Source organism: Polypterus senegalus, chromosome 1, assembly GCF_016835505.1.
Source record: "Polypterus senegalus isolate Bchr_013 chromosome 1, ASM1683550v1, whole genome shotgun sequence".
In the NCBI taxonomy this organism is placed as follows: Eukaryota; Metazoa; Chordata; class Cladistia; order Polypteriformes; family Polypteridae; genus Polypterus; species Polypterus senegalus.
The window spans coordinates 79,366,299-79,438,387 of NC_053154.1; the positions used below are offsets into that span (position 1 = coordinate 79,366,299).

Genomic DNA, 72,089 nt, shown 5'->3' on the forward strand with positions numbered 1-72,089 from the left:
CTTAAAATCGTTTAATTAACCAGTTTCTCAAATCACATCGTAATTAAAGTAGCACGTTAAATGTTTTGTTTTGTATTTGATCTTCTACTCGTATGTGATCTATGTGTGTGAATCACTACTTGCTTCTTAAACTGGTTCTCTTCCTCCAACTGGACACAGAGTCCATTACATTCGTGATATTACAGCTCTCTGAATAACTAAAATACTGAGATGTATACGTGATGTCATTTTCATGATGATAGGAGCTAAAGCACATTATTAAACATGTGTTTCATGAGCCTCGTGCTCATGACAAGCATTTATCTTTTGTCGAAATTTGTCGCTGCGTTTTTAGCTGTGTTGTTATTTTCTCTTTCTGTTTTATATTCAATATATATTGGTGCCGCCCAAGAGTCCTTGCTTTTCTTTCCCCAAGTAACCGATCGCCATACAATCAGCTCTGTAATAGACGTTAAGCCATCTGTAAGCTTAGCGCCGATTCTTCAAAACGTTTAAAGAACATTGAAATATCTTCGTAGTACATGTTTAATTATTCTATCCTTCACGACACTCCCAGTGAAGAATATAGATTGTTTAAATGAAGTGAAAGTTTTATGTGTATAATTTAACAAACATATTTTGCTGCATTTCACCTTAAAAATGATATCGTCATCATATGTAAATACGCGCTTTATAAAGTGGCCCAGGTTGTGAGATATTATAACTGTAGTGCAAGTTTACAGTGGGGTGATTGTACTTATAAGTACAAACCGTTCTACAAGGAGCAATTGATTGAGTGCATTTAAAGTTCTTGGGATTAAACTGTTTCTGAACCGCAAGGTCTGTACAGGAAAGGCTTTAAAACGTTTTGCAGTGGCTGAGGTAGCGTGTCCTTAAAGCTGTATATCGATAATTCTCTTTCCGATCAGCTGCTGCTGTGATTCACACTCAGATACAGTGATATAAATACTCCGAGTCGTGCAGTGAGAGTAATATGGAAAAAGATGATCCGCTGTGGCAACTCCTAACGGGAGGAGCTGAAGGAAGAAGAAGAAGAAGAAGAAGAAGAAGAAGAAGAAGAAGAAGAAGAAGAAGAAGAAGGAGAAGTGAGAGCAGTTATGGTATTGGAATACTATGGCTGTTCCCTGGACCATTATATTGTTACGAGTTAATTACAATCTGATGCATTACACTAATAAACAATATGCGGTTAGTTTCTGTGTATTTATTAAGCCGCGTCATGAAAATAATGAGTAATCACACAAGAACAGTAGCATTGTTTTTGACACTGGGTGCCGCCAGTTTGCAAAACCGAGCGGAGAACTTGCGTACGACAAGGCATGAGGTACCGTGGAAAAGTGTGTGGCTTTACGCCAAGTGTAGGTTTTATAGATCGCGATTTGAATGTGGAAAAGTTCTTACGCAACATTTCTGTGCGTACGCACCGTTTATACATGAGGCCCCTGGTCAGTGGTGTGCTGGAATACCAATACATTTTCAATTTAATGTCATATTAGATCAAATAGTGTCCTGGTATCTGGTGGCAGAATGCAATAATCAATCTATCACAAAACATACTCATGCATATTACACTCAAATGATGTTAACTTATACACGTCAAGTTCTGCCACCTCACAATTGCACAAAATTAGATTAGACACCCAGGCTGGACACTGTTTGAGTGATAGCTGCATGTACTTAACATATTTGTGTGGGTTTTTCTCTTGGTACTCCAGATTCCTCACTCTGTCCAAAGATGAGCATGTGCTGGAATGTGTTCACCAAAACCAGTTGGTGTTCTTTGTGCACTGTTGTAGGACTGCTGTGTTTTTGCACTATTGTACCATTTTTTTTTTGTTTTTGATCTATAGAGTATTTTGAGATAAACAGCTGAACAGTCCTAAATGAGGCAGGAATGTAATTCAGTGTTGACCAAACAGGTTTAATATGGTCTCTTTTTCAGCCATGTGTACATAGCCTGCCTTCAGCATTTTATTTATGCTTCAGATTTTCTGGACAGTCTACAAGAATTCAGTTCCATTCCTCCAAATGTGAGAAGAAAAACCCTGAGTCAGCAGGCAAAATGAATCAGAGTAAATAACATAATGTCTCTAAAATGAAAGAAATCAGCCTTAGTGAAACCGTCAATGTTTGATTTAAAATACAAATCAGATTTAACGTGTAATTTCTATTGTATATGTCTGAATTGTAGAACCATATTTATTGCCAGATCATTGTGTTTCTTTTTATATTTCAGCCAAAAATGTAACTTTATTTAGTTTTTCAACTAAACAGTTAGAATCATTTGGCTATTAGCAGCCTGAATAAAGGAAGTTAAACCGGACAAAGTATAGATTTCTGAATAACAACAAATAAAATATTAATTTTTCAAACACTGTCATCATCCCTTAACTGAATACTTTCTACCAGTTCAGAGTAGCTCCATAAAGGACAATCCAGCCATACAGTCTGTTCAGAAACATGCTGTGGTCTATATTTAAATTTCACAAATACAAATGCTGGGGTATATTTCTGGTCACTGTTTTAGTCACAGACCATTTTAACCTACACTCTCATTCCTTTGGTTTATGATTTAGCTGTACTTCATTCCTATAATCTTCATTTCCACAGTGTTGCTCATGAAACAGAAGGCAAGACAAAGATATACAGTATTTGTCTTTAATTGTTCAGATCCTCATGAAACCACTGCCTTTTCTACTATTAAATGACTGATATAACAAACATGGAGCCCTTTGAGTACTGGAAACAGTTTTGTATATCCTAGTTGTAAATTTATCCTTCATCCGGTTTATGTTAGTTGTAAACTAGTCCAGAGACTGATATATTCTGACAGTAGGAGAAAATATAAACTCCACATATGCAGTGACCCGGTAAAGAATTTACAGCCAGGATGCTGAAGTTGTGAGCCAGCAGAATAAACTACTGTAATAAAATGATTCCTAATGTTAAATTAACAATATACTAAAATCTTTGTTTTCAAGTCATGCCTTTCCATTAATTGACATTTTCAAGTTTCCCTTTTTCTCTTTCCACAGTACATTATTTCTGGAAGTCTCTCTGTTTGTGCTGCCAATACAATTCAACCTTGTCAAGTAAGTATAAAGATCTGTCTATTTCTTTCTTACAAACTGGTCATTTAAGTCTTATCAGCAACTATAGGATTCTCCTTCTTTTGCTTTGTTTGACTATTAATAGTACAATACACAGAATATATGTTAAGAGACAGCTCTTTAGAGATTTTTATTTGTTGTATTTTCACCCATGATTAAACCTTTCCTACAGCTTTTGAAGTGCAACTTAGTTTTTAAATCTTCAAATCAACAGGAGAGTTGTAGATTCATTAAGGTTGTATTTTGTCAAGTACTTTTTCAGTATTTCTAAGATAAATTAACATGGCCCTTAGATAGTTTGCACATGTAACGTACAGTACATCCAGCACATTTGGTCTTAGGTTCTATACAGCCTCATTCATCCCATAAATTATGAATGTATCTGGTTTCACATTTTACACAAGCGTTGTGCTTCATGTTGTTGATTTTCACATTATTTGGTTTTAGATCTAATATTGTGTCAAGATGGAAATTATGTGACTGGAGTGTTGTCACATGATCAAAGTGGTAAAAGACCAAGAATTGAAAATGTGGTTTAAAAGGAGAACTGAAAGATTAATAAAAGAGCCTAAGGACAAAATCAGGAAATACAATACCGACCGACAAAACCAAAGCAGGAGACAGGAATCATGGTCAAATCACAAAGCAAAAGTCATGGCTACACAAAGAGCTTTTCTTATTAACTAAATGCAAAACAAAGATGTGTACTTTAAGAGTTGGTATCCTGTAGATGCCACAGAGGATGAATGGGCATCCCACCTAGGATTGTGATCAATCCCTCACCTGGGTGAAATGCCACAATGGAAGGATGGATTAAGTAAGGGTAATTCCTGGCTGGGATGCCTTATGATTCCTGTCCTAAATGGGATGCCTGAATGCTACAGGAATCAGTAAAAGAGGATGGCAGGGAGCAGTTCATCCACCACTATAATAACTGGCCGTACCCCTCATATACAGGCCCTGTTTGGAAACCCGTAGGGCTGCATGGTAGTAGGAGTCCAGAGGTGTAGCTGTTGAGGTCCCGGCAGACAATACAATAAAGGGCACTTCTGGGGTCCTCCCTGGCTTTCTTATGACTCAGAAGTACTTCCAACTGGCCATGTTATGCCACCGTAAGTGTTCCTGGGCCCAGCATAAAAGGAACCTGCTGCAACACATGGATGAGTCAGAGTCAGAGGACTGCTCTTGGAAGAGAGGAGAGAGAACATAGAAGTCTCTACAGTATATTGGCTGTAATGTGTTGACCTGTCTGGATTAGAAATCTTCACATTAGCAATAAGAGTTGTATTGAGTCGTGTGTGTCTGGGGTTTGGGGGCCTAATGGTACTCTGTACTATTCACAATTGTACAGTGGCAGTATCATGCAGTCATAATTTATGACATTATTATGTCACATATATCAACGTGACTGGTAACAAGTTACATTGTCAACTAGAGCATTGCCATAATCATGAGGAAATTCTGCAGATCAAACTTACAAAATGCCACTGAAATTATGTCATTTAGAAAGTGATTATATAAAGCAGTGGTTCCCAACCTTTACTGCCCCAGGACCAATATTTAACTTTCTAAGTTCATTGATGACTCACAAACAGCAATTGAGGAGTATGGTTGTTGTCCTTGGTGATACAAACGCACAGGTTGCTTGCCCCATTGGTGAAATATGCGATTAAAATGAGAAAAAAATGTTGTTGAGTCCTTTTAACCATGAGCAACTCAGTTGATGTAACAGCTTCTTTTTTTTCTTGCATCCACCCAAACCAGGGATGACCACTCTCTATCCAAGAATGGCATCCTGCAGCCTAAAGTGGGTCATGACACACTGATTGAGAAAGACTGATATAAAACTTTACTACAAAATACATAGAATAATGAAATAAAAATAGATAAAACAAAGTAGAATACAGACAATATAACCAATATTCAAAACAGCACTGCAGTAGCTTTTCCAATATTTTTATTATTTTTGTTTTTAACAAATAAGATGCAGTATTACTTTAATAACTAATTCTTTTTCCTCTTCATCTTTTCTCACTTCTATGTGGGGTCAATGTGCTTGATCAACATTCTCCATACAGCTCCATTCTGTACCTCCTCCGTTCTGTTCCTTAAAATTCTTCTTTTACATAATCAATCCACCTTCTCTTTGGCTTCCTGTATTTTCTTCTTCCCAGGTACTTCCTTTTCCATCACTCTTTTGCTCACATATTCATTGTTTCTCCTCATCACATGTCCATGCTACCTCAACCTACTTTTTTTTTTACTTTCTTTCATATCTATCCGACTTTTGTTGTATCTCTGATTGTCTCGTTTCTTATTCTGTCCTTTTTTGTAACTCCACACATCTATCTCAATATTCTCAGTTCTGCCACATCTTCTACTGTGCTTCATATACTGCTCATGTTCTTACCACTGTCTTAAAAACCTTATTTTTAACCTTCAATGTAAATCTGTGATCACACAATACTCCTGATACCTTCCTCCAATTGTACCATCCATGCTGCACGTTATGGGTTATAACTGCATCTAATATTCCATCTTGGGCTACTACTGATCCTAGATATTTCAAATTTTTCATTCTTTCAAAGAGCTTTCCCTGCAGGCTAACTTCTGAATCCTGATCGTCATTAAATATTCTGTCTTCTTCCTATTTATATTGAATCCTCTAACTTCCAAAGTCCTCGTCTATTCTTCCAACTTCCTCTCTACTTTTATGGTGCTGCATAATACAATGCCAGCAACAAAAACATACACCAGGGGTATTGGTCTTGTATCCTATTACTCATCACATCCAATACCAGTTCAAAGGACTTACAGAAGATCCCTGATGTAGACCTACTCTAACTGGGATTCTGTCTGTTACCCCAACACTGCTTTTAACCAGAGCCCTCACTCTGTTATACATATCCTGAACAATCCTCACATACTTTTCCGGTACTCCTTTTTCTTCCATGCACCTCCAAACCTCTTGCCATGGCACTGTATCATAAGGTTTCTCAAAATCAATAAACACTATACACAAACCTTTCTGCTTTTCATGATGATTATCTTTGAGTTATGTCAATGCAAAGACTGCATCAGTTGTTTCTCTCCCCAGCATAAAACAAAATTGCACCCTCCCATGATGGTCTTTTCCCTAAAACCTCTCTCTATAACCCTTTTCCCAAATTTTCATTCTGAGTGACATTAGATTTATCCATCTACAGTTTCCATAATTCTTAATATTGCCCTTCTCCTTATAAATGGGTACAATCACACAGTTCCTCTACTCCTTCATATTCTCTCTTGTTCATAAATTCTCTGCATTAGATCTCACATCTACTCTCTCTTCTCCTAAACTCTTCCACACTTCTGGTGGTATTTCATCCTGTCCTGTTGATTTTCTATTTTTAATTCTTTTCACTGCCTTCTTTATTTCCTGCCTCTTTATTTTTGGTACTAGCCCTTCATCTGGGACTCCATCCCCATATACCACCCTTGGATTTTCTTTATTCAACAGCCTTTCAAATGACCTCTTCTATCTTTTATTAATTTTATGATGCTCACTCAAGACCACACATCACTCACCTTTTATCTGCTTTATCTTGCTAAAATCTTTCCCAGCCTTGTTCCAAACCTTTTCTATTCTAGAAAACATTCTCGACCCCTCCGAAAAAGCTTAAATCTTGGCTATTGCCAATGCCCTCTGTGCCTCTTTTTTGTCTGGCTATATATTTCTCTATATTCCTCCCTCCCTGATTAGTACCATGTCTTCTTTGTCTTCTTTTTAGTCATTATCACATCCTGCAACTCTCTGTTCCACCACCATGTTTCTTGGTCCCCAGGTGAGCTCCTTCATGTCGTCCTACCCAACACTGACTTCACCTACTCTTAATACAATTTTAGTATTTTTCTCCCAACATTCCTCCACACTCTCATGTGACAGCACTTCATTTAAAACGTCTCCCTAAACCTGTTTTTTACACCTTTCCTCTTTTAATCTCTACCACGTTATCCTTGGTGCGTTCTGCTCGGGTTTTATTCTCTTATTATTTCTGATTGATGTTTTGTTTTTTCAGCACTGGGGTTGCTTTCAATACAAAAGATTTTAGTTTGTATAGACAGGTGCCAATGTTGCTCATGCCCACTGTACTGGTTGATTTGGGTGAAATAATCCCTTGGAAGCTCAATCTACACTGTAAAATTTTTCATTGTACTTTAACAGTAAAATACTGGCAGCAGAGTTGCCAGCCACTTACTGTATGTTTACAGAGAAGCTGCTGTAGTTAACATTTACAGTATTACACTGTAATTTCATAATACAGTATGATACAATACTGTATTATGAAATTACAGTGTAATACTGTAAATGTTAACTACAGCAGCTTCTCTGTAAACATACAGTAAGTGGCTGGCAACTCTGCTGCCAGTATTTTACTGTAAAATTACATGAGAAAATGTTAGAACTGTATTTTCTATAGTTATGTATTGTATTTTTACATTGGGCATGCTGTGAATACCATTTTATAGTGTCACTACAGCATTGATAAGGACATTATTCTGCAATATTTACTTACAGATTAATTTAAACAAATAATGCTTCTTTCATTTGAAACATTCCAATAAACATTTATTTTTATGGTCTTGATTAGCTTTTTACATTACCAGTTTTTTTAATTGTTAGCAGTCTTTTATTATTTCAGATAAACACAAATGGTTGCAACAGAGGTGGGAAACACTGGCAATAAACATAGTGCAGCATTCAATACTAAATTTAAAAGTATAACACCAATGTTGACTTTCACATTAAAATAGAATAAGAACACCATGTTAGACAAAAATTGCCTAAACTGTCAAAATTAAAAGTGAACAAAGTGGTCTTGAATGAATTCCGTTCAAAGTCCATTATCTTACAAAGTGGATAGGAAAAATGAGGGTTTACTGCGTTCTTCTTGTTATGGACTACTTGGCTAGTCTTCTTGGATGTAGCTTTTCCTTGATTGGCCTTGGACATTTGTTCAGGGTTGATGTCAATATATCATCTAAATGACAAAAAGAAAGAAAAACACATGTAGTTAATTATTTATAAAATAAAAAAAAAATCATTCACTTTGTCATGACTACAATGGTTCCTCTTCAGGTTCATGTGGGAAAGTGAAGCCATAACACATCTTCAGAACAGTTCCTTAGTTCCTGCACTCTCAACAATTTGCATTCTCTTAAAAAGATTCAAGCACATAACTGAATTTGCCAATATTTACTTTTAACCAATTTAATTTATAGAAAAAATATCATGGTGTGTGATAGTGTGGGTTAATAGTGTGTCACAAAAATTTAATAGGGTATGAGAAGGAGAATAAGCTTACTGTATGTCTAAGAGGAAGGTGCAAACAGGTGCAGACAGTGTGTAATAAAGTCTGATGGAAGTGTAAGCCAGTTTTAATGAAAATGTATGTATGAAAAATAAGCCAATGTTTTACCTTTGAACAAAATCGAGGGTACTTGCAGTCTCTTCCTATATTGGAGGCTGAAATTATAACATGTGTGGAAAAATAAAAAATACCAGTCAATAACTTGTGCTTGACAAATCTGATGTATGTGACAGAAAGCATGTTCTATGGGCTGTGTGGTAGGAGTCATGCAGACCCTGCATGTTTACAGTGTACAAAAACAAGTGCTGCTTCTTGGGCGTCTAACAGGTGTGGACTTATCAGGCCCCAACAGATGTACTCCACCCTTAGATTATTTGATAATGTTTATGTAACTAAAGTCTTAAAGCCCTGCACGAATGGGGGACACGGGCCCCTCGGTGCAGATGAAGGGCAGTGTCCTAGGGCTGTGTTTCTCTGTCATTTAACCTTTGCCTGGTGTGTATGAATAAAGAATATTTCTAACTTTAATTTTGCTTTCTCTGTCTTCAGTCACAAGAAACGACACCAAAGAAAAAGTGTCCACACATGAAGCAAACACAGCAGTACGGCCACAGACAAAGCTGAGTTGTGTTCCCTCACATACAACGTGACCTTCAATGCTCACCATCCACTGCTGGTTGCTTAGAGTTTGACCTGAAAATAAAAATTACAAAATTACATTCATTAAAGAGTACTCTGAAACATGAGAAACTTTTATCAGGTACAATTAGATATCTGCACTATTATGTCTACATACCAAGAATTATAATGCAAGGACTGTCAGGCAAGTTGAGTGTTCCTTGGACATAAAAGTAAAAGAAAAAAAAATGGACACAGCATGTAAACAGACATTACAACATATAAGTCACGCATGCAATAATACATATGATTTTCAAAAAATATTTAACTCACATCTGCTTGAAGCGTGAGTCCATCCATTTTCTTACTGAGGAGCCTGAGGAGCTCATTTGTGGTGAATTTTGAGGAGACCTATAGGTCAAACTAATTACTGAACCAAAATGCCGTTTCTTTGTTCTGAAAAATGTAATGAGATATCAGTTCTAGAGTGTCACAACAAACAATGTGCACAACATAATTAGCTTATTGTCGGACTTACCATGTGAACAGTTTGGCACTGAACAGGTTGTATGAACTCTTAAGATGTCCTCTTCTTTCACGTACATTAAATCTTCTACTCCTCAGCCTACACATTTCTCAACTGACTGATTGAGTGGCTCGTCAGGAAGGCCTGGTATTACTCACAGTAAGGTTTGCTTAATCTCTTTTTGTAACTCAGACATCATTCTAGTAATAGAAAATAATGACGAAGAACCATTACAGTCAGACTACACAAGGCAGGCAGATTATTTTGATTAATGCATAAGTGACCAACATTTTGTGATGTCAATCAGTGAACTCCCTGGTCTACAAGAAAGTTATTTCTTTGTGACAACATGTACTGTACATTGGAATTGCTGTGAATGAGAATCGACTGAATTTTCCCAGATACAACACCTTCGTCATTTCTGTCCAGAACAACACGCATGTTCTTTTTGTAAAGTGTTTCCTGACTGGAATGTTTGACAGTCACAATATCTGCAAAAGTTGCTACTCCTACTAAAATTTGCAACAGATCCACCAATGTAGTGTGAGCTGAGACTGTCTCCTGCTCTGGCACTTGACCCAAGTATTTAAAATCCTGCACAACTAAACTAACGGCATGTGCTCAATGCTTGACCTACAGAAAAGTAACGGGATTGCACGCATGACACAAACAACAAGAATCTCAGGTTTTTTTCTTTTTTGATCCAAGTCAATTGGCAACTTGATATAAGATTAAACCTAACGATTCTGAATCAGTATTAACACACTGTTCTCATAAATGTATCTGCCATTGGAAAAATCAGAGAATATATTTTGTTCTGATTTCAGCTTTTGTTTCCTTATATTGTTTCCTGAATAATAAAACAGTGCTTCTAAAGTTTGTTTAATAGGAATGTACTGAGAAAAGTTTTCCTTGCGTGATTCATTTTTTCTAAGGTAGATGGATACATGATCTATAAAATAACAGGAACATAACTATAAATTTTAATGTGCTGACAAAACGGCAATATTGTTTCAAAATCATGATCACAAAATTGACGCTGCAGCATTTTAGGTCAGTTGGTTAATCTATTTAAGTCAGAAAAATATGCAATAACTCATTGCTTTAAGCAGGTTCCTTAGCTGACACTAACTGGTAACAAATAGCTAAGCTGCCACAACTGCTTTGACTAACTTTAAAGGTTACTGAGTTAAAAGAGTTTGGAACTTGTGTACTTTGTGCAAAATCACTTTGTCCTTATATGTAAAATGATAGCACACGGTAACATCTGTTATTTTATAATGCCAGGATGTCTAAGTGACATTTTACTTTAGAATGAATGTATGTGGTCTAATGACACACTGAGCAAAAACGTATACTGTATGCAGAGTACTTTGTGATAATTTAAAAATAAAGATATTGTTTAAACATTAACTGGACGAAATGGCTTTCCACTACAAGCAAGGCAAAATAGTTGTGCGGGCTATACAGGCTATTTGATACTTTAAGTACAAACTAACTAATAAAGTTATGCAATTATACACACATACAAACACAAATGCTGAGGATGTGAAACGACTGTCAAATGAATAACTAATGAACTCACTCACATAGCCAAAAAAAAACTTTAAAAAAAGAAATGCACAAAAAATAAAAGAGACAGAGGCTCACCAAGTCAAAACGGTAATGAATTGTTTCTGGAACTTTCAATTCTCCCGCATCACACTCTGTTCCCGGTCTCACTCAACAATGGAAAGTGCAAAACGAATAATATTAAAAATAAATGAACTGAATAGGCAGAGTGATAAAAAGATAAATAATTATAAGCTATAACATAATTAACAGGACGTAAGAGAAGTTCTAAAAGTTTTAATGTGGTTTTCTGAACCAAAACCTCTGCTCAGCTTGCACCGTTCTTACTTCCTCGTTCAAACCAATCCCAGAATGCCTTGCTTGTACAGTGTTACTGTACCTTAACCAGTTTACAGTATGTTACTGTATTTTTGATATATTACTGTATTAAGTTTTGAAAACAGCTCTTTGCTGTAGATGTACAGCCATTCTTTAAAATATTACAGCATGTTACTGTGTAAATAAAATACAGGAAAATACTGTAGGAAACTCGCTGTAAATTTACAGCAATCCTTTACAGTGTAGGACAACCGATAATTACTCTTTTTCCTTTGAAGTTAACATTAGTATCTTTGAGGACATTTTACACAACCTGCTATTATCTTTTCATTACTGAATTCCTTGGTGCCTTTAAGCATGAAAATATTTTTATGGGTGTGCTGGTCATGACAGGTTAATGATCACATGTTGTTGTATTTCTGCATAAAAAATATTTTCTTCATAGTATGACTATCTACTATGTAGTGCTGGTCTTTCTTCTACATGTTCATATTTCCTTCAACTCAGTGACTTTGAGCCGAGGGAAGAAATTCATATGATGTATTTCTGAAGAGATTTTTTTTTCTTATACAGTATTCAAAAGCTTGTGCTACAATGGTTTGAAAAACCAAAAACAATCAATTTTTTTTTCATCCTGTAATCATATATATGGTTTCTAAAACAATAACCCTCTCTGCTTTCTCTTTCCAGAATATTGGGAAGAAAAATGAAAAAAGGTTTATAAAATGAATTGATAAAACATTTAGTAAATAGTATTTCACACAAGAATATATTGCTTAATTTAAATGAGTTAATTGGGTTGAATATCTTTTGTTTTTAGATTCAATGCTGCTTTTATGGTCCATATTGCTACAATTATTTATTTCAGGTAATTTTCTTTATTTTGTTTCTGAAGTATTGTCTGGTCAGGGCTTTTCAAGAATATAGTAGCATTTGCATTTCAAGAAGTAGCTCTAGCCATCAGAATTGTTCATGTATAGGAATTTTTAGTATAGGAATGCACTCTTGAACTCTTTGCCCAAAAGGATATTCATAAGAGTTAATGTCATAATTCTATAGATTTTTTCTTTCTATAGCACAGCATAAGTCTTGGATTGAAAATAGAAACTGATAGAATCAAAATAAATTCAAAACTAGGATGGGTGGTAGATTTCAGAATTAAAATAGCGTAAAATATTTAAGGAATACTCTAACATAGTCATTGAAAGAAGATATTATTAAGTCTGATGCTCAGGAGAGTAGAGAATGACAAAAGAGTCCTCTCTAAACAAAGTCCAGGGGTACTAAACCTTCCTGTGCCCACAAGTATTTTTTATAATAAAAATAAAAATACACACAGCAGTTAGCTATTCTCTTGTGATACAATCTACAATGTAATCAGAGCATAACATATATACAATTTCTGATAAACCTAACATAGCTTATCCTTCTCCAATTACATTAATCTAATTCATCTTTCTTAATCCAGCTACCTCTAATAGAAAAAGTGAAATGCAACACATATATAACATAATCAGTCTGAATGCTAAATGTTCTAAAAAGGATCACTCCATGGGTAATTATTGATTAATATAATTTGTACAGAAGATAACTAAAAGTGGGCCCATTCAATGTAATAATGTATCTTACTCAAAGGCAAACCGAATACCAACACTGAAATCAAAAAGAGAAAGAAAAAAACAATAAAAAAAAAAACCAGTCACTGAGATTAATTAAACATCAACCCAAAGTGTCTAGTGTGGGATTCATACCCAGTACACTGAACCCATGAGGCGGCACTGATAACCTCTGTACAATCCTCACATAAACATAGTATACTTAAAATGTCTATAAGTACAATAGAAGGGTAAGCATGTACATTTATGCAAAAGTAAGAAAAAAAAGAAAAAGCATTGTATTTTACAGGAAAACACAAGAAAAGCCCCTAACATCAAGAGAAAATAATATAATTCTTCTCTGTTTAAAACTTGTTATCTATGTATGCACAATAGCTATTAAGCTTTCTTCTTCTTTTAAGGTGACAAAGAAAAGAGAAAATCCCTTTGCTATCTACTATGGAAGAAAATATTTGGATTTTAGCAACAAATGCATTGACCTGTAAATCTAAAGGCTATCAGTTCAATCTCTTCTGCTGTCACTAACCATGTTAATCAGGGAAAGTCACTTTGAGCCACCGGTACCGTATGTGTATGAATATGCAAAAAATTATACTCGCTCAATAGGAGAGAGGCACAGATTCATTTAATGCCACAGTGATGAGTCTATCAAAGTGTTGTGTCAGAAATATGTATGTAAACCACAGAGCAATCTGCCAAACCCTAAAATAAGGAATACTTTAGTTCTCCCCTGTGTTCATAACTTTAACTTAATTAGCTGCTTCACACAGCACAATATTGGCACAAGCCAACACTGAGATGTGGATTTAATAACAAATGCTGGTCAGTGAAATGTGTAGTTTTTCATATAAAAGTAGAAAAAGAAATGTTTGTAAAACATTACATTTTATAATAACTATGTAATAGATTTATTTTATTTTTTGTGAGTAACGAATAATGTAACTAGTTCCACAAGTCTGATGGGCATTACAGCAAGAGCTGGTTTATGGCCTGATTTGTACAAGGAAAAGTACATTTATTAAATACATTGAGCTCTACATCACATGACATTGGCGACAATGACTGTGGAAAGGGTTTTGCCATCAAAATGCAAGACTCATCTTTATTTTTATTAATCAACATTTAACTCAAATATCTTTTATGTTGCTTTGCTTAAAAAAAAGTACAGATTTACTTTATTTTGATTGACACTCAGAGTTCTCAAGAATCACTATGGATGTAAATCTTTGTGTTTTCTGTTAAGAGATATATAAAGTACAGTGAAAGTGTACATTTATTTTTTTACTAATATGATAATTTCCTAGAAACAAAAAATAATGACATTGTGATGACTATGATGATAATAATTTGGGGCTTTTGTAAGTCTTTTAATATCAGAAGGGATTATATTTTTGCCTAGAAATGATTTAATTAGACATTTACTCAGTTTCCTGTATTTTATTAATTTCAGGTAGAATTATTGTAGTTATAAATACTTAAAAACTTAAAGAATTTTGATTTGCTAATTATTAAAAAAAACATTTTTTTCATCTTCCTCAACAACCAGATGACTTGAACAACAGGAATTTTCATTTTATTTTTTTCTTGTTCCCTCAAGCTCTAACTGCTCTGCTCTGAGGCTTTTGAGTATGCACCAGTGAAGGTACAGTATAGGCCTCTCCTTCACCATGACATCTCATTTAATTTCACACAATACAACACTCCTAGCCTCGCTGAAGTCAGACATTTAATATATACATCTGGTGACAACCATGAGTGAATTTTGAATAAAAGTGGATGGGAACTATTCGACGGCTCATTGATTATTGCATTTCTAAATGAATCCAAAGCCCCATGAACGCAAGCTTCAAAGTAGATATAGTGATTAAGAACTGCAAAGATCAGCGGTCTCTTGTTAACCTTGTCTGACAGAGAATAAGCTGCTGATTATGAGTTGAAAAGTCTCCAAAAACCCTATTAAACATATAAATGTGCATTGCATGTACAAAAAGCACATTGCACACGTTAAAAATATACATTAACTGATGCAAACGAGAAACCTTTCTGTAATATCAGATTATACTTTGGCATTTGAAGACATCAATGGACAAGTGGTAAATATGAATGATACCTTGTCGCAGGTGTTGCGTGTGCTCTGTTATTCACTGTTTCAATGATAGTGAAGGAGTCAATGTAAGTTTGAAAGGACTGGTAGCTACAGTATGCTCATGATAATGTAAACTGCAAAGTATGCCTTTGAAATAAAAGGTGTGTCACATCTTGTCAAATGGACTGCCGTTTAAGAAGTGCATAGCAAAGAGCCACAGCAGACGCAGATTTTGAGTACTCAAAACACACAAATCAACAAAATTTGCCTAATGATAACAATAAAACATGGACAAGGCTGCGCAACACTCACCTTTTGAATGTACATTCAAATGTGTAACTAAAGGAAGTTAATATTACTGTCCAATTGGGCAAACATACCATGCCAGAATATAGCCACTGAATTTTAATATACAGTTGATACCTAGACCTCAATGCTTATCTAAACTCTACTGTTGTTATGCCATATAGTGATGCAGTAGTCAAAATTACAGAAAAATATGACAGCAAACAGAGCCCTTCTCAAATGTGTGCAGCTATGGTGGTTTTCATATGTGTGTACGCTTGCATGTGTGTGTATCTGTCTGTCTTCACTGTGACATTACAATGAACAACAACAACAACAACAACATTTATTTATATAGCACATTTTCATACAAACAGTAGCTCAAAGTGCTTTACATATTAAAGAATAGAAAAATTAAAGACACAATTATAAAACAAAATAAATCAACATTAATTAACATCGAATAAGAGTAAGGTTCAATGGCCAGGGGGGACAGAAAAACAAAAAAAAACTCCAGACGGCTAGAGAAAAAATAAAATCTGTAGGGATTCCACGCCATGAGACCGCCCAGTCCCCTCTGGGCATTCTACCTAACATAAATGAAACAGTCCTCTTTGGATTTAGGATTCTCACGGAAGGGCTTGATGAAGATGATGGTCACGTAGACTTCTGCCTTTTAATCCGTCCATCATTGTTGGAGCATCATGAAGCTTTGAGTAGGTGGTTTGCAGGCCACCACCACAAAGAAACCGGAAAAAGAAACAGAAAAGAGATTAGGGGTCAGTACGGATTTTAGAGCCACCATGAATAGTTATTTTGAGGAAATTGAAACATACAGAGTATCAGGATTAAGTTAAATTAAGTTAAATTGAAGTTATAAAAAGGCCATGTTAAAGTAATGTGTTTTCAGCAGTGTTTTAAAGTGCTCTACTGTATCAGCCTGGCGAATTCCTATTGGCAGGCTATTCCAGATTTTAGGTGCATAGCAGCAGAAGGCCGCCTCACCACTTCTTTTAAGTTTTGTTCTTGGAATTCTAAGGAGACACTCATTTGAGGATCTGAGGTTACGATTTGGAATATAAGGTGTCAGACATTCCGATATATAAGATGGAGTGAGATTATTTAAGGCTTTATAAACCATAAGCAGAATTTTAAAGTCAATTCTGAATGACACAGGTAACCAGTGTAGTGACATTAAAACTGGAGAAATGTGTTCGGATTTTCTTTTCCTAGTTAGGATTCTAGCAGCTGCATTCTGCACTCGTTGCAAACGATTTATGTCTTTTTTGGTTAGTCCTGAGAGGAGTGCGTTGCAGTAAACTAGTCAAAACTTACCTGAGAAGCCTTGATAAGGTTGATAACCCAATTTGAATGTCCATTTCTCCAATAAAAATTAAAAATACATTGATTATTGTCAGCACGGAGGCGCAGTGGTAGTGCTGCTGCCTCACAGTAAGAAGACCTGGGTTCGCTTCCCGGGTCTTCCTTGTGTGGAGTTTGCATGTTCTCTACGTGTCTGTGTGGGTTTCCTCCTTGTACTCCGCTTTCCCCCCACAGTCCAAAGACATGCAGGTTAGGTGTACTGGCAGTCCTAAATTGTCCCTAATGTGTGCTTGGTGTGTGTGTGTGCCCTGCCTGGGGTTTGTTTCCTGCCTTGTGTCCTGTGTTGGCTGGGATTGGCTCCAGCAGACCCCCATGACCCTGTAGTTAGGATATAGCGGGTTGGTTGGTAATTATTGTTTGCTAGTGTTTTAAGAGAAGTTCCAAATATGTTTTATTCAGTTGGCAAAACTTCATAATTTAAGTTCACTAATTATGGCTGAACCATCCTTTGAAATGCTTAAATACCATTTTTTTCACAATATCCAACAATTCTCCATTAGTAAGCCCGACAGAGTTACTGCTAAAGGAAGAAACCCTTCAAAATAACTGAAGAGAGCCTTTGAGTACACACTATACATACACATCCAAATCACACAGACATGAAACTGTGCAAAAATGATAAACAGTCAACTTTCATTCTTTATCGTCATGGAATATCCTGGTAAAACCTATGCAAACATTTGTTTACCAAGAATATGTCATGTTAGATTATGTTATTAAGAAAATGCTATTTCACCCTTTCATTTTAGTTTGTACATTTTTAAATAATCTATATATTCATGCATCCATCAAGTCAATCAATCTGATTTTTCAATTTCAGAGTCAAGGACAACCAGAATAATAAAAGGGAGGTCAAGATGAATGTAAAGAAACTATATATACAGGGTGGTCCAAATCTAATTATGCAGATCCAGATCATCTGGATGACTTTGATTTATGTGGGGACGATTCCAGTTTGGCGCGAAGAGGATTCTTCATGTCATCAGTTCGCAAACTTCTCGATGGTCTGGGATTTTTCGGGGGATTTTCTATGTAATAAACTTAATAAGTTATAGCGTAATGAAAATTGCATAATTACATCTGGACCAGCCTATACAAAACAAAATAAAAGGTGGAGGAATCAGCAAAAGGACAGCAGCCTCAATTAATTACCAGAAGTTGCTGGTTCCCTCTTCCACTTTCATACTGCATCCTCTGCTCTATCTTATTGAACTCTGTTTTTTATTTGGCCACTTTTTGTCCTGCCAGTCAAATGGCTGTCTCCAGCTCTGCTGCTAACTATACACTCTATAAGCCTTTAAAAACGCATGGTTGAAGAAGAAGGAGATTCCCACAGTAGTATTAAAGACACCGATGCATAGCTCTTCCCAGATGCCACTGCAAGCATTATAAATAAGGAACCATATACTGTGTTATACACATATTTTGAGCCATGCACATCCTAGAGATTAGGAAGTGTTTTCACAGCTTCTTTCTTCTTTTTTAATGCACTTCTGCCAGTTGTTGAGTTTGCCCAAATCTAAAAGTAAAGAGCGTGTTGTTTATACAGTGGACAGAGATTTGAGAGTCAGGCTTTATGTAATGTGGATTTGACTACTCCTGTGCTGGGACAAAGTATTGACTGCTTGTATGTCATCCACCAGTACTAATTTTTCAAGACCCTAATAATACAAAGCTGAGCTACCTATGCATTATTTAGAAATATCAGGCCTTGCTGTACCTGTTTTTGGCCACATTGCTCTAATTTATCTAGGTTTGTTGCTTCATTAACAAGCTACAATCAATGGGTATACTCTTCTACTATTGATTTGAATACTTTTGTAAATGCTACAAGAAGGAAAGGAATTATTTAGAAGGTACAAAAAATTAAAACATAGGTATTGTAAAGAACTGGAGAAATGCTGAGAACATGAATATTTCATGTAAACAAGAACACAACATATAAATACACATCTGAAAAGTATTTACATATTTATGTTGATATAACTTTGGGCAGTATGAAGTGGAAAATTATAGTATATTATAAAGTCTGTAAAATATAAATCAAATAGTGTCCTGTCTTAGATAGCTAATTCACATTTAGTGTATTGTGTGCAGTTCTTCTCACTGTCCATAATACATGGCACAACTGCAACTTCACAGAACAGCAAAAAGGCACATCCCTGTAATAAAAGTAATATCCTACTATAGCAGATTTAGAGAATGCATGATTCTTGAGCAGAAGCAATTTGGGAAGTGATCACTTAGCTCTCCTATTCAATGACAATGTGAATCAACAGTATATAAAGCATGCATCACGTGCAGTACGGGAGGCCAACAGAGGATGAGTGAATGTACAAAAGATTTCACCAAAGCTTGCTAGGCTATGAAACAAGCAAATGCTTGAGTAGCACAACTGACTGTTTATAGTATACAGATATAACAGATATTACAAGACACTAAAATATAGTTGTTGCATTTTTTTAATTGAAGCACTCTGATTTCTCAGCTAGGAAACAATTTCACCAAATGATATATCAGTCATAATTTTCATGGACCATCGACCTGACTTTGTTACCTGGCAAGTTTAAGGTTAACAACTCAAAGGCCTGGATGCAAAATAACCAGCAGATGAGGAAAGGGGAAAAAAGTTCAAAAATCAATCAATTTAAGAACTGATGAAGCTTTAAAGCTACACAATGAGACCCTTTTGCAAATGACAACTTTTTAGCAAGCCATGGTTTTTCTCTCACAATTAAAGCCAGGTAATGGTTAATAACAAAATTTTTGCTCAGAGAATTTGTGCAACAAAATTCATTCCAGTTCTCTTGTAGCATACTGGAAGGCCAGGGAGAGATGAATGGCATAACGTGTAGTGATGTGTTGCAAAGAAAGATGTTTGCCTTTACATTTCGGATGACTCAGGAAAACTGGTGTAGTCTCTGGTCTTTGTATTATTAAGGGAGAGAGGATATCATTCAACAGAAGAAAAAATGGCTGCTGAACTTTCACATTGACCCTTTATAAGCTTTAGTTAGGGATGCTTTATTTCATTAAACAGGCAAGTGTTTAATGAAATTAGTATTGTTCTTATATCTTTAGTGTGTTTTTTTATTATTTATAATTTTTTATCATAATTATCATTGCTATTATTAATAAGAATTAAGAAATTTTGAATGGGCACCTCTTCACTCAATTGACTATACAACAGCTCAGTAGCAGCTTGTAACCAAAGAGTGGGGCAAACAGACATAAATATTTTTAATGTTTTAATATTTTAAACTCTGCATTATGCTTATAGTTCTCTCCATTCAAGAAACACATATTATTATTATTATTATTATTATTATTATTATTATTATTATTATTATTATTATTTAGTGATTTCTCAAAGGTAGCTTAGATAGATAGATAGATAGATAGATAGATAGATAGATAGATAGATAGATAGATAGATAGATAGATAGATAGATAAGCCACTTTAGAGCCACAATCACCAAATTCTTTTTTCTGTTATGTAGCATGGTGCAACAGAAAGGGGTCAGGACACGTGACAGTGAAAACAATTAACTAACATGCAGCTGAGGATACACTCACCAATGTAGTTACAAACGTTGTATGAAGTTAGGAAATGCTTCCTTTTAGACCTGCATATGGTGGCACACAGTTGAAAGGCTTACATAATTCTCAGGGCAGGTCTATTACAGTAGGAGTCTGACTGACCCACTGACATAGACACATGGGGTTATTAGACACTTGAATACTACTCTCCCTCTCTTTTCATTACGGTGGCCAACTTTCACAATAAAGGGCCCAAGGCAATCCACTCCAGTGCTCTAAAATGCTGCCCTTAACAAACGTAGTCAGGCTAGGGGATGATCAGCCATCTTAGGAACTTGAGGTTTAGCTCACTATATTTGACACTCTTAGCAAACATGCTGATGTTTCCTAATTACCTCTGTTCCTCTTAGGATCCAGTATTTACACATAATTTCAACAAATAAATATTCTGGTCCAGGCTAACTAAGTTGTTCATCAAATCTTTGAATTTGCAATTTTGTCACAGGGTGAGAAGGATCCAGTTCAATTGGATGCATGGCATCACATTCCAACTACTCAGTTCGCCACAGCCTAACACCAATTCCAATAATTCCACTGGAATGTCCACACTGACAGCAACAGTATGTTCTCTAAACCAGATTAGCATTCCTAGTAGTGATGGGCCTAAAGTGGGTCCAGGCAACAAATACTCAATTAGGGTTGACCCTCTGAACTGAAATGAGCAGTTGAAAACCAACCTGTTCATACCATTAAGATGAACCATATGATGATGGATGATCCATGATTCTTGACTAGCCAGTGCTTCCTTTGTTATTTTAGTGATATAACCTGCTTGGTCCAGTTTCTCTTCTTCCATAGTGTAGACTGCTGCAAGTTGTGGATTCTTTGCTAGTCTTTTCTCTATATTTCTGAGACTTGGCATCACAGTGAAGAGTTCAGGCAAGGCATTTCACTTCTTTCTAAGATGGAGGTTGTGTATCACTGAAGTCCATCCACTTCTATCCAAATAGTTTGACTTTGAAGGAGGAAAATTAAATGAAGTGTCTGAGGATAATTTTTACTGAATTACTGACATTCAAATGTCAATGGAAATTTTCTTTTCTTTTTTAAACTCTCTTCAAAAAGTATATCTTGTCACACACGTGCGCTTAGGAGACAGTCAACAAGCCCTGAGGTAAGTGAATTATCATCGGATGGGGGGTTGTTTTGTGGTAATAATGCCTCTCTCTCTGATTTTGCAGAACAAAAGAAGATAAATAAACCATTATCATCATCAACATACCATTTCCTTTGAAAACAACATCACAACAACACACACTTCCGATCTTGCTATGATGATGTCACTTCCGTCCAGCTCAAATAACATCACTTCCGGTCCCACGATGATGACGTCACTTCCGTCCAATACGAATGGCATAACTTCCAGTCTCATAATGATGACGTCACTTCCGTCCAACCAGACTGTGTCGCATCCAGTCCCATGATGATGATGTCACTTCCTGCCACATCACCTCCGGAGGCCATTTTACCTACTGTTTAAAATCCCAGCCATACTGTACCTGTCTGCCGAATGTTTGATTTTTATTTAACTAAATTCAGACCAACAAATCACTGTACAACAATATACAGAGCTAATCCCCAAATCTTGATGTTTGTGAGTTTAATTCATCACAATCTCAATCAAATAATGTCCCAGGAATGAGTGGTAAAGGGGAAGGAAATGTAGAGAGTGAAAGAGTGAAATCCTGAGGCAGATGCCACTCTTCAAACACTTCCTGCATTTACGCCAACATATCCGCTTAAATGAATGGCCGCCTTTTCCACTACTTTTCAGTATGTGAGTGTGAAAATCCTGAAATAAAATAGGACGTAGGAAATCAAACATCGCTAAATAAATCCCAGTGTTAAAAATGAACCAGAAAATGCATTACCTATGTAGAACAGTAATTAAATAAGAGGTCAAATAATACCGTAACGGTTAGGCAAACGTCTTTTTATGTTGTTTGCAGGTTGTAGTTTAGGACAAACACCATAGTGTTCTCAAACTTATCTCAAAGTGTCATTTTTTTTTTCTGTGTAAAATAAAAGTTTTAAATGATAAAAAAAATATATGAACATATGTAACTATCCGAGAAATGCGCTTGCTTTTTAAAGCAAACCAACGAGGTTGGTTGTTAGAAAGACGCTACCTTGTTCGCTATGTTTCCCACATGAAGGGAAAGGTTTCATGAAAACAACAAATGCTTACATCTGTAACTATATGAAATGAAATATTAGTTATTCATTACGGAATTAATATGCTTTATACTTACACATTCATAATAAAATAGATCTTATTATTGATAAACATTACAGCTGAATGCGTTGTTGTAAAGACCAAGAAATCAATATGAGAGGAAGTGCCCTGTCATTACATTTCGATGTGAGAGGAAGTACCGTGTCATTAAATTTAACTTAACTTAAATGTGTTCAATTCACAGTATAGTTTTTTTACTTAGAATAAATTATAAAAAAAATTACATTTTAAGAAAAATAAGTTAACATTATTCTTACATTTTTTATTGAATTAGAATTAAATAATCAATAAAAAGGGTAAAACCCATTTTTATTAATTAAAGTAATGATTATTTTGCATATAGTTAGCTATTTTTTATTATTATTTTTCACACATGCAAGATTTATTTTTTACAGTGTAGGTAAGTTCCTACAAGCTTGCCACACTTAGATTTTGGCAGTTTATTTCATTCTTCCTAGCAGAGCCTCTAAAACTATATTAGATTATATGTGGGAAGAGTCTGTAAATTTACAATTTTCAGGTCTCTCCATACTGTATATGTTTGATAAGGTTTAAATTTGGGCTTTGGATGGGCCATTCCAGGACTATCAGAGACTTTTCCTGAAGCCACTCTAGACAATGCTGGAGTCTTCTGGTCATTGTCATGATGAAAGGTGCATTCATCCTTCACTCAATTCATCTCGCTGTCTCTGCTACTGAGAAACACCCCTACAGCATGATGCTGCCACTACCATGATTTACCATAGTGATAGAATTAGGTGGGATGATGTTCACCAGACATAGTGCTTAGAGTTCTGCCAAAAGAGTTCAATTTTTGCCTCATCAGAACAGAGAATCTTTTTACTCATGGTCTCATAGTCTTTTAAATGCTGTCACACACCTTTAACACTTATGTGTAGTCACTCTGCCATAAACACCAAATTGATGAAATGCTGCTTAGATGTTCATCCTTCTGACAAGATTTTCCATCTAAGAAGAGGACTTCTGAAGCTCTGTTAGACTGACCATTGGGTTCTTGGTCTCATAAAAAAATCTATGGACAGACCTGAAGATGGCATTTTACATCCAATCTAATGGAGTTTGAGAGGATCTGCCAGGATGCATGGAAAAAACTGCTTAAATCCAAGTGTGGAAAGCTGGTAGAGATTTACCCAAGAAGGCTTGAAGCTCTAATTGCTGCCAAAGGGGTTACTACAAAGTACTGAATTGAAGGTCAAAATACTTACATGAAAATGGTTTCTCTTTTTGACATTTAAAAAACTTGCAAATCTTTCTGAAAAAGTTGTCACTTTGTCATTTTTCTTTGTTGAGTGTAAGCTGATAGAAAAGACTTGTCCATTTAACATTAAATCTATAGCACATTAAGGTTTGCAGAAAATGAAGAGTATAGTCAAAGGCTAAATCTCAAAAAATGTATTGCATTGTGTTTTTTTCCCTTTATAAAATAACATGTATGTACTGTTTTACAGTGTGTGTGCTAAACAATACTCGATAACACTCTTGGCTAAAAAAATAGTTGTACTCAGTAACTTTAAGGCCTTTGTTTTCATGTTTGGACCTCAGTACCATATACCTCCCTCAACAGGCTAGGTATTTTTTAAACTTAAAAATAAATGTTTTTCTTTAGAACACAATCTCTTGTGGTAAATTGGTATATTTCATGATTTTGAAAAAAATAACTTCAACATTAAAAATATTTTTTGTGAGACAAATCAGATCTTACACAGATCTGCAATCTGTAACAAGAGCCAAAACACCTTGTATTTTTGACCAGCATCATGCAGAAGAACCACTTTTCATCAAACACTCAAATTTGGATGTTGTATGTGCAATACTAAAATGTCTGCTTCATCATCTTGATTAAGATAATTGCCTGCAGCACTGCAGCAGACTAATGATGGTCGGCAATCTCCATCAGTTTCTGTTGTCCATCATCACCGTCTTCAGCATCATTGGAAAAAACAGCACTAAAGACTGTGTTCGGCTTCTGTTTATACCTTTTCTCTGAAACTCTCTGCCCTCTCTGTTTGATCCTATTACGTCTTGTTAAATGATTTGCTTCCTTCCCTGCTGGATGGACTATGGCTTCTCAAGCATCAAGCTCTGCTTAGCCTAAGTGAATCTTTTTGGAAATGACTGGCAGAATGCCATAAACTTGTGCGCAAGGATCAAAAACCAGGAATCAAAATGATCTTTTGTGAGAACAAGGACAAAAACAAGAATCTTAAATAAGGGGTCAGAAAAGTACATTATGCCTTAAAACAGTAAGGCAATAAAGAAACAATTGGAAGTGTTCTAACAAGGTTCATGTAATTTTGGATAGAGTGTAAAGGGGGTGCCAATATATAAGTGGTTGAGTCAATGACATTATACGTACCACATCCCCAGAAAATCCTGGGACCCACTGACAGAATATTTGTGACATTCATAAGAAAAATAAATGGTAGTGCAGTATAATGATAAAAAATAATTAAGTTTCTTAGGAATACTTGAATAACAAAATAAGTGTCAAAAAATGCATTAAATGCACATTAAGACCTCTTAAAGTGTAAATTGACCCAAATAGTTCAGGAAGTGATAGAAAAATTAAATAAAAAACAATCACAACACCTTCCCACACAACCTGTCTGCTAAGAATGATCTAACTCTTCAATATTACTCTCAATGTGGCCACTGATGTCTCAACATGCCTAAAGATATTAAATAACAACAACAACAACAACAACAACAACAATAATAATAATAATAATAATAATAATAATAATAATAACAATAATAGTTTTATTTATGTAGTGCCTTTCACACACTCAAGGACACTTCGCAATTTAACAAAAACACATTAACAAGACAGCTGAAGATACCTACCATAAAACGAATAATATACTCTTTGAAAAGATGTGTTTTTAACAGGAGTTTAAACTGAATAATAGATTTTTCCTTGCGAAGACTGAGAGGAAGAGCATTCCAAATTTTAGGGGCCGTCACATTGAAAACTCTGCCACCTAATGTTACTAACCTGTATTTAGGTACAAAGAGTTTGTTAGCGTCCGATGATCTTAATGTACGGGCAGGACAATAAGGAAGCAGCAGCTCAGACAGATAATGAGGGGTTAAACCATGAAGGCCTTTAAAGGTGATGAAAATAATTTTATATTTGATTCTTGAAGAAACTGGTAACCAATGCAAATCACTGAGCCCAGTGACGTAATCAGATTTTTTAGTGTGTGTAAGTAAACGAGTAGCAGAATTATGAACACCCTGTAATCTATTGATATATGTTGTCGGGAGGCCATAAAACAATGCATTGCAATAGTCCAGACGGGTAGTGATGAAAGCATGCATGAGTGTTTCAGTATCCTTCACACTGAGGAAAGAATGCAGATGAGCGATGTTGCAGAGATGAAAAAAGTTGTCCGTACTATTCAGCTAGTGTGTGATTGAACTGTTGTGTCTGTCAACTGCTGCAATACTTTCTTGCAAACCAAGTAATGGGCACAGAGCGTTTTATAACAGCGTAACATGATTTTAAAATGTTACTGATCACCCATTAATTTTGATTTTCAGGCATTCAAGGAATGCAAAGAGTTAATTAGGAAGTCCTAGACCCACCAGTACTCATTGTAGTTTGGACTATGGCAGCGTTGTCTCACACTGTTTTGAGATCTGATCGATGTGCATTTGCATGGTCTCTTTGTCTTGGTTTGAGCTTTTCATCAGGTTCTCTCATTTCCTTGTCACAGCCCAAAGATGCGTATGTTAATTTAGAGCTGAATGTAGGGGTACCTGAATATCCACAGTGATAAACTGGCACCATGCCATTGCCCGGATTCGGCCACTTCCTGGTTATGTTACAGTTAAGCTCTGGAATTAATTTAACTGCTTTCAGGATATATGAACTTAGGGTTGCCAGAAGTCCCTTGGACGTGTCCCATATTTAATCATTTTTGTCCCCTGTCCCGTACTGACCTTTCAGGGACACCCAAATGTCATGTTTTTAGTTCATGTTCAATTTTCGTAATAAAAATATATTTTTACTACCTTCTTACGGTACTTAGTTATAACTTTATAAGTAATTTATACTTTTTTTCTCAGATTCTCTTGATGAAAATAACCCAAATGTAACGAGGAAACTAGTGTTTGCTGCCTGTTCGCAACTCTTTCAGTTGCCATGTTTGGCTGAGGACAGCGACACTGTTACCGCTTTGCTCTCCAGCCGCGCTGCTGTTTAGTTCTGTATCAGCTTTGCAACATACAGCGTCAATAAAGTGTGTTGTTACTACTTGCCACGGCCCATCTTTTTTTTCTAACTGTCTGTATTAAATACAGGTAATAATTATATTTCTCTGTTTTCTGTATTAAATAAATATTTTCAAATGATTTCACTTTTACAGATTTTTTTTTAGCTTGAATTAAATAATTTTCAAATTATTTTACTTTTGTTTTCCTCATAACCCATTAAATTCCTTGCTTTATGTTTTTAGTGTATGTCTCTACTTTTATATAATATAATATATTGGTCTGGGTGTGTAGGGGGCAATATACAGTATATATAGAAAGAGAGAAAGAGAGAAAGAGAGAGAGAGAGAGAGAGAGAGATTTAAAGAGTGTCCCGTATTTCTAATTTTCTAATCTGGCAACCCTAGATGAATTGAAGTATGTTAACTGTCATTAATTAAAAGTAAGTCCAATTATCTGCTATAAAACGTGTAAGATAACAATTATCTAAGTAACATTTAGCGGCAGCCATGCAATGTTTGAAGCAACTTCATTAAGTCTAATGCTTTTCTTTCGTTCCTGCCTTAGCCTGAGCCCACACTGGACAACCATGGACAGTCAAACGGTTGTGATATTATTTTATATAAATCCTTATGTAAGGTTAATATACTACAAGACTTACCAACACTACACAACCCAGTTGAGGCTTAACTTAGATCTCAAAACGTCAGGTTTGGGCATCTTGAGAAAAGTGTTTTACATACACTGTAATTTGTATCGTATTACTAATGGTAGTAATTAGCACTTGTTACACTCCTACCGCGTTAATTCTTATTGGCGCCACTAGTTTAAATGTCTCAAAATGGAACGTTTTCAAAGCCGCTTTATCATATTCGGGAACTTAAGCATAGGGCGCAAAACATGGAAGGTTTAATGTCATATTTAATGTGCACGTCTTTGGGACGTGAGAGTTAAATTCGAATACGTTAATCCACTCGGGAGAACGTGCAGTTTGCACAGACAAGGTGTACGGCGCAAAACTGGAAGTAGGAATCGCGGGGCAGCACATTTTAATCTCTCGTACTGTGTTGAGTAATTTAAATCTATTTACTGCTGTTTCAGTCTCCCCTTCGTACTTTTCACAAAGCCCGTGTCATATGTTCCAGAGTTTCACAATAACTCTGTGAGAGAAGAAAAGTTACTTTTCGATTAATTTTTAAAACAGAGTGATCCAAAATCAGGATCGATGATGGAATGGCGCTAAACGTTACTTTGTAAATGCTTGATATTTGTTAAATATGCCTTGTCTTGTATGCATTTATACATCCCTATACCCGGACGATGGTAAATGAGGAGGGAAGCCCCTATTCGTTGTTAAGATTTCTCCATTAAAAAGGGGATTATTTTCTGGCTCACACCATGCTACGAAATGTATCTGTGTCCGTGCAGCACAGGGAAAATCTATACAGTAAATCACTTGTGCCTCGCAAACAGGCATATCGTAATCGACTGTCATAAATTTAAATATCTCGTGAATCAGTTTTTTAACCCCTTTTGTTGAAATTGTATAATTATTTCCCAATGTTTCCCCTTAGGCTCACAAAGCTATGCGAACACCTGTAGATCCGGAGTTCCGTTTCGGGTTTTTTTTTTTTCAAGCTATGGAGAAATGCGACGTCATGTGGCTCAATAGCCACACTTCACCACCTCCCTGAAGCGAAAGAGTTTGTGATCCCAAATGCGCTTATTTTCTGCTCGGAGTACGTCACATACATTTAGTTGGAGTCGGACAGGACTGTATCAGTTCCACGACAGTCGGAGAAGGTAACGGAAAACGTTATATACTGTATTTATACAGTACATAGAAACGTTTTTCTTTGCTTTTATTTTTTTAAACTCGTGTACTGAAGAATCGAGAGTGAAACCGTATATTATTTCGTTTTATGCATTGACTTTAAGGTACAATTATACATTGAAAAAAGAAAAACTGGAGGGCATTGTTTTTCAATTTGCTTTCTGGGAAAGATTACTGCTGTAGAGGAGAGAACAAATAAGAATCAATAACTTAATTTAGACAATCTTGGCTTCACTTTGAGAATAATAACACACTGCTGGCTCATAAAACTAACATAACGATGTCGTACCGTGTTCTAAAGATTAATTGCTATGTTGATGGATTTTTCCCACTTCAGAACGAACGAACGAATGATAGATAGATAGATAGATAGATAGATAGATAGATAGATAGATAGATAGATAGATAGATAGATAGATAGATAGATAGCAAAACATTTTCTTTTTGATGGTTAAAGATTTCTTTCCACCACACAGAACTGGCAGATAATGATAATTCAGGGCAAGCAACTTAAGTTTCCGGCACATATCGCGGCTACATCACCAGATATTGTCATTCTGTCAGAGATCTCAAGTCAACTTGTCTTGATAGAATTGACTGCCCTAGGAAGATCGTATAGAGGAGGTGTTTGAGAGGAAGCCGGCTAAGTAGCAGGTACTTCAGGAGGATTGCCGGACACAAGGGTGGCGGGTACACTGCCATCCAGTAGAAACAGGCTGCAGAGGTTTCGCAGGCCACTGTCTCTACAGATTCAACACCCTGCTGGGTGCTGAGTGCTCCGCTATGAAGTTCATCCATCAGGACTGCGACGGAGGCAACAGAAAGAGCTTCCCGGTGGCTATGGATTGCGAGGGGTGAGCCATGGCTTAATGCTGCTAGGGCGTAAATCGGGACTTGATCAACCCCGGCTGGGTCAACTGGACGAGGTTGTTTGAAGCGCCCTATTAATCCGTAGGGTGAATCTTCCTCTTCAAAGCATTACTCTATTTGATGGTTACAGATTTTTGACAAATTTAAAAGGAAGCAAATTTTAATACATAGACAATGCATCACCTAGTAACAAAAATGGATACAATTCAGTAAAATTAAACCACGTTTAATACTAATAATATGAATAGTAATAATAATTATAATAACAATACATTTAATTTATATAGTGCCTTAAAGATTACAAAAGATTAACATGCCTTATGGTTATATTCAAATTTCCCAGCTTTTTACCACAAGCATGCTTTTTAGTTTTGCTGGCTTTTTGCTAAGGCTAGGTTAGGCTTCATCTTTAAAGGTATAAATGATTAAGGAAGAAATAAAGCTCTGTGATGATGGAAATTCCATTATCTTACATGAAGCTCTCAATCTAAAAGAAGTACAGATTACTTAAATGACCAACTAAAGGCTAAAGGCTGCCAAGTGAAACCAATAATGTGAAAATTACACAGTTTTGTCTTTATGCAGATTCAAATGTCTTTAAGAAATCAATACTTTTAAAATAAAGTGCTACTGTATATTGCATATTCTCAATTGAAGGATCACTATTTGAGTATCCACTCCACTTCACAACATAAAATAAATGAGTATTTTTGTCTTTTTTTATACTTTTTTTTGGTTTTGTTTCATTTTAGTAAACCAGTAGCTGAGAAAGATGAGTACATCTCTCACAACTGCTAATGGGATGCTTGTCATCACCCAGGTCGTCCCTCAGAATAATGTGCAGGGTGCAAATACCACAACTACGGTACCTGTGCAAGTTGCTACAGGAACTAACTTTTGTCCAGTGCCACAGAAATTACAAAGATTTCTCAAAGGTGAACCAAAGGCTTTAGGGGTAAGAATATTTAAAACCACATCTTTTACTTTGGTAAAAATAAACAATACTGCTAAAAAGCAATGTCTTATCAAACAAGAATGTTTTTCTTTTCATGATCATGTTTTGTGCATCACTTTTGACTTACTAGAAAGTGAAAAGTTTTGTAGCAATGTTAGACATTTGAGTGTGGTATGGTACGGTGATAGTTCTACTTGTCAGGATCCTTGGTTCATTAAATGTATTATGCTGCCTATTGAGAAAATCATCTTTATTTTGTATGTCTGAAAATTATTTTTTTTATGTTCATTTCTTGTTGCTCCTTTGATGACCTTATGTTGCAATTCACATAACCTTTTGCAACGAAGCACAGTTTCTTATGACAGCATTTCACTGTGCGTACGTTAATTAAGAGCATATCAGGAGTGGATAATTTCAGAGATGCAAAACGACTCTTCCTCTATCACAGTTTAAAAAAATGAAAAAGTCACTTTCCAAAAATACCTTCCAAGAAAGATTTTTGTTGAGAATTTTAGCTTTGCAACATAACACTCCATGTTTTGATTTCTAGTTTATCCTTTAAAAGAAAGTTTGCTTTACTATTTGACCCTCACTTGTCCCATACTATGTTTGTTTAGAATGTTGAAAATCTCAGCCACCTGAGGCACCTTTTTATTGCATATTGCTGTTCTGTTGACAAATGATGCTGTCTCTGATCAGACTACCCCTTAGAGAACATATTTTTTTACATTGTGTATTTTTGTAATAAAAAAATGTGTTTTCTTGGTGTTTCATGATGCTCTTGTATATTCACTTTTACCCTTAAAAGAGTAAAATATTGCTTCCTCCAGTTCTGTAATTTTACATAGCAGAACATCTATTGCTTTACATACAGTATCTACACTTTGTTAATTATGTCTTGGTATATAAAATCACAGAATGTAAAAAATGTGTATCTAGGTCTGTACATAAGTGTGTCAATCTATCTAACATAATGGTATTATTATGTTTTCACTTAATTATTTTTATATTTATGTAGTCTCTTCAATTTTAATTTCTTTCTTTACACAAATAGATTCAAATGTATTATTCTATTAAACTGGTCAATTTGTTCATGTTTATATTTACATTTAGTTAACAGGAGGGTTTACTTACATTAATGACAGGCTGGACTGGTCTCAAAACATTGAGAAGCTATATAAGAAAGAGCAGAGCAGACTTGTTTTCACTAAGAAACTGCCTTCCTTTAATGTGGGAACTGACTTCCCTCACGTCTTCTATAACTCTGTAATGGCCACTGACTGATGAGAAGATCACTAGGACCCCACTGCCCACTCTGCAGAGCATCTATAACTGCAGAGTCCGCAGGAGAACTGCCTTGATCCTCAGGGACCCCACCCACCCCAACATGAACTGTTCACACTTCTATCCTCAGGCAGGAAGTAAAGAAGTATGAAATGCAGGACTTCCAGGCTAAAGAACTCTTTCTTTCCCAAGGCCATTAGATTCCTAAATAACTGACTGGAGTTTATAACCATGGGCTACGTCATTCTATCTACCTCACACAACTGTATTTGACTTGTCCATCACACACCTACCTGCCCATTACACTTTATATTTCTATTCTGTGTTTATACTTTATGCTGCCTCTGTTAATTATTATCTATCGGCTACTTATTATGTTTATTTTTATACACTGGTTTTGTCATTTAGTGTGGACAGCAAAGAAAGAATTTCATTGTACAGGGAAACATGTTTCCTTACTGTACACATGACAATAAACTTTGAACTTTGAACTTGAACTTGTAATGGCCACTGCAGTTTTCTACACTGTGGTGTGCTGAGCTAGTAACATCACTTCAAGAGTGGCTCACTGAATTAACTAGCTAATTAAAAGGGCAAGCTCAGTTATAGAATGCACTCTGGACCCCTTGGAGGTCGTAGCAAAGGAGAGAATGAAAACAAATCTGAGTGCCATTATGAACGATGCTGCACATCCTCTCTCTGATACACTAACATTGAGGACTTTCAGCCAACAAATTGTTCAGCAGAAATGTGTTGGGAAATGTGGCTAGGTATCCTTAACACCAACAGCGATACGCCTGCATAAGACCTTACTGTGACAGCCAAGTCAGAATGTTTCTTTTGAATTTTTTTGCTTTACAGTCATTCTGGTGTATGTTCAGACCAAAGTGTGTGTATATCTTTATTTATTTACTGATATATTTACCCATATATATATTTATTTATTTATTTAAAGAGCTTCTGTAAAAAGCTAAATTTCTCCCTGGGCACAAATAAAACCTTATCTATCTATCTATCTATCTATCTATCTATCTATCTATCTATCTATCTATCTATCTATCTATCTATGTCTCCTAGCAAAGCATGTAACTTGTGTGGCTGAGACTTAAATAAATAAAATAAAATCAATTTAAAAATCTGTCAAGATTAAATGATTGTATTTCAAGAATTTCTAAAGAGGTCTCATTTAAATACTGTTACCAAAAAGATTGGCCATTTTTCAGTAAGTAATGACTCTTTAAAGACAGAATAGTAATTGGCTAACAATTAGTAGAATATTGAATGCTTTATTGTTTTTGTTCTTGATGTGACTTTGATTTTTCGTTCTATTAGTGTAAAAGCTAGACCCATATTTCTATGAGTGTTTACAGTAATCTCAATACAGACAACCTCTAATGGTCAGATCTGTGATGGAGGTCGAGAGTGATTTGGTGTCCCCATCTGAAAAATCAAGATAAAAAAAAGAATAATTAGGTGTTTCCACAGATGTCAATCCATATTTTTGGTCATTTTTATTCCAGGTGGCTCAGATCATGATTGGAGTGATTAACATTGGGTTTGGGATAGTCCTGGCATTTACTGATTCACTCGCTGTATTTGGAGGAATTCCATTTTGGACAAGCATAATGGTAAGATGCTGTTTCAATGCCTCCTACCTTATTCTTATCAAAGTTGTTAATTCAGCATCATTTGCTTTAGGAAAGACATGTCCTCAAAACCTTCAAAACATGTACATATCAGAAGTACAGGCCAAAAACAAATGGTCAGATTCATTCATTTACAGTTTTCAAAGAATTTAGCTGCTTCAAATAGATATTGTAAGCTAATGTGATATTTCATGAGAGGAGTTCATTTACAGTCAAAGCAAGAATACAGCTTTGCTCTGAAACACTCCTTGAAAACATTTAAAATCCTTCTTGCCTCATATCTTGGTAATCCCCTTCGAAACCAATTACCCATATTAAAGAATTAAAAAGAGAAGTAGAACACCATTAGTCAATTAAATAGAAACACCAACATAGACACGCAGGATCCATAGGTAACACAAACTAGGCATTGACCCCAAACTATATTGAAAATGAAACAGTTTGAAGAATGAATAATACATACCAGTTACAATATGAAAATGTATTACTGTGTAGGTGCCATAATGGGTCTGCATTGCTATCCTCACATTTCCAAAAGACTGGAATCTAAGCAATGCTTTGTCACCGTCTATGTGAAATGTCCTCTTGTCTGTATGAATTTTGTGCAGGAACCTGATCTTATTTAAACATTCTAAATACATGCAAGTCAGTTTAGCTGGTGATATTACATTAGTCTTGTATGATCAAGTGTGGGTGAGTGTGTCATGAGATCAGGGCACATTGTCTGGCGCCAATGGTGTAGACTGCACCCAGTAACACTGAATTAAAATAGGATAATTTTTAAAATAAATGAGCAAGCATACTCTACAATATTAACTGTAGGTATATGAGAAAGATCTGAAAAATATTATATTAATTATATTATATTACTTTGTATTATATTAATTTTTGAAAAGCTTACTTCACCTCAGGGTATTAAGGTATGTAAAATATTGTTGCAAAAAATATATTTTTATTTGTATATTTTTTTTTATTATTATTTATTAATTTTATTACAATCAATACATAGCAATCAAGTTTTTACAAAAAAAAAGAATTATGCTAAGAACAGATTTTTTTAATGTTATTTCTTGAGTGGCACAACTTGTTTACACTGATAAAAAGGAAAAGTCAAGATGATCAGTGCTGCCGGTTAATGAACGAAGAATACTGTAACATCTTTCATTCCATTCTGATTGAAATACCAAACAAGAGGTGAAGCAAAAAGAAAAGGCCACTTTGTGCTCTACAGTCATGGACAGCAGCTACACCTTCAACTAAGCTCAGCCTGCGTATAAAACAAGGATATTACAGATCATCAGTTCATTGTTTAGCTGCATATACTAGTGCAATTATTAAGTGCATATACTTATGGAATTAGTTATTTAAATTACTGGTAGACATTTAGTATTACCTGTAAAATCAATGTTTATTTAGAAAAATGTTTTACTGTTTTTAACTTATCTTTATAAAAAATGGACACACAAGAGTACATGAACATTGGCAATCTATTAGACTATGTGCCAATGATATAAGACAGATAGTGTAAAAGTCTACTTAGAAAGAGAGTAGAGAACAACAATATAAAATTGTCATTTATACTAATTTAGATGAGGCATCACAATCACAATGGTGACCGTGTGGTTGATTAAGTTCTCTGACTGTGTTTCTGGATTTATTTTTTTTTAACTTAACTTTTGGGTTCACTGTTGATTCTTAGCTGATACACACATAGGTTTTCATTGCCTATGACTCTATACTGTACTTGCATTATGTAAATGTGCTGAGGGTAGCCTGTAGTATTTTATTAAAGAAACATTTTAGCCTGTTTAATAAGAAAAAAAACACTCAGGCAATTGGTGCTATGCAACTCTGTTAAAGGTATTTCCTGGAAAATAGGAGTGAGCAACTTTGAAAACAAAAAAGCCTGTTAGTGTAATTGGGAATACCATCCATAAGTGTTTGTTAAAATAAATGAAAGGACTTTTGTCTGCTTACAAATGTATGTTTAGCACATATGATATATATTGCCTCTTTTAAGGGTAAAAGGTGAGAACCACTTATTGACCCCACTTTGCCCAGACTCTTCTTCACGTCTACACATTCCACTGTGTTAATTACAGTAAATACAAGGTAAATATGGGGTTACAGCAGTCAGGTCATACTGTGTTTGACCAATATAAAAATAATTTTTTTAGGAGGCAATAAATGTATGTTGAGTATAGTGCTGCACGTGACATTGTTCACAATGCATTAGGGGAGCCTGTGACATATTACCATACAGGTGACATGGAATAAAGATTTTTGTGTAAATGTCTTGGGCAAAGAAAACATAAGGTTAGGTGCTGACAACATTTTCAGTATTAGGTTAGGTTAAAAGTGAAATTCCACAGAATTCACAGCACGAAATGGAAACCTGTTCTTCTTTCATTAATTGGCATTGCCTTATTTGAATGTGGATGTGTCCTGCAATGGGCTGCTTTCTACCTTGCATCTGATGGGCACAGGTTCCAAAAACCCTGAATTTGTTTAGACAGGTATGTTAATGGATGGGTGGCATGGTGGCACAGTGGTAGCGCTGCTGCCTCGCAGTTAGGAGACCCGGGTTTGCTTCCCGGGTTTTCCCTGTGTGGAGTTTGCATGTTCTCCCCTTGTCTGCGTGGGTTTCCTCCGGGCGCTCCGGTTTCCTCCCAAAGTCCAAAGGCATGCAGGTTAGGTGGACTGACGATTTTAAATTGACCCTAGTGTGTGCTTGGTGTGTGGATGTGTTTGTGTGTGTCCTGCGGTGGGCTGGCACCCTGCCCAGGATTGGTTCCTGCCTTGTGCCCTGTGTTGGGTGGGATTGGCTCCAGCAGACCCCCGTGACACTGTGTTCGGATTCAGCGGGATGGAAAATGGATGGATGGATATTAATGGATGGATGGTTGGACAAAACATGCAATAAATAAGGTGGAGAAATTTTCAGATTACAGAAAACACATTGGATAATCAAACACTATAAAGACAGTAATATCTACATAGATTAAACTGAACATAATTCAGGTTTGGACGTACAGTATATACAGACAGAAAGCCCCTGTGTTATGAACGTTTTCCATTCCTGACGACATTCATAAACACATTTTGTATGTTAATTGGAACTTGCACTGAAAATGTCCATTTAATAGAAATATTGGTAAACATGCAAAATACTTTATTAGTTGCTTTACAGAAAAACATTTCAAACTTAATAAAGTGATAGTGTAGCAATATTACTGTACTTTAAATCACAAAACAGGAATAATGTAAACTATAATGAACCATGTGTATGTACGGTTGATTTTATGTTTAAAAATAAGTTTGGTATTTGTAATTTCAAAGTTATTTCTTCACAATCATAGTATTTGTTCATTTTCCATATAAAATTATGTTCTGAAATGAAGTGTTTTTTATATATTTTAAAAATACCTTGCCTGTTTGAGCTGTCTGTTTGAGGAAAATATGACTTTTCAATTTATGATAACTAAGGAAACTAAAGATAATTATTTTACCACAGATTGTTGAAACAATTTTTCTTGAGGTAAGAATACATTTTCTTTTCATTTGCCTGCTAACAGCCTTCATTGTGGGTGAAGTTATGACAACTCAACAAGCACCAAACTATTTTTTCAACAGTTATGTTTAGCACTTGCTGATCGTGTAATTCATCACCTTGTTTGGAGGCTCTATTAGCCATACCTCACTTGACATATTACTAGAGCGTGCATGTTTGGTAGAAAAATACTGACTAAGGTTGTGCATGATTAGCCATCAATTAAGGGCTGGGGGACAGAGTGACATACGGATTGCCTCTGACCCTGGGTTAGTGTAAGGAGGCAGCTGTGTGTGTTGCCACATGGTAGAAGCACCCACTAAAATAATGAAATAAGCTTCCATATAGTGAAAGAATCTAAGCAATCTTAAGTGTGAATTTTTCAGTTATCATTGTATAGTAGTCTACAGAATAGAGACAACCATCCTTATCAGATCATCAACAGCGCTTGGTGATGACTTTCTGAGGTGAATCCTTGCCCCTGGCCCTGAAAGATGCCATTAAATGGCTGAACGTCACAACAGTGTTTTGATTTGCACTTTTTTTCCTTTGTAAAATGACATGGATACCCTGTTTTGTAATATATGTGCAATCTCAAGAAGTGGATCAATACTCAAAACAATTTTAGCTTGAAAAATGGACATTCTGTAAGTTTCTAGAGTTTTTCATTCATCTATGGACATCAAATTTTTAAAATTTATAATAAAAATGCCTCACTTTACAGCACAATTTTATGTGGCAAATTAATATATACCATGATTGTGAAGAAATAATTTTGACTTGCAAAATACCACACTTATCCCTTAAGCATCCAACAGTCTTTGATAAAGAGACAGTACCACAAAGAGATGAAAAAGCTTAATAATGGCAGGTAAAGCTACCACTAACTGATGATTTGACAACTTATCCTTCAGCAGAGTTGTGTTGTCTTTGCTGAGGGACTGCAGGTGTTACTTCCTCTTTCCAGCAGCAGATATTCCCCGGGATGGCACAGCTGGAACATGTACTTAGAATGATGGGAAGTACAAGTTACAGGATCTGCTTCTCATCAGCTAAACAGACAGCTGCCTATCTACCTGCTTAGCTGTAAAGGAGTGTACAAGTATTACACAGACATGCCTGCTGCAAGTTACATTCAGTTACATGTGCACTGTAAAAGCCATCTCACTTTGCACTGAAGAACATTGCTCATTTTTATAGCATTTCACTTATGCGCGTGTTAAGATGGCAGTTAAAAGTGAAATACTGGCTACAGGAACACTGACAGAAGCTTGTCTGATATCATACAAACATAGGAACATTTTCATTCAAGCATCAGAAAATATTTCAGCGTGCAGTCGCAGGGAACTTTCACATGTACATATATCGACTGTTAACAAACCTCACTGCCTAACACACTGTTTGATGTGACTACACAGTTACACTACAAAAATGGATATTGGGTAGATTATAAAAGTATACATTGAAACCTACCTGTATGTCTGGATCTGTGAAGCCACAGCATTACCCATTTCACAACCTTGAAGTAATGCTCAGCTTGCTATCCACAGCTACTTATTTGCTCACAGCCAGCTTCTTATTCATACAACATATGAGAGTTGTACATATACCACATTTTGACTGCATGCAAGTTTTTCCCAGTCCAATGTGGGTACAGCACCAATGCACTGTGGTACTTGCATAACTAATGAGTAATATAACATTAGGCCACTGAAATTGTCATTGTTTCATGACAAGAGACATGCCTTTTTCTGTCATGAGATATTTTTACTTGCACATGGGATATCTAATAATTTTTTTGGGACCTTGTTCTTTCAGGGGCTGTATCACATCTCTTTTGATAGTGGCATGGTTCAGAATCCTTCTTGGTGAATGTGGTTAGCTTCCAAGAACAAGCTGATTTCATTTTCATTAGGGCATCTCCTGATGACATCAAGAACGGTGAACCTTTACAAAAGTCATCATGCAGTACTCCTGTATCTTATGTAGACACACCTTGCAGCCACTACAGTTTGATAGTTTTGCATTTCTCTAAGGCCAGCAGCATGGAGCCTGTCCCTAACTGTCTTGTCACCACTGCAAGAGTTGTGTTTACCATCAGTTTTGGTAGCAGTACAGGTTTTTGATCTGAAATGACAAGTCTGATGTATCTATTCTGCACTGTTGTGGCCATTTGAGGGTGAGCAGATTTTGGACCGTCATCTGTCCTTGTCTGCAGTTAGAAGTGACAGAGTGGAGATGTTTAATTCATAGTGCCTGGCAACACTGCCACATGACATTCCAGAAGACCCATTAGTCTTCTATAGTAAAAATCAGGTATATTAAAAAGTAAGTTAAGTTACTACAAAGGGTCACAAATGAATATATTAATAATTATAAAAAAAACAAACTAAATGTCAAAATTGTGAATTTCATATCTCTAGGGACATAGGGATTTTTTAAGGTCTGGCCACACTGCCTGTGTGTAGTTTGCAAATTCCTCAAACATCACAGAGACGTTTACATTAAGTTTATTGGTATATCTAAACTGACCAAATATGAGTGAATTTGGGTTTGTGCATAAGTGTGCCCTGAAAGTGAGCTGGTGCCAGAGATGGTGCCTTTCCTGTGCCCATTCCAGCTAAGACAAGTTCTGGTTCTCTCCTGTCCACATAATGGACGGAAGTGCTTAGGAAAATTAATGATGTTTGGATGACTAGCCATGCAAAATGCAGAAGAGCTACAAATAATAACATTGGACAGGCATATGTCAGAACAATATCGCTTTACTTGGTTGTGCTGTCAGAAAGAAGTGAGCTGAAAATAACAGTAACTTCATGAAACTGCTGTAGCAGCATTAATCTCTGCGCTACCATACCTCAAATCATTCATTCTAACTTTATTTTGTAAAGAAATTTTTAGAGTGCATACCATTACCGTTTTTAAAATGTGTATTTTGTCACAAAATTACACCTGGTCAGTGGTGCACTGGAATACCAATATATTTTCAATATACTATCATATGGGACCAACTAGGGTTCTGGTATCTGTTGGCAGAAGGCAATTAATTATCAATCTATCACAAAGCACACTCATGGACACATTTATACTTAAATGGTGCTAACTTGGAGACACCAAATCCTGCCACCTCACAATTACAAAAAACTAGAAAATTAGATCAGACACCCAAGCTGAGCACTGTTTGAGTGATAGTTGCACGTACTTGCTATATTTGTGTGGGTTTTTCTCTTGTTACTCCAGATTCCTCTCTCTTTCCATAGATACCCATGTGCTGAAATTTGTTCACTAAAACCTGTTGGTATACTTTGTGCACTGTTGTAGGAATGCTATGTTTTTGCACTATTTTACCATTTTGTTTGTTTTTAATCAATAGGGTATATAGGGATAAAGAGTTGAATAGTTAAATGAGACAGGAATTTAATGCAGTGATGACAGAACAGGTTTAATATGGTCTCTTTTTACGCCATGTGTACATAGCCTGCCTTCAGCATTTTATTTATACTGTACCTCAGATTTTTTCAGCAGTCTACAAGAAGTCAGTTCCAATTCTCCAGGTGAGACAAGAAAAACCCCAAATCAGCTTGAAAACTGAATCAGAGTCAATAACATAATGTGTCTAAAATGAAAGAAACAAGCCTTAGTGAAATTGTCAGTGTCCGATTTAAAATACAAATCAGACTCTATGCCTAATTTGTATGATACAGGTCTGAATTGTAGAACCACATTTATTGTCAGATTACTGTGTTTCTCTTTATATTTCAGGCAATAATTTGACTTTATTTAGCTTTTGTAAAATTACTGTTTTATCATGCTAAGAAGACAGTTTATCTGTGTATTTATACCATCAGTATCATTTGGCTATTAGCAGCATGTTGTGGAGGGCAGCTGGGGGCTGTGCCCAGCCGGGATGCTAGAAGGAATGAGAGAAGGACTACGCCTCCCCCGGACCACGAGAGGGCAGCCGCCCTGGTTTGTATGGGGGCCAGGGGAATTGAGCATGGAGGCTCAACCCTATAGGAGCCTGTGGCCACTGCCAGGGGGCACCTGGACAATTGTGGAGCCCTGGACATAAGCACTTCCGCCACACCCGTTCTGGCGGATGGAATACCAGGGACACCTGGAGTGCTTCCGGGTGCTCATGCGGCACTTCTGCCACACCAGGAAGTGCCACAGGAGGAAGTTCCTCAGAGGGCACCTGGAGCACGTCCAGGTGGGTATAAAAGAGGCTGCCTCCCTACAGTCATGAGCCAGTGTCAGGAGGAAGAGGACAAAGCTGGGGAAGGAAGACGGAGGCAGGAAAGGACCATTGGAAGGCCCGGGAAGAAGGGTTTTGGTGCAAGGGCACTGTGTGTTGTGCAGGACTGTTTTGTGGACTGTAAATAGCTGTAAATAAATGTGTGTGTTGGTACCATTGGTGTCTGCCTGTCTGTGTCCAGGGCTGGTTTTCCACAATGTTTAAAGGCACTTAAAGCAGACAAAGTATAGATTTCTGAAGATCAAAAAATTAAATATCAATTTTTCCAAACACAGTCACCATACATTAACTGAATACTCTCTACCTGTTCAGAGTAGCTCCATAAAGGACAATCCAGTCATAAAGTCTGTTCAGAAACATACTGTGGTCTTGTATTTAAATTTCACAAATACAAGTGCTGGGGTATATTTCTCGTCACTGCTATAGTCACAGATCATTTATTACCCACTCTCTCATTACTTTGTTTTTCTGATTTAGCTCTTCTTCATTCCCATAACCTTCATTTCCACAGTATTACTCATGAAACGGAAGGCAAGACAAAGATTTATTTGCCTTTAATTGATCAGATCCTCATATAACCACCGCCTTTTCTACCATTAAATGACTAATATAACAAACATGGAGCTCTTTGAGTACTGGAAATTGTTTTGTTTATCCTAGTTGTAAATTTATCCTTCATCCAGTCCAGGACTGATATATTCTGACAATGGGAAAAAGTATAAACTCCACACACACAGTGGCCCAGTAAAGGATGTAAATCCACAATGCTGAAGTTGTGAGCCAGCAGAATAAACTACTGTACCAACATGATACCTAATATTAAGTTAACAATATATTGTACCAATATACAATTTCCTTTAATTGACATTTTCAAGTTTCACTTTTGCTCTTTCCACAGTACATTATTTCTGGAAGTCTCTCTATTTGTGCTGCCAATAGTATGCAATCTTGTCAAGTAAGTATAAAGATCTGTCTAGTTCTTTGTTTCAAACTGGTTATTTAAGTCTGGTCATCAACTATAAGATTCTCCTTCTTTTGCTTGGTTTGCCTATTAATAAATACACAGAATATATGTTAAAAGCTAATTCAGCTCTTTAGAGATTTTTTATTTGTTGAATTTTCACCCATAATTAAATCTTTCCTACTGCTTTTGAAATACTACTTAGTTTTCAAATCTTCAAATCAAGGAACAGGAGACTTGTAGATTCATTAAGGTTGTATTTTGTTTGTAAGATAAATAAACATGGCCCTTAGACAGTTTACACATATAATGTGGAGTACATCGGGCACATTTGGTCTTAGGTTCTAATCAGCCTCATTCGTGCCATTGTGATTGTATCAGGTTTCCTATTTCACACAAGAGTTGTGCTTTATGTGATTCATTTTCACATTATTTGGCTTTCGATCTAATATTGTGCCGAGAAGTAAATTATGTGGCTGGAGTGTTATCACATGATCAATGTGTTCTGAACAGTATAAAGATCAAAATGATAAAAAGAAATTAAAATGTGGTTTATAGGGAGATCTGAAAGACTGATAAAAAGATAGAGCATATGGTCAAAATCAGGAAGTACAATACCGATCGACAAAACCAAAAAACAAGACATGAGTCATGGTTGATTCACATAGCAAAAGTCGTGGCTATGCAAAGAGCCTTTCCTATTAATTAAATGTGATACAAAGACTTGTAGTTTAAAAGTTTGTATCTTGTAGATACTCCAGAGGATGGATGAGCATCCCACTCAAGATGGAGATGGTTCCTTTATCTGGCTGGGATACCTTAACGGAAGGATGGATTAAGTGTGGGTAATACCCAGCCGGGACGCCTTATGATTACTGTCCTGAATGGGATGTCTGAGGGATACAGGGATCAGTAAAAGATGATGGCAGGAGCAGTTCATCCACCACTATAATAGATGGCAGTGTCCCTCAATAGAGTCCCTGTTTGGACACCCATAGGGCTGCATGGGAGTTGGAGTCCAGAGATGCAGCCGTATAGGAGTACTTGGCAGATGATAGAGGGTGCTGCAGGGGGTGATCCTCCGTAGCTTTCTTGTGACCCGGAAGTACTTCCAACTGAGAGCATAAGTCCTCCAGGGCCCAGCATAAGAGGAGTCTGTTGCAACAAATGGATGAGTCAGAGTTGGGAGGCAGAGGGCTATGTACTTGGAAAAGAGGAGAGAGAAGTTTAAAGTCTGTATATTGGCTGTAATTGTAATTGCATTCAGCTGTCTGGATTATAAATCTTTATATTAACACCAAGAGTTGCGTTGGGTCATGTTTTTCTGGGGTTTAGGGGCTCAGTGGCACCCCCTGCTGTTCATAATCCATAAATTTATACAGTAGCAGTATCATCATTTATAGGGATACATTATAATGTCATGTATAGCAATGTGACTGTTGACAAGTTACATTGCCAAAATGAGTATGGCTATAATCATTAGAAAATTCTGCAGATAAAATTTACAAAATGGCACTGAAATGCCAATGAAACAGTGGTTCTCAACTTTTACTGCCTCGGGACCGAGATTTAACTTTTTAAGTTCATTGATGACTCATAGACAGCAATTAAGAGTAGGATGGTTCCCTTTGGTGAAACAAATGCACAAGAAAGGGGGAAGTGTGCTTGCCCTATTGGTGAAACAAGCGATTAAAAATGGGTAAAAATATAAATATAAGTTTTGTTGATTCCTTTTAACTGTGAGCAACTCAATTGATAAAGCAGTTTTTTTTTTCCTTGCATGCATGCAACCCAGTGATAGCCACTCGCAATCCAAGAATGGCAACCTACAGCCCAAAGTGGGTTGTGACACACTGGTTGATAAAGACTGATATCAAACTTTAATGCAAAAATACAGTAAATAATCAATCAAAAATTGACAAAACAAAGTAGAGTTCAGACAATAAAGCCAATAATAAAAAAAACAGCACTGTCTTTGTGGCCAGCCTCATTAAAGAAAGCCTGAAGTAGCTTTCGTAATATTTGTATCACTTTTGTATTTAACTAATAAACAAGGTATTAATTTTAAAACTCCTTCTTCTTCATATTTTCCCACTTCTATGTGGGGTCAATGTGCTTGATCAGCATTCTCCATACTGTTCCAACCTGCACCTCCTCCTCAGTCAAACCCTTTACCTTCCCCTGTACTTCATTTCCCATCACTCTTTTGCTCACATGTCCAGACCATTTCAGCCTACTTTCCTTTACTTTACCTGCTATCTCTCCTACTTTTGTTGAACCTCTGTCTCATTTCTGATTATGTCCTTTTTTGTAACTCCACATATCCATCTTGACATTCTCATTTCTGCCACATCCTTTCCTTTGTTTCCTTTACTGTCCATGTCTCAACTCCATACATCATTGCTGGTCTTATCGCTGCCTTAAAAACCTTTCCTTTAACCTTAAGTGCAATTGTTTGATCACACAATACTCATGATACACCATATGTTCCATCCACACTGCTTTCTATGGGTTATCACTGCATCTCATTTTCCATCTTGGGCTACCACTGATCCTAGATATTTCAAGTTTTTCCACTCTTTCCAATAGCATTTCCTGCAGGCTAACTTCTGAATCTTGATCATCATTAAACTTTAAATATTCTGTCTTCTTCCTATTTATATTCAACCCTCTGTCTTCCAAAGTTGGTCCTCATTCTTTCAATTTCCTCTCCACTTTCTTTTTTCTGGTGCGACATAACACAATGCCAGCAGCAATAACATACACCAGGGGTATTGATCTTTTATCCTATGACTCATCACATCCATAATGAGATCAAAGATGTAAGGACTTAGAGAAGACCCTGGTGTAGACCCACTCACATCCTCACATATTTCTCTGTTATTCCTTTTTCTTTCATTCTTCTCTTGACATGGCACTGTATCTTAAGCCTCCATGGCCCTGTATTATAAGCCTCCCCCACACCCCTCCCCCCAAAAAAAACACATACAAACCTTCCTGCTTTTCATGATGCTTCCCTTTGAGTTATGCAAACACTGCATCAGTTGTCCCTCTCCCTGGCATAAAACCAAACTGCTCACCCCATGTTGTTTTTTTCCATAAAACAACTCTAAAACCCTTTCTCAGATTTTCATTCTGTGTGACATGTTATCCCTCTATAGTTTTCCACAATCCTTAATATTGCCCTTCTCCCTATAAATAGGTGCAATCACACTGTTCCTCCACACCTGTCATATTCTCTCTTGTTCATAAATACTCTGCATTAGACCTCACATCTACTTTCTCTTCTCATAAACTTTTCCACTCTTCTAGTGGTATTTCATCCTGTCCTATTGACTTTCCATTTTTCATTTTTTTCAGTGCCTTCTTTATTTCCTACCTCCTTATTCTTGGTACTACCTCTTCATTTGAAATTTCATCCCCAAATACTATACTTTTCAAATAACCTCTTCTATATATTCTTGATTCTAAGATGCTCACTCAAGACCACACATTGCTCACCTTTCATCTGCTTTATCTGGCTAAAATCATTCCCAGCCTTGTTCCAACAATATTCTAGAAAACGTTCTCTCTTCGTCATTTGCCTCCAATTTTTCATGCACCTCCTCCAACGCTTGAGCCATGGCTATTGCCATTACTCTCTTTGACTCCTTTTTTGTCTGTCTAATATTTCCCTATATTCCTATCTCTCTGATTAGTACCATGTCTTCTTTGCCTCCTTCTTAGCCTTTATCACATCCTGCACCTCTCTGTTCTACCACCATGTCTCTTTGTCCTCAGATGAGCTCCTTCCTGTTGTCCTACCCAACACTGACTTCACCTACTCTTAATACAATTTTACTATTCTTCTCCCACCATTCCTCCACTTTCTAAAATGACTGCACTTCATTTAAAAATGTCTCCCTAATTCTGTTCTTAAGCCCTTCATCTTTTAATCTCCACCACTTTATCCTTTTTGCTTCCTGCTCTGGTTTTGTGCTCCTATTGTTTCTGATCGCTCACTTCATCACCAACATCTGTTTTGTTTTATCAGCACTGGGGTTGCTTTTCATACATTAGAGTTTCGTTTATATGGATAGGTGTCAATATTGCTCAAGCCCACTGCACAGGTTGACCTGGGTGAAATCCCTTGGAAGCGCATCCTAGGACAACAGATAATTACTTTTTTTTTTGTTTGAACATTAGCATGTGAGGACTTTTTACACCTGTTATTAACTTTCATTTCTGAATTCTTTGGTGCCTCGGCAGCATGTTTTAAGCATGAAAATATTTTTATGAGTGTGCTGGTCATGACAGCTTAATTGTCACATGTTGTTCTGTTTCTCCATAAAAAGTCCTTCCTTCATAGTATGACTGTCTAATATATAGTGCTCGACTTTCTCCTTCATGTTTAATATTGCTTAAACATGGTGACTTTGAGCTGAAGGAAGAAATGCATATGGTTTTTTTTTTTCTTGCATTCAAAAACTTATGCTAGAATAGTTTGCAAAATCAAAAAGAATCCATTTCCATTCATCCTGTAATCATAAATTTGGTGTGTAAAACTGCTTTAACTTTCCAAAATATTGGGCAGAAAAGTAAAAAAAAAGTTTATAAAATGAATTGATAAAATATTTATCAAATAGTATTTCACACAAGATGTATTGCTTAATTTAAATAAGTTAACTGAGTTGAATTTCTTTTGTTTTAGATTAAAGGAGCCTTGGGTACGAATATCATCAGCACAATTTTCAGCTGCATTGGAATCATCATGTATTCAACAGATTTAGCAGTTGAATTGTGCTATGATGATTGCTATTACGGTTATCCATTTCAGGTAATTTTCTTTATGTTTTGTTTTTCCTCAAGTCTTGTCTGGTCAGGGCTTTTTCAAGAACATAGTAGCATTTACATTTCAAGAAGTTTTTAATTCAGTATCTCAAGCCACTTGAATTTTCAATGTATAGGAATTTTCTGCATGTTACTTTGAACTCTGTGCCCAAAAGATAACTCATAAACGTTAATGTTACAGTTCTCTAGATTTTTTTCTTTTTATAGCACAACATAATTTTTGGATCAAAAACAGAAACTGATAGAATTAAAACTGGGATGGGTGGTAGATTTCAGAATAAAAATATTGAACATAAAATATTTAAGGATTACTCTGCAATTGTCTTTGAGACATCATAATGTTAAATCTGGTACTCAGGAGAGTACAGAATGTCAAAAGAGTGCTCTGTACACAAAGTCCAGGAGTATTCAATCTATCAGTGCCCACAAATGTCTTTTTATAATAGAAATAAAAATCTACACTGCAGTTAGGTATTGTCTTGTGATGCAATCTACAAATTAATCAGAGCATAACACATATAGAATCTCTGATAAACCTCACCTAGCTTAACCTTTTCCAATTACATTAATATAATTCATCTTTCTTAATCCAGTTACATCTAAGAGGAAAAATGAAATGCAACACATATATAACATAATCAATCTGAAAGCTAACTGTTCTGAAAAGGTTCATTCCATGGGTAAACATTGATTAATTTAATTTGTACAGAAGATAACTAAACATGGGTCCATCCAATGTGATAATGTATCCTGCACAAAGGCAAACCAAGTACCAACACTGAAATCAAGAAGAGAAAGAAAAAAACGATCAAAAAACAATCATTTGAGATTAATTAAACATCAACACAAAATGACTAGTGTGGGATTCATACCCAGTGCACTGAACCCATGAGGCAGCACTGATAACTTCTGAACAATCCTCAGATTAACATATTGTAATTAAAATGTCTCTGAGTACAATAGATGGGTAAGCATGTACATTTTTGCAAATGTAAGAAAATTAATTTTACACAATAACAAGCCCCTAACATCAAGAGAAAATAATATTATTCTTCTCTGCTTAAAACTAGTTATGTATGCACTGTATACACAATAGCTTTAAAGCTTTATTCTCTATTGCCCTATCTCTCCTATAAATACCTAAGTAAGAAAATATTTACACTTTGGCAGCAGGGTCTGGTAACAAATGCATTGACCTGTACATTTAAAGGCTATCAATTCAATCTCTTCTGCTTTAACTGTGTTAACCAGGTAAAGTCACTTTGACCCACCAGGGGCCTCATGTATAACGCCGTGCGTAGAACTTGCACTATAACATGGCGTAAGCACAAAAGCTGAAATGTGCTTACGCACAGAAAAATCCAGATGCAGGAATCTGTGCGTACTCCAACTTCCACGTTCTTCCGCTACATAAATCCCGACCAGCGTGAAAACTAACGCTCGTACACGCGCATTATGTAACGCCCCAAATCCTCCCAGAATTACGCCTATTTGAATATGCAAATCAATATAAATCGCCCTTAAGCGCAGCCTTCTGTGAAAAGACAATGGGAAAAGCACAGGGGGAAACATAAGAATTTCAGTGAATACCAAGTGGAGGCAAAGGAAAAACATACTATTTGTTCAAATAAGCCGTGGTATAATCAACAAAAGGAAGTTGATCGAGTGACATAGCATGTTGGAGAAACACATCCACAAAATCGCACAATGCCGGAAATAAAAAAGAAGTCACATATCAAAGTCGCCGTGGAAAGCCGAGTTGTAAGCCCACTGTCTGAGTGTCATATGAAAGCTTATTAGGGTACAGAGAAAAAAGGCACAAGGTGGGGAAAAAGCACGAAATGTCCACTTCAATCTCGACATTTCCACTTTAATCACGTAGTTTATTTTGTCATTAAAGTAGAACGTCATAAACTTCATCTTAAAATCGTTTAATTAACCAGTTTCTAAAATCACATCGTAATTAAAGTAGCACGTTAAATGCTTTGTTTTGTATTTGATTTTCTATGTGCTCTATGTGTGTGAATCACTACTTGCTTCTTAAACCGGCTCTCTTCCTCCAACTGGACACAGAGTCCATTACATTCGTGATATTACAGCTCTCTGAATAACTAAAATACTGAGATGTATACGTGATGTCATTTTCATGATGATAGGAGTTAAAGCACGTTATTAAACATGTTTCACTTCGATGAAATAATTTATTGCAGCAGTACAATCAGGGGCGGCTCTAGGCTTGTGGTGGCACTGGGCAGAGGAAGAATCGGTGGCTCCTTCGCCCGCCAATGTCATGCACGGTGGATGGCCATGTATGTTGCGTGTGCTTAATGCCGTATACCGATAATTCTCTTTCCGATCAGCTGCTGCTGTGATTCACACTCAGATACAGTGATATAAATACTCAGAGTGGTGCAGTGAGAGAAATATGGAAAAAGATGATTCGCTGTGGCAACTTCTAACGGGAGGAGCTGAAAGAAGAAGAAGAAGAAGAAGTGAGAGTAACAACGCTAAAGTAGTTATGGCATTTGGAATACTATGGCTGTTCCCTGGACCATTATATTGTTACGAGTTAATTACAATCAGATGCATTACACTAATAAACAATATGCGGTTAGTTTCTGTGTATTTATAAAGCCGCGTCATGAAAAATAATGAGTAATCACACAAGAACAGTACCATTGCTTTGACGCTGGGTGCCGCCAGTCTGCAAAACCGAGCGGAGAACTTGCGTACAACAAGGTATGAGGTACTGTGGAAAAGTGCGTGGCTTTACGCCAAGTGTAGGTTATATACATCATGATTTGAACGTGGAAAAGTTCTTACGCAACATTTCTGTGCGTACGCACCGTTTATACATGAGGCCCCAGGACTGCATGTGATATGAATATGTGAAAACTATATTTGCTCAATAGGAGGAGGGCACTGATTCATTTTAATGCTACAGTGATAATTGTACCAAAGGGTTGTGTCAGACAGAGATATGTATGTAAACCACAGAGCAGTCTGCCAAACCCTAAAATACAGAATACTTTAGTTCTCCCCTGAGCTCATAACTTCAACTAAATTAGCTGGGCAATTTAAATGAATATTTAAAGATAAACTAAATATAAAAGTTATCCAGAAACCACAAAATAAGTAGTGGCCTTGGCATCATTTTCTGAGGTTCTTTGAGGGGGTTAGTGTTATGCCTGTAACCACTGGCAGAGTATTAGGGTTCATAAATGCATTTGCCTTGGATTCCTATTCTTGCAAAACAAATACTATTTGAGACAGGCACTGTAATAACACACGCACCATACACACTGCCTCATTCAGTCCTGGACATTCATCAAATCACCCGCTCAATCACATTACACACGCACACACACACAGGTACACTTCAAATCAGTTCAGCCTGCCAAAGATTAAGAATTTTCAAGCATTGAATTCATTCTGGTGTTATCATTCTAAATTAGCTCAATCATTTTTCATGAAAATTAACGGTGGGCTGTATCCAATTACGGTGACTTTTACTGGTTAGCCAGGAATTAACCCTTTAAAATTTACACTGCAAATTGAGTTAGATAGCAAAAATGTCACTGTTAAAAAAGTTTAAGAGGACAATTGATACTCAGAATCATTAATTCAGTGACAAATGGACCGAAAAATTTGTCTTTATAATGCCATGATTCTGAAATGCTCCGCAGGCCTGTCTGATTTGCAATCAAACAGTAACTAAGATAAAAGTTTATAATGTGAGCCACTACTATCGTAAGAAGTATAGCACTCTCAATAATTCTTATCCACCATAGTCTGAGACCTGATGTGCAAAAATTAAGGTCATTGAAACTAGCTATGATGGCATTAGGGAAAATACTTGCTTCCAATACCTCAACCAGAAGAAACTGTGATGAGGTATTGAATCATTATGTTATAGACATTTTATCAACACTTGCGTGTGATAAATCAATGGATAATATTTATACATTCTAGAAAATTTTAATATGATTAAAATAATGTGTTGTGGCCAGAGAGAACTGACCCACAGGTCACTAGTTAATAATCCTGGCTAGAGATCCAAGTCAAAGTAGCTTCTTGCAGATTCTCATATACTGACTCATTGATATTTTGGAAATGTTAAATAAATGTAGTCATACTAGGCACGTTTCTTCCGTAGCATAGCCGAGCATGATTGTCTCCCCCTCTCTACCCCCCCACTGGCCTGTTCTCACACTACGCTTAATATACTGGGCCTAGTCTCGCTTTCATCATGACCATGCAACTTTGTGTAAAGCCAAAATAAGATCCAAACATGGAGTGACAGCAAGCATGTCAAAATGGTTTTACTTATTTTGTGTTTTTATTTTTTTGGAGTCGTCGAGGGCAAGATAACGCTTTACCCTTTCCCAGATTTATTGAGTGTGCAGCACAGCGATTTGCTGTTAATTGTGCTGCACAAATGAGATTTTTACAGTGACAAGTGATGTTAAGGGAGGAATTTGCAGCTTTTCTTGCCATCTACAATTCACATTCATGTGTAAGGTGAGCATAAAAACATGTTTTTAACTCAAATGGTATTGTATGAAATGAGAATTGCACTCTCAGACTTGATGTCGCGTCTGTTTTCCATGCTCAGGCACATTTAGCGATCACACTATATCTGAATCCTACTGAACCATGCTCAAGCGTCCCTCTTCCAAGCAGGCCAGAGCATAATATGCTTGCCCTGGCATGGAGTGATCACACTATTCAAACGAACTAAACTTTACGGGGTTACATGCAGACAAACATGCTAGAGGAGCGTTGCTAGTCAGAATGGCCTGTTGTCATCAGAATTGTTCTTATGCTCTTACAACATGTGCGTGGAACAATGCATGCTTTATCTAAAAAGCTGCCACTAGAAGGCCCTTTACAGGTAAACTGCATACAATTAGAAATCTAAAAAATTAATATTTAATGTGTAACTTTGAGTGTCACTGAAGAAGTTTCATAAAATCAAAAAAGTGCTTTACAGTGAATCCTTTCTCAATTAAAAGCATTTCAAATTATTGACATTTTTGTACAGTTGTACCACAGATCAGGTAGGTTTAGGGTGTTCCATTTGTATTTTAGGTATATTTGATGTAAAGTTCAAATTGATTTACATTTTTCATTGAATGTTTTATTTGCATAGCTCTCATAGACCAGTAACAGTTATAGAATCTACGATGAACAAAAACATAAAAGAGAAATGATTTGAGGGCAAAATTAACAGAACTTAGTAAGCCATCTAAGTTTTGTTCCTGATACAGAATCAGATGTGTGCTACATTTTTATACCCACCATTGTCCTACATGGTGGATGATCATCTGTTAACAAACACCTTTAAATATATTGTTTCTTATAATTGTATACTATTATTTACATAAAGAATTTCCAATAGCTATTGTGATATTGTTCTTAAAAATAAACATGACTAGGTTTGGACCAAGTTACAGTTCTTAAAGAATCAGGTAAGGTTGGGTAAAGGAACATTTATTTGTGGACTGCGGTTGAGTAGTTTTATTTTTACAGTTAAAGGTTGAGTACAGATCTTCAAAAAGACACTCTATGCCTGCCATGAGATTAGAAATGCCAAAGCAACTGTCAGTTTTAAGACTATGACTGTCTCATGGTTGAGAGGCTTATTCATTGCAGTGATCCTTAGATATGATGTAGGTTTTTGGACCCTTACACTCCTGGTAACATTACATTCAGCAAATCTGCCTAGAAGGGGATGTAGACTAAATGGTAAAATATAAAACATCCAGTTCACAGTGAAACTAATCAAACATCAACCCTGAATAGTTATATAGGAACCCCTTTTGGATCCACACTTATTGTGTGGTGTTGGAAATTGAACATCTGGAGGCCATGTGACACACAAAACCCACTCAGGTACAAGACAAAGGGAAGTGGGAGAGGTTAGGTTTGATGCATGCCAGATAGCAGACATGTGAGGCACAGACCCCGATGTACAAATCTCCGACCACTGAAACTGGCTTTTAGAATGTGGACTATTAATTCACTTTTAAATGGGGGAGCCTTGGCTTACATCTGTTGACTAGATAAGACAATAAAAAAAATGTAACTCATTTCTACATACAGCATTGCCTTGGAAACCAGGCTTTTTTATTTGAGGTAGTCTCTCTGGTACTTTGCAGCTTCTGAACATGAGAGGCCCTATTCTGTGATGCAATTAGGAGTATACGTGATTTGGCTGTTTTCAGGCCACAACTGGGAATATCATCTATCAATCCATTATCCAACCCGCTGAATCCTAACTACAGGGTCACGGGGGTCTGCTGGAGCCAATCCCAGCCAACACAGGGCGCAAGGCAGGAAACAAAACACGGGAAGGGCGCCAGCCCACCACCGGGGAATATTATCAAGAACTAAATAAAATAATTTGAGGAATTCCGGTATCATTTGGGAGAAAAAGTAATGAAAGGATCTTCATCTAGAGATGCAAGCCTTCAGCACTGGAAAAGATGTCACAAACATGTCACAAAAACTGGATACTTTGGGAGTATCCTTGTTAATGTCCTCATCAATACTACATGAAAGGTAATGACAGTAACTGCAAATTTTCAGAATTGGATGGTGCTTTACATTCTTAACATGAGGGAGCAGATGGTACATGTCCAATTATTGTGACATCACTTTGTTTGCAATCCCTGACAGATCTTATCTTTATTGTGCTATCAGTGCAATAAAAAGTTGCAAAGTTCAACCTTTGACCCTGCAAGAATAATATGAATTCTGAGCCAGCCACAAAGTAGATGAATTTGAGCGGTTAAGCATTTGATAGTCCTGCTTACATGTTTTATGAATTTGAAAAATATATAACACTGTGTAACAACGTGGTATCTTGTGGGAGATGTTATATTGGGTTCTAAGGCCACTGCTGTGTGTCATATAGACCTTTGAATTTGTGGAAGGCAAGTTTTATTTGTGTAATTAACATTTGAAAGAATCTGTTAAAAAGTTGATGTAGGAGAGTGCAACACTTGCTTCTGACATTCTCCCAGACATATTGGTAGTGCAACAGCAAGCTATTAACATGATGGGCTGCCTCCAGCTATGGCCAGTGTGGTGACTCTCCCAAACTGATAGTCAGGGGTTGCAAGACACCAGTCTATGAAGAGTCTTCTACTGGTCCGCAAAAAGATGGAAAGTTGTACTATTTTATTATTTTCTTTATTTTGTCAAATTTGAATTATTTGCAGCTCGCCTGTGTGTTAAATTGTTCAGAAATGTAACACAGTATGCTGCTTTTATAGTGTCATCACTAAGGTATTATCATTATTACTGGCTTATTTCATTTTGTAGCACCAGGCCGCAGCGGTGCTGACTAAAGGCAAGTCCCAGTGGACTATTGCTCTTCTTGAATTGCTTTTTTAGGTAGCTTATTTAACATTTCCATATTAGTTGGAATTTTAATGCGACTTGGTCAGGCTTGCCATTTTTATTGGCTCCTTTAGAGTTGGCACTGAATTGGAATGCCAGCTTATACAATGGGCAACTCATCCTTCAGCAATGTATAGACGCAAAACATGCTCATTCTTTTTGCATATGAAGGTTAATTAATTTGCTTGCACACAGCACAATATTGGCACAAGCCAACTCTGAGATGTTGATTTAATAAATGCTGGTCAGTGAAATGTGCACTTTTTCATACAAAAGAGGAAAAAGTAATGCAAAAGTAATGCACTGTTTGTAAAGCATTACATTTTATAACAGCTAACCATGTAATGGATTTAGTTTATTTTTTGTGACTTAACGAGTAATGCAACTAGGTCTCATTTTTAAAAGTTGCATTCCACAACACTGATTGGCATTAAAGGCAAGAGCTTGTTTATGACCCAATTTGTGCAGGGCGGAGTTAATTTATTAAATATACAAATATCAACAAGTCTTAATTTTAAAAGCACTTAAGAGTCCAATAAAATACCCAACTTAAGTACCAATAACACATTCTGAAGATGATTATAGACAGATCTGTAAAATAATACTCATGTATCAATTTCCAGTGATGTAAAGTCACGAATTACATTCCCTTTTGTTATAGTTATTGAGTAGATTATATATTAAATTGCATTTTTTTTAAAGTATTTTAAAAATCATGCATAAATACTTTTACTCTTGAATTATGTTTAGTTGTTGTTTTGTCTTGGTAGAGTATTTATTATATAGAGTATATATTACTCTACTTTCCCCTTTTGTATTATTAATATGTAGCCTTTGTCAGAATGCCTCAAATCTCCCAGCCTTATCACTGTTTATAAGGTACTGTACCATATAACTTCTCCACACCTTCCTTTCTACATGTATAACCTCAGGCAATTAGGTGTAGTAAAAGACAAGCAGGAGTTACGTTACAATTTAAACAATGTATTATTGATAATATTCATAAATATGAACAATATGCAAAGTAAATTTGAATATTGGCATCCTTCAAGTCAAGTCAAGTCAGGGAGCATGCACTGGTACAGTGCATTGCCGCACCCACTACACGATAAAACAAATTGGGATCTCGGTCGGCAACCCCTCAGGAAGATACACGGTCCAGTTCCACCATCCGGAAATTACCCTCTATCTGCTGCAGCCAGGTGTTACATGGGTGACCCCTTGGCCTGGTCCAGCCACTCGGGTCCCCAACAATGAGGATCTTATGAGCTGGATCACCCTCGGGGAAACGCACCACATGACCGTAGTGCCGTAACTGACACTCCCTTACAATGCAGGTAATGAGCCTCATTTGGGACTCCATGAGCAACCGCCCATTCAACACAAAGTCAAACCAACAGTGCTCAAGGATTTTCCAGAGAGACACAGTACCAAAGGAGTCCAGTCTTCATCTCAGGTCACTGGATAGCGTCTATGTCTCACATAGCAAGACAGGAAGCACCAGGACTCTAAAGACTTGGACCTTCGTCCTGTTGCATAAATATTGGGAGTGCCACACACCCCTTTCCAGTGACCTCATGACCCCCCATACTCTCCCAATCCATCTACTGACTTCATAGTAAGAGTCACCAGAGAAATTAATGTTACACCCAAGGTAAGTATAAATTGTTCAACAAGGTCGATACTCTCTCTCCGCAAAAAGACACACTGCTAATTGGCTGTGCCCAAGCGGTCATTAAAGGCCTGGATCTTGGTTTTTATCCAGGACACTCACAATCCCAGGCATTTAGACTTCTCACTCAGTCTCTCGAACACCCAGATCAGAGCATCCATTGACTCTGCGAAGATCACAGCATTGTCAGCAAAATCAAGATCTGCCCCACATCTGCTGGACCCCACGATCTTGCCCAACACCCAGTCCATACAAGCATTGAACAGAATAGGAGCAAGAACACACCCCTCACGAACCCAAGAATCAACTGGGAAAAACACAGCGGTTCTGCCTCCACTCTGCACAGCACTCACAGTACCAGTGTACAGGCAGGCCATGATATCCAGCAACCTCGAAAGGATCCCGCGAACCCTCAGGATGTCCCACAGGGCAGCTTGAGTCAAATGCTTTATGAAAATTGACAAAGGCTACAAAGAATCCATGCGTTCCATGAGAACCCTCAGTGCCAGGATGCAGTCGATGGTAGACTTCTTAGGCGTAAAACCAGACTGTTCCGGTCACTGGTAGGTTAGCAAGTGATCACGGATCCTATTGAGGATGACCCTAGAAAGGACCTTACCCAGCACTGAGAGCAGTGTTATTCCCCTGTAGTTGTTGCAATCCAGGCAATCACCCTTCCCTTTCCAGATAGGGACGACAAGTCCCATTTTCCAGTCAGTTGGGATGATGCCAGTCACCCAAATGGAAGCAAAGATTGCTTGCAATGCCAGGAGGACAGCCTTACCACCAGCCCGGAGAAGTTCACCCCGGATACCACAGATCCCTGCAGCCTTTCCTCCCCTCAGCTGGTTCACCACCTGTGCAATCTCAGTGAGATTGAGTGGTTCATAGCTAATTGGAGGATCAGCCTCAAGAACCGTGAACCCAGAGATGTCTAATGTCCTAGCCAGACGATCAGCTTTGAAAAACTGCTCAAAGTAGTCAGCCCAGCGGGTCACAACTGCAGCATCATCCATAAGGACCGTTCCATTAGCTGCCCTGACTGCCAATCTCCAAGGAACAGATTTAGATGTGCGTAAAGCTTCAATTCCTCTGTAAGCAGGACGTGAGTCGCTAAACAACAGATGGTGTGTCATTTGCTCACAGATTTCTCTAACAAATGCCTCTCCTAGAGCCAATAGGGCATCATGGTACTTAAAGGCTTCTGATACAAGCCAGTTTCAAACAGCCATACTTCAGACCAATGAGGCAGAGAACACCTTCACACCTACACCCGTGACGCTTGCCAGTTAGGCAGCCTAGCTTTCCTGTGGGGGTTGGCTGGGAGTCCTGCAGAGAAATATTAGCCAAACTTGTTTGAGGCACTTCCCCCAACTCTGTCATAAAATTACAAAGAGACTCATTCCTAAAAGGGGGAAGGGGTTTTTAAACCATCAAACCGTTGCTGTTATTATCAATAATGTAACACTAATATTACATTGCTTTGTCTAAGTTACAAATAAAGACATACAAAATATGTATCAACTTGTGTGCAAAATTTCACGTCACAACAGTAGTGATTCTGCTTTGTTAGTTTTTTCAAGGTGGATCGTTACAAAATACAATTGATCGGCTGTGTTCAAAGTGTAAAGTTTACAGTTCAAAATAAAACTTCACAAAAAATATTGTCTGGGATGTAGGTCACGATCTTATAGTACAAATTGTTTTAGTAAATAAAACCATGGCTGTGTAGTTCACCCCGGCTATATAAGTGGTTGTATCTCAGTGTATCAGAACCTAGTGTATTGTCCAAGAGCTCAAACTTATGAAGAGACATGGAAGTATGTTGATTTTTTTTAAACTAGCAGGGTATTTAATATAACACAGCACAAATGCTATAAATCATAGTTGATTGAAAGATACCACAGTAAAATACTAGTAGCCCCATATTGTTACCAAACAAGTTTCCAGTTTTCCAAAAGGATAACCCATACTAACAGAGAGCATTATATAGAAAAATAGATGTTTCCCTTCAGTTTATAACACATAAGTCAGTCGTACACAGCACATACAGTCAGTCAGTCATTTTCCAACCCGCTATATCCTAACACAGGGTCACGGGGGTCTGCTAGAGTCAATCCCAGCCAACACAGGGCGCAAGGCAGGAACAAATCCCGGGCAGGGTGCCAGCCCACCGCAGGGCACACACACACACACACCAAGCACACACTAGGGACAATTTAGGATCACCAATGCGCCTAACCTGCATGTCTTTGGACTGTGGGAGGAAACCGGAGCACCCTGAGGAAACCCACGCAGACACGGGAAGAACATGCAAACTCCATGCAGGGAGGACCCGGGAAGCAAACCCAGGTCTCCTTACTGTGAGGCAGTGGCGCTACCACAGTGCCACCGTGCTACAGCACATATATAATTTCCTAAATCTGTACACATTTTCTTAATGTACATTGGTAAGTTCAGTATATTCAGCAGACATCTTCTGTATATGAATAAGGGCACTCATCTTTTGAGCAATGCATTTGTTTCCCTGACCACAGCAAAATAGTCCCAACATAGAACAGTAATGATGATGGCAACTCCCAAGGACATGGAGAGCTGTTGGCAATAGCTGCATCCCGTTTCAAGGAATTTTATATGTTGATAACACAGTGCTGTATATCTAGGCACAAATTTCAAGTAAGAACTAAAAAAATGTACAGGAGTTGTACACTCTACTTAAGATCAACTACAATCAGTGGCCATTTTTGTCTAAAAAACTTCCTGCTCCACCTGGGTACAGATTTTTTCTTTTTCATTTTCAGCACTTACATGTAGTTGAGGAAGTCTGGCACAACCTCCAGATTTTGAGTTTCTAAAATTTGCTTCTATATGCTGTGCTATTCCGATTGTACGTGCCTAATATTTACTAATTTTGTTTTTGTTTTTTAATATAACTAAATAGTATCATTACTTGAGTGATTTTGTCACAGACTACATTTTTATTTCTACTCAAGTGGTTTCCACATTTTAAACCTTAACTTTTACTGAAATAAGTTTTTAACTAATTTATAATACTTTTACTTGAGCAGAATTTTTCAGTGTTCTTTCCATCTCTGTCAATTTCCAATAAGGTTGCACAAGGAATGAAGGGTGTCCTGTTGATTTTTACTATTCTTGAGTTCTGGGTGAGCTTGTTCACATCAATCTATGGCTGCAAAGCAACCTGTGGAAACCCAGACCAGGTAATAATTCTACATAATATTCTTTTACATTCAGTTTTACATTAAGTATGTGAAAGTGTGTGGCACCTTGCACTAAACACCTTATTGGTTTCTGGTCCAAAGTGCTAAGCTTTTTTGTTAATTTTTTATTTTTTTCTTACAGCCTCTAATTATCATCCAGCAGAATGTTGACCCATCAGGAATTCCTGTGCAGATCCCACAGTGTAATGTTCCACTGCAGACAACTCCTATCACACAGCCATATAATCAGCCTCCAAATATGCCATCTTACCCACCTCCATATGCTAAGTAAAAGTGAGGTTGAGCTCTACAGCACATGACATTGACGACAATGACTGTGAAAAGGGTTTTGACATCAAAATGGAAGCCTCAGATCTTTATTTTTATTAATCAACATTCAACTTAAATATCTGTTAATTTATTTTGCTTTGCTTAAGAACTGATTTACTTTATTTTGATTGACACTAAGAGTCCACATGAATCTCTATGGAAGTGAATCATTGTGTTTTCTGTTAAGAAATATATAAAGTACAGTGAATGTGTACATTTATTTTTTTACTGATATGGCGATTTCCTAGATACATTCACTATGCTGATTTATTTTGAGGTTTTTATAAATCTTTCAGTATCAGATGAGATTATATTTTTGCCTGGAATTGATTTCATTAAACGTTTTCTCAGTTTCCTGTATTTGATTGACCTGAGATAGAGTTATTGTAGACATAAATTTTGATTACCTCACTACCCATATCAACTCAGAAGAACATTTTTATTTCACCTTCCTCAACAACCAGATGGCTTGAAGAACAGGGATTTTCATTTTATTTTTTCTTGTAACCTCAAGGTCCAACTGCTTTTATATATACATATATATATATACAGTAATTCCTCCTCGATTGCGGGGGTTGCGTTCCAGAACCCCCCGCGATAGGTGAAAATCCGCGAAGTTGAAACCATATGTTTGTATGGTTATTTGTATATATTTTAAGCCCTTAGAAACTCTCCCACGCTGTTTATAAATATTCTCCGCACAGTTATACAGTAAACCCTCGTTTATCGCGGTTAATCTGCTCCAGACAGATAAATTAATTTCCACGAAGTAGGATTCTTTATTTATAAATCTAATAATTTTGCAGTTAGAGCATAGAAAACCTGTTTACGACCTTCTAAATACGTTTTTAACATTATTAGAGCTCTCTAGACATGAAATAACATCCTTTAGTCAAAGGTTTAAACTGTGCTTCATGACAAGAAAGCGTTGACAGTTCTTTCTCGCAATTAAAAGAATGCAAACATATCTTCCTCTTCAAAGGAGTGCCGTCAGGAGCAGAGAATGTCAGAGAGAGACAGAAAAGTAAACAAGCAAAAATCAATAGGGCTGTTGGGCTTTTAAGTAAACAAAGCACCACGATAAAGTCGCCACAATGAAGGGATCAATGTAAAGAAAGTCTTTTCAGCATTTTTTTAGAGGCGCGCCCGTATCTTCTAAGCAAAACAGCCTCTGTGCAAACAGACCCCTCCGTCAGGAGCAGAGAATGTCAGAGAGAGTGAGAGGCAGAGAAAAGCAAACAATCAAAAATCAATACGGGCTGTTAGAGCTTTGAAGTTTGCGAAGCACCGTACAGGAAGTATATCATTGAGGAGTTTTATTTAATACGTAATACGTGCTCTGATTGGGTAGCTTCTCAGCCATCCGCCAATAGCGTCCCTTGTATGAAATCAACTGGGCAAACAAACTGAGGAAGCATGTACCATAAATTAAAAGACCCATTGTCCGCAGAAATCCGCAAACCAGCAAAAAATCTGTGATATATATTTAGATATGCTTACATTTAAAATCAGCGATGGAGTGAAGCCGCGAAATTTGAAGCGCAATATAGCGAGGGATCACTGTATCTATACTAATAAAAGGCAAAGCCCTCACTCACTCACTCACTCATCACTAATTCTCCAACTTCCCGTGTGGGTGGAAGGCTGAAATTTGGCAGGTTCATTCCTTACAGCTTCCTTACAAAAGTTGGGCAGGTTTTATATCGAAATTCTACGCGTAATGGTCATAACTGGAAGCTGTTTTTCTCCATTTACTGTAATGGAGATGAGCTTGAACGCCGTGGGGGCGGAGTTTCGTGTGACATCATCACGCCTCCCACGTAATCACGCAGTACGTAGAAAATCAGGAAGACCTCCAAAAAGCGCTGAAGAAAACATGCATTATATAATTGAGAAGGCAGCGAAACAATAAGAAGCGAGCGAGTGACATATACAACTATATTGATGAGTTCTGCTACTTCGGAAACAAAGCACGATGTAAACCTACACTTTAAATTAAGTTCATAGACAAGCTGCCGCTGGCGTTTGTAATTTAGTGCCTGCCCATATAAGGCCGTCCGTCAGCGGCAATCCAATAGCAAACTCCCACTAAATATTCACGGGTTAAGGACTGTGCTTATGCAGAGGAAGATGAGATGGTCAGGGTGGTGTTTGGCACAAACTCAGCGAAACTGCGAGAGAAAGTTTTAAGTGCCAGGACTAAGGTAACATTAAATACAGCCATGGACATAGCACGAGATGGCACCAGCACAACTGGGAACTTCGATGCATGTACACCGAGCGCTCACGTGAACTGGCGCGTGCACAGATAAAAAGCAACAGTTCCAAAGAGCGCTGAACAAAAACCGAATTGCACAATTGAAAAGGCAGCAAAAAATATGAAGCGTCTGATACATACAAGCATATTCATAAATGCTGCTACTGTGGAAACAAAGCACAAAACAAACAAACAAAAGTCAATGTCCCGCTAAAGGAAGACAGTGTAAAAAAAAAAACCCGTGCATGCAGTGTGTCAGGTCTCGGATAAAGAAGAAGACAAGCTGTTTATTGATGCAGTAAGAAACGAATCGATGAATGAAACCTGTCATCTTTACAACGATTGACAAACACGGAATGTAACTTGAACACAACACATCCTACAAATACAAACCTGATTGAAAGAAATAATGATAATCAAATCCTTGATGACAGCAACACTCAGTAACACTCACAAAACAAATACTGTATATTGACAGTCATGTTACGTTATTTTTAAAATGTTCCCTTTTCTTTTTCATAACTTCTACTTCTCCACTGCATACGCGGGTATATATTTAAATGTATATATATACCCCGATCTACAGTACATACTCTCGCATGGACAAGCCACACGCTGTGGCGCAATTGTAGAGTCTTCGCCTCTAATGCCGACATTCGAGGTTCGATTCCCGAGAGGGGATGCACTGAGTATGTGCGCTACCCGATTCATTTTACCTTCGCATCTCCTTGGTTTGGGACGTATGAAAAAATATTCGGTTAACGCAGAATCATGTTACGTTATTTTTAAAATGTTTCCCTTTATTAGCACAAGCACAGCTGAGAAGCTTCGATGCATGTCCTCCATAACGCGTTAAAAAAATAACGCATTTAATCACTCTTTCAATTCCAAGCAAACGGGAACTTTTGTCAATGCATGATTTCCTGGTACATCCATTACACTGATGCACACATCACAGCTACAAAAATGTTAGAGTCGGAATAAAGCGCGTTCCTACGACTGATCATTTCGACTACCCGAAATAAGCCTTGATAAAAGCATGGTTTTGTGCACACTGAAAAGCAAGCAAAATTAGATGCATTACAGAAAGCAGACTTTGTGGCTCTTACTGGGGATCATTGGACTTCCGTGACCGTTAGTAATTCTAATTACATCTAATTACAAAATGTTCAATGATCACACTGTTTTAGCCTAATGTACAAAATAATTTTGGCTAAGGTTACTCAGAGTTTAAAGATTAAGTTGGTCAAATTACCTTTTATGTTTCTGACTTATTTTTTTAAGAAGAAAAACTGTACTTTATGTTGAAATTTTGGTTATTATTATTTAAAGACAATACTATTCTGAAAATCTACTTAAAGTACTTAAACTACCACTTTATTTTTAAGTCTGCCCAATTTTAACCAGGGATGTTATTTTTGTTTCTGTTTTGAATTCAAATGCAGTTTAAAGGCTTTTATTTTCAGAAATTAAAACAGCTTCAGTTTACAATATTCATGTCCATGTCTATTATTTGATTCTGTCGCCCACTAAAACACTTTTAAATTAAAAAAAAACATTTGCGATTTGGGGCAAATTTACGTGTGCGATTACATATGATTAATCAAGATTAATTCTTACACAGCCTCTAATTAATTGGATTAATTTTTTTAATCGAGTCCCACCCTAATATATATATGTAGATATATATATATATATATGTAGATTTGTATATATAAATGTGTATATACAGTATATATGTAGATATGTATATGTGTATATACAGTATGTATATATATATGTATGTGTGTATATGTGTATATATATGTGTATAGATGTATATATATATATGTTTGTATATGTGTCTGTGTGTGTGTGTATATATATATATATATATATATATATATGCCAGCAACACTCATGACAATGACAAAACAATTACATTGTCAATCATGTTACGCTATTATTAAAATGTTTCCTTTTCTTTTACTTCTCCGCTGCCAATCACAGGTATTTTGCTATATATATATATATATATCTATATATATATATATGTATATATATATAGATATATACAGTGGTGTGAAAAACTATTTGCCCCCTTCCTGATTTCTTATTCTTTTGCATGTTTGTCACACAAAATGTTTCTGATCATCAAACACATGTAACCATTAGTCAAATATAACACAAGTAAACACAAAATGCAGTTTTTAAATGATGGTTTTTATTATTTAGGGAGAAAAAATCCAAACCTACATGGCCCTGTGTGAAAAAGTAATTGCCCCTGAACCTAATAACTGGTTGGGCCACCCTTAGCAGCAATAACTGCAATCAAGCGTTTGCGATAACTTGCATTGAGTCTTTTACAGCACTCTGGAGAAATTTTGGCCCACTCATCTTTGCAGAATTGTTGTAATTCAGCTTTATTTTAGGGTTTTCTAGCATGAACCGCCTTTTTAAGGTCATGCCATAGTATCTCAATTGGATTCAGGTCAGGACTTTGACTAGGCCACTCCAAAGTCTTCATTTTGGTTTTTCAGCCATTCAGAGGTGGATTTGCTGGTGTGTTTTGGGTCATTGTCCTGTTGCAGCACCCAAGATCGCTTCAGCTTGAGTTGACGAACAGATGGCCGGACATTCTCCTTCAGGATTTTTTGGTAGACAGTAGAATTCATGCTTCCATCTATCACAGCAAGCCTTCCAGGTCCTGAAGCAGCAAAACAACCCCAGACCATCACACTACCACCACCGTATATTACTGTTGGTATGATGTTCTTTTTCTGAAATGCTGTGTTCCTTTTACGCCAGATGTAACGGGACATTTGCCTTCCAAAAAGCTCAACTTTTGTCTCATCAGTCCACAAGGTATTTTCCCAAAAGTTTTGGCAATCATTGAGATGTTTCTTAGCAAAATTGAGACGAGCCCTAATGTTCTTTTGCTTAACAGTGGTTTGTGTCTTGGAAATCTGCCACGCAGGCCGTTTTTGCCCAGTCTCTTTCTTATGGTGGAGTCGTGAACACTGACCTTAATTGAGGCAAGTGAGGCCTGCAGTTCTTTAGACGTTGTCCTGGGGTCTTTGTGACCTCTTGGATGAGTCGCTCTGCGCTCTTGGGGTAATTTTGGTCGGCCGCCACTCCTGGGAAGGTTCACCACTGTTCCATGTTTTTGCCATTTGTGGATAATGGCTCTCACTGTGGTTCGCTGGAGTCCCAAAGCTTTAGAAATGGCTTTATAACCTTTACCAGACTGATAGATCTCAATTACTTCTGTTCTCATTTGTTCCTGAATTTCTTTGGATCTTGGCATGATGTCTAGCTTTTGAGGTGCTTTTGGTCTACTTCTCTGTGTCAGGCAGCTCCTATTTAAGTGATTTCTTGATTGAAACAGGTGTGGCAGTAATCAGGCCTGGGGGTGGCTACGGAAATTGAACTCAGGTGTAATTCACCACAGTTAGGTTATTTTTAACAAGGGGGCAATTACTTTTTCACACAGGGCCATGTAGGTTTGGATTTTTTCTCCTAAATAATAAAAACATCATTTAAAAACTGCATTTTGTGTTTACTTGTGTTATATTTGACTAATGGTTAAATGTGTTTGATGATCAGAAACATTTTGTGTGACAAACATGCAAAAGAAAAGGAAATCAGGAAGGGGGCAAATAGTTTTTCACACCACTGTATATACAGTAAATATATACAGATAAATAGATAGATATGACAACAACACTCAATATCAATGACAAAACAATTACATTAACAATCATCTTACATTATTTTTAAAATGTTTGCTTTTCTTTTTCATAACTTCTTTAACACACTACTTCTCCGCTGCGAAGCGCTGGTATTTTGCTAGTATATATATATATATATATATATATATATATAAACACCAGACTCTTAGTCTTGCTGTAGCCTGACATATAATATATACGTCTGGAGACAAGCACAAGTGAATTCTGCTTGAAAGTGGGATGGAACAATTAGATGGCTCACTGAGTATCATATTTCTATATGAATTCAATGCCTCATGAAGGCAACGTTCAAAGTGGGTACAGTGATTTCGAACTGCAAAGAGCAGGGTTGCTCTTGTTAACTTGGTCTGACCCAAGGTAAGCTGCTGATTATGTTAAAGAGTTCTAAAGTCTCCACGAAAATCCTATTAAACATATAAATGTGTGATGCATGTGCAAAGAGAAGATTGCACATGTTAAAAATATACATAGCCTGATGCAAGCGAGAAACCTTTCTGTAATATCAGATTAGAGGTTGGCATTTGAAGACATCAGTGGACAAATGGTAAATGTGAATGAAACCTTGTTGCAGGTGCTGTGTGTGTCTCTGTTATTCACTGGTACAATGATAGTGAATGAGTCAATGATGAGTATAAAAGAACTGGCAGCTATGCTTGTAAATATGTAAACTGCAAAGTATGCCTTACATCCATGCATCCATCAAGTCAGTCAACCTGATTTTTCATTTTCAGAGTCAAGGACAACCAGAATAATAACATGGAGGCCAAGATGAATGTAAAGAAACTATCTATACAAAAGAAAATAAACCATGGAGGAATCAACAAAAGGAGAGCAGCCTTAATTCATTATCAGGAGTTGCTGGTTTCCTTTTCCACCTTCATACTGCATCTTATTAAACTCCTATTCTTTACTCTGTTCTTTATTTGGCCACATTTTGTCCTGCCAGTCAAACGACTGCCTCCAGCTCTGCTGCTGACTATACACTCTATAAGGCTTTAAAAACGTATGGTTGAAGAAGAAGGAGCATTCCACTGGGGTATTAAAGACACTGATGCATAACTCTCCCCAGGTGCCACTGTAACCATTATAAATAAGGAACCATATACTGTGTTATACTCATATTTTAAGCCATGCACACCCTAGAGGTTAGGAAGTGTTTTCACAGCTTCTTCCTTCCTTTTTAATGTGGGGTTTGGCACTTCTGCCTGGCTACCTATGCATTACAGTATTTAAGAATATCAGGCCTTGCTGTACCTGTTTGGGGCCACATTGCACTAATTTATCTAGGTTTCTTTCACACATGCCACTATACAAAAGTCACGTAAACAATCGGACAATAAGAAAGTGGCATTAAATTTTAAGATGATTAAAGGATATGAGCATGAGTTTCAAGATACAGTTTAGGACAAACAAATTGTATATCTATGCTGTAGATCTGTCCCAGGACCATCACTCTTTTTTTGCTTTTTGTTTCTTTAACAAGTGATAATAGGTATACTAGTCTGCTCATTGATTACTTTTGTAAGTGCTACATGAAGGAAACAAAATATTTAGAAGGTACAAAAAATTTAAACTTCAGTAATGTCAAGAACTGGAGAAATGCTGAGCAATACAATATGAACATTTCATGTAAACAAGAATCCAACATATAAATACACATCTGAAAAGAATTTAGATACTCATGTTGATATAACTTTGGGCAGTTTGGAGAGGAAAATTAAAGTATTTTTTAAAGTCTGTAAAATATAAATCAAACAGTGTCCTGCCATAGATGGGCAATTCACATTTAGTATATTGTGTGTAGTTCTTCTCACTGTCCATAATACATGACACAAGTTCAAATTCACAGAACAGCAACCAGGCGCATCCATGGAATACAAGTAATGTCCTACTAAGTAATGTAGTAGATTTACAGAACACATCATTCTTGAGCAGAAGCAATTTGGGAAGTGATCATTTAGCTCTCATATTCAATAACAACATGAATCAACAGTATATACCACCACCATCTGCTCAAAGCACCGTGATGTTCCAACAGTGATGGATTAAAAGCCAGAAGTCTGCATGACCATCATCATCAAGAGCGTCCGTGAGAACCCTAAATACAAAGAGGACTATTTCATTTATGTTAGGTAGAATGCCCAGAGGGGACTGGGCGGTCTCGTGGCCAGGAACCCCTGCAGATTTTATTTTTTCTCTCCAGCCGTCTGGAGTTTTTTTTTTGTTTTTTCTGTCCTCCCTGGCCATCGGACCTTATTCTTTTACTATGTTAACTAATGTTGTCTTATTTTAATTTCTTATTTTGTCTTTTATTTTTCTTCATTATGTAAAGCACTTTGAGCTACTTTTTTGTATGAAAATGTGCTATATAAATAAATGTAAAAGAAAAAGAGTTGTTGATGCTGTGGCATGCGGCTGGGGGTGGCACCCAGCCGGGGTGCCCAGGAAGACAGGAGGAGGACTCAGGCCTCCTCCAGACCACAAGGGGGTGACCGCCCTGGTTCCTTTGTAGGGGCCCGTGGTCACCACCAGGGGGCTTCCACATGCGTGGAGAGCCCTGCACCCCAGCACTTCCGCCACACCAGGAAGTGCTGGGGGGAAGATGAGTGGGGACACCCGGAGTGCTTCCGGGTACGCAGCCGGCACTTCTGCCACACTAGGGCGTGTCCGTGGGAGATTGCTGGAACACATCCGGGTGCTTATTTAAAGGGGCTGCCTCCCTTCCTTCGTGGCTGGAGTTGGGTGGAAGATGGACGAGGTTGGTGAAGAGAGAGAAGGAGGTTGTGAGTTGGAGGGTTGATTGCACCCCAAGAAGATACAGACACCCCTGGAAAAACCCCAATCCCTGAAACACATACTACCCTCACATTGCTCCTTACCTTCTCACTTGCGCTATAACGCGTAATACAAGCCTTGCGCGATACTCTGCTAACTTAAAAGCCTTGTGCAGCGCCTGTCAGTTTTTTGGAATTGATTGTTTTGCTTTTATCTCTCTCTCTCTCTCTCTCTCTCTCTCTCTCTCTCTCTCTCTCTCTCTCTGACATTCTCTGCTCCTAGCGGAACTGTCATCTCTTACTTGTCATGGAGCACGTTTAAGCTTTTGAAAAAGAAACAAATGTTTGATTGCAGTGTTTGAATAAAATTCCTGTTTTCTACAACCACCGGTGTCTCTGTGCAAATCTGTGACCTAAGCGTGACAAGTGGTACCAGGAGTGGTTGCACAGAATAATACCACTGAAGACTTATTTCAAATGGTTAAAAGTTATGCACTTAAAGACTGGAAACTAAACATGGATGACCCAATCCGTGCGCAAATTCAAGATTTGATACATAAAGTGCACTGCTGGTTTGAAGGAGACGTGATGGAAAAAGTTGTCATGAATATACTACTGACCGGGATACCTGCAGTTCTTCAAGATGAATTTCTGCGTCATGATATTAAATCATTAACAAATATGTCCAGACGATTGGAGGGTTCACAGTCCGCTTGGAGAAATAGTGGTGGATTTGGTGCTGCTTCGCAACCTGTGAACGAACGTCCAGCACATTCTCCTCGCTTCGATCGACGGCAACAACATCGACAAGCTGCAGGACCTGAAAATCGAAATGGGGTCAGGTAGGACCCTGGGGAATCCAGTCGTAGAAGAGATGCCTATCTCTGAGTAAAGGCAACAGTGGGCCGAGGAAACCGTGGACGTCGCAGAGGATATTTCGGAAGCGGAGCCGACCGTACATGTTTCCGGTGTGATCAACTCGGCCATTTGGCAAGAGAATTTCGCTTGTCTTCAGCTCAATCAATGGAAGCTGGACTGGCCGAAGTTTGTTGCGCAAATATTAAATATTCCTCGGATAGAAAAGATGGCTTGCTGATTCCGGTGAAATTGGGGGCAGAGAAATCTCAGCATTGTTAGACTCGGGAAGTGACCTTTGTATTGTAAGACGAGACTGTCTTGATGAACGATGCCTTAGAGACTGTGAGACTGTAAAAATATGCTGTGTACATGGTGATGTTAAAGATTATCAGACATTACTTCTTCCTTTAACTTATAGGGGTCGCCACTTTAAGGTTTGGTCTGCCGTTTCAGACTCGTGCCCATGCCCTTTTTCCTAAACTGATTAATAAATGTCAGGGACCAGTAGTCCAGTCCAATATTGAACTTAGTGGAGGGGGAGAAGAAGAAAACCAAGATGAAGAACTGGTAGCGGCCGGGGAAAATCTAAAGCCCAACTTAGATATTGAACCCGATCTATCCTGTGAGACGGAGGTCACCCCCGACAATTTTCCAGAATGGGCTGGTCCTTCTACATCTTCCCAGATTGCAAACACCTCCGAACACAAACCAAGCAATAATGAACAATCAGATTTTGTGCATTCGCAGCATACAGATAGCTCATTAGATTATGCATTTAAACAGGCTCACTCTGCCAATGACTCTTATTACCAAGAGCGTGATTCCGTGGGCGTGAAAACCCCACACTTTATAGAAAAGGACGGTTGTCTTTTCAGAGTGATCTCAGATCATTTAAAGGGGGAATTTATTGAACAACTGGTTGTACCTGAAGCACATACAGGTAGGGAAGCTGTTTTGCATCTGGCACATTCTCACATCTTGGGAGGGCGCCTCGGTGCTGACAAAACCAGAGAGCGGTTATCAAAACGATTTTATTGGCTTAATATGGGAAAAGATGTTGAACGGTTTTGTACTTCATGTCCAGACTGCCAGATTGTCTCTGCTTATAAGCCTCCTTGAGCTCCCCTTTGTCCTATGCCCATTTTGGAAGTTCCCTTTGAGCGGGTGGGATTAGATATTGTAGGCCCTTTACCTAAGACTAAGGATGGGTACCAATATTTGCTGGTGTTGGTTGATTATGCAACACGATATCCAGAAATGATCGCCTGAAAAAGGCCAACTCTTCAACTGTAGCCAAAGCACTGTGTGATATTTTTACTCGTATTGGTATCCCTAGAGAAATCTTAACTGATCAAGGCACACCTTTTACTTCTCGCGTGATGAAACAATTGTGTGACAGCTTTGCTATTAAGAAATTGAGTACTACTGTTTACCATCCTCAAACGAATGGTTTGACTGAGCGATTTAACAAAACTTTGAAACAGATGATCAGGCGAGTCGCTCATAATGATCCCACAACCTGGGACACCGTCCTGCCTTTTGTTTTGTACGCGGTGCGAGAATCACCACAGGCGTCCACTGGCTTGAGTCCGTTCGAGTTGTTATTTGGCAGGCGGCTGCAAGGCATCCTGGATGTTGTATGAGAGGAATGGATAGGAAACGAGCGAGCAGCTCAAGGACCAAGCTTTGCAGATCAGCTAATTTCATTGCAAGACAGAATTTCTATGCTTTCCTCTATTGCTGTGGAGCATCAAGAACGAAAACAGGAAACTCAGAAGCGTCTTTACGATAGGCGCAGTAAGCTCCGTGAATTCAAACCTGGTGATCGTGTTTTGGTACTGGTTCCGTCCGATCCACACAAATTCTTAGCTAAATGGCAGGGCCCGCCATTATTGAGGAGCGTATGACTCCGGTAAATTACAAGGTTAGAATACCAGGCTGACGCAAACCATTCCAGATTTTACATATTAACCTCTTGAAGGAATGGCACGACCGGCAAGAGGTTAACACTTCTTTGGCTGCTGTTTCTCAGACCGATGTTACCATTGGTAACGATCTTACTGACATGCAAAAGACAGAACTGTTATCTTTGATAGAGCAGAACACTGATGTCTTTTCAGATTTACAAGGCAAGACTAACATTACAAAACATAAAATCACTACTGAACCTGATGTTCGCGTACAGATGCGACCGTTCCGGATATCGGAAGTGCGACAAAATATTGTGCGCGAAGAGGTAAAAAAGATGCTGACATTGGGTGTAATTCATGAAAGTAAAAGTGACTGGTGCAGCCCGGTCGTATTAGTCCCAAAGCAAGATGGTTTGGTTCGCTTCTGTATCGATTTCAGACGATTGAATAAGGTCTCTAAATCCGATGCTTATCCCATGCCCTGTGTCGATAAACTGTTGGAAAAACTGGGTCAGCTATATCTCCACATTAGATCTCACAAAAGGCTATTGGCAGGTGCCTTTAGAGGCTAGCAGTTGTGAGAAAACAGCATTCGCAACTCCTGACGGACTTTATGAATTTACAAGACTCCCGTTTGGTCTTCACGGGGCACCTGTAACTTTTCAGCACATGATGGATCAGATCCTGCGTCCTCATTCTGAATATTCCGGGGCATACCTTGACGATGTCGTGATTTTTAGAAATGATTGGAAAACACACTTAGATCGGCTTCAAGCCATTCTTGAAAGCTTGAAACAGGCTGGCCTT

The 72,089-nt window shown here is 37.3% G+C and overlaps 1 protein-coding gene and 1 long non-coding RNA gene across 6 annotated transcripts; one reads left to right on the top strand and one right to left on the bottom strand.

Annotated features, from left to right (window-relative positions):
* Nucleotides 1-7,652: 7,652 nt before the first annotated feature.
* On the bottom strand, nucleotides 7,653-11,512 carry LOC120527793. Of its 3 annotated transcripts, XR_005633404.1 has the most exons (6): nucleotides 11,256-11,512; nucleotides 9,618-9,805; nucleotides 9,413-9,535; nucleotides 9,258-9,299; nucleotides 8,985-9,154; nucleotides 7,653-8,131 (listed from the first exon to the last, which is right to left on the bottom strand). It is a non-coding gene; the product is annotated as an uncharacterized LOC120527793 (long non-coding RNA). The 3 variants fall into 3 exon arrangements; XR_005633403.1 differs by having other exon boundaries at nucleotides 9,413-9,805; XR_005633405.1 differs by lacking the exon at nucleotides 7,653-8,131 and adding an exon at nucleotides 8,591-8,604 and having other exon boundaries at nucleotides 9,413-9,805.
* A 17,121-nt stretch (nucleotides 11,513-28,633) lies between these two features.
* On the top strand, nucleotides 28,634-60,170 carry LOC120527802 (membrane-spanning 4-domains subfamily A member 8-like). 3 transcript variants are annotated; one of them, XM_039751640.1, is made up of 7 exons: nucleotides 28,634-28,740; nucleotides 30,394-30,596; nucleotides 33,401-33,508; nucleotides 42,230-42,286; nucleotides 46,983-47,108; nucleotides 59,312-59,422; nucleotides 59,565-60,170. In XM_039751640.1, exons 2-7 carry the CDS (start codon nucleotides 30,414-30,416, stop codon nucleotides 59,712-59,714), a joined length of 735 nt encoding a protein of 244 aa, XP_039607574.1. In that variant the 5' UTR covers nucleotides 28,634-28,740; nucleotides 30,394-30,413; the 3' UTR covers nucleotides 59,715-60,170. The 3 variants fall into 3 exon arrangements, with proteins under 3 accessions (XP_039607574.1, XP_039607584.1, XP_039607592.1); XM_039751650.1 differs by having other exon boundaries at nucleotides 28,635-28,740; nucleotides 30,462-30,596; XM_039751658.1 differs by lacking the exon at nucleotides 30,394-30,596 and having other exon boundaries at nucleotides 28,635-28,740.
* The last annotated feature ends 11,919 nt before the right edge of the window (nucleotides 60,171-72,089 follow it).

What these genes read in the sequence shown, in the direction of transcription:
- LOC120527802 (XM_039751640.1), top strand. Translation starts at nt 30,414, where the DNA reads ATGAGTACATCTCTCACAACTGCTAATGGGATGCTTGTCATCACCCAG. An exon ending in ATAGTATGCAATCTTGTCAA is followed by an intron (nt 42,287 to 46,982) that starts GTAAGTATAAAG and finishes CTTTTGTTTTAG; the next exon opens with ATTAAAGGAGCCTTGGGTAC. An exon ending in ATTACGGTTATCCATTTCAG is followed by an intron (nt 47,109 to 59,311) that starts GTAATTTTCTTT and finishes ATTTCCAATAAG; the next exon opens with GTTGCACAAGGAATGAAGGG.